Below are 72,089 nucleotides of genomic sequence, written 5' to 3'. Positions count from 1 at the left end.
TCAGCAGATCTTATTCAAGTCACAGGCCATATTTAGGTCCCTGGGAGAGGGGTAGCTCTAGTCCTGTTTGATATAAGGATGTGCAGCTAATTCATTAGGTTTGGGTCAGAGATTGCTCTGTAAGCCAGGTGCAAGTCTCCCCTAAGAAGTCTATATGATATTGACTATACTGACAGGGTTAGAATAGTATAGAAGAGGGAACACATCAACAAAAATACTCAGACTTGATAAAAGCAATGCACAGTATCAGAACAGATCAGTATCTGTAGTGCATTATCCCAAATAATAAACTGAAAATAGCACAGACAGGAAAACTAAAAGATATGCAGATAATTATAAAGGAAAAGTACAAAATAAGCAATTTACTGATGACCCCAAAAAGTTTTTAGAGAATTGGGAAACAAGGCAAAGGGAATTGAAAAAACACCAAAAAAGTAGAAATAGATGTGTACTGGAGAAATATCTATGAAGATCCAGTGGAACATAAAGATGCTAAATGGAGAGAAGTAAAATAAGGTTTTCAAATGTACAAGATATGAAATGGGATGAAGCAACTGCCAGAGAGCTTGATAAAATGTTAAGAAAACCTAATCAGAAAAACCCAGGCGCAGATGCAATACCTAACTTCTGGCTAAAAGTATTAACATCTTTACATGAAGATTTAACCACATGTAAGAAGTATTTGTATGCACACCCTGAACAGACACCAGCCTTGTTAACAGGAAAAACAATGCTCTTACTTGAGTGCCAGCCTGCAAGCTATCCTAAAAACTATAGACCAGTAACTTTTTCTGATGACCTATAAACTTTACACTGTAATTAATGCTGACAGAGTTTGTAGTCATTTAGAAGAAAACTCAATTATGACAACAGAACAAAAGGGTAATAAAAGAAAGTCGTATGGAACAAATGATCATTTGTTGTTGATCATAGTAGAGAACTGTAAAAAGGGGAAGAATCTAAGTATGGCATGGATAGACTACAAAAACATTTGACAGTTTCCCACATTCATGGGTAAGAGTGCATTAAAATGTATAAGATGCACTCTACTCTTATCAATTACAGTACACAGACCATGAAACAGTGGCAAACCACTTTGCAGTTAAACCGTGATAAAGGGCAAATTGTTATTCCAGGGATAAAATTCCAGAGAGGGATATTCCAGGGTGACTTTGTCACCGCTGCTGCTTTGTCTTGCCCTTAACCCATTAAGCTGTCTACTTATCAGATTAGGTCATGGCTACAATTTGGCTCCTAGAAGACATTATAAAGACTTCTCATCATCTTTTTGTGGATGTTTTTTAAAACTGTAGCTGATCAGATGAGGATCTGAAAGCACAGCTGCAGGTGGTCAAGACTTTTTCAGATCTAAGAATGTCATTTGGTTTTGATAAATGTGCAGAAGCAACCTTTAAAGCAGAAAAGCTGCAGCACCAAGAAAACATCAGTTTGGGACAGGAATGTGATATAAAAGAACTTGAGCAGGTAGAAGTATATAAATATTTGGGCATAGATGAAGGATCAACAGTAAAACATGAACAAATGCAAATAAAACTTAGGAATATTTTAGAAGACACTAATACTGAAAACAGTGCTCACATATAGGAACAAAGTCCTAGCTATAAATTGATTTGCTCTTCCTATCCCAACGTATAGTTTTGGAGTGATTGACAGGCCCCCAAAAGGTGTTGGATAGATTGGACAGGAAAACAAGAAGGATGCAATATGTGTATATTATGTGCACGAGCACTGGCATAAAATACACATAAATACACAAAATCATACTCTGGGGCTCTAAATAAAAACCTGCAGAAGAATCCGAGACTTCCAAAGCAGATACCCAAAAAACCTGCACCTCCCATCACAAACCAGACAACACATGAAACACAAAATCAGTGTGCCGCACAATCACAGCCCTTAAGGTGAAATAACATACCTAACACACTAGTAATAGGCGACTCTATAGTCAGGCACACTGACGTCCCACTCACTAGGCTGGACAAGGAGAAAGTTACTGTTAGCTGCCTGTCAGGAGCCAGAATCCACCACATAACACAAGCACTCAGGTCACTCCAGAACAACTACAAATATGACTGTCATTTTTCATGTTGGTGTGAATGACCTGAGATGTACCTCCCTGGACTAAATGAAAAGAGACCTGGAAGAGCTGTCTGATCATGTAGCCTAGATGGCTATGACCCTGACCCTGAGTAGCATCCTGTCCTCACCAAGAATGATACCGTAGTATAAAGAAAAAATGATCAATTTCAACAATTGGCTAAGCTTCTGGTGTCATTCAAAGGGGATCCAGTGTCTGTCAGCTTGGGACGACATGCTCGACAGGCCTCATTGCTTCGCAAGACACGGCTTGCACCAGTCACCCCTAGGCTTTCGAATACTGGCCAAGGCTCTTGTTGCCTCCATAGTGCCTTTTTTAGGCAAGGCTCAAAAGTCAAACCCACCTCCGTAAACAGCACAAATAAAAAAAATGAGGGTTATACTACTCAACGCCAGGAGTTTAAAACTCAAAATGCATGTGCTCAAAGCACTCCTCAGCATGGAGAATGTCGACATCTGTGCAGTAACTGAAACCTGGTTCAAGTCTCCACAGAGCACCCCAGCACTAACGGGCTACAACTCATACCACACATTTCGGCCACAGAACATGGACCGAAACACAAAAGGAGGGGGTGAATCCATATTCATTAAGGATACCTACACCTCCAGGGTAGTGGCGCAGCATGATACCTCTGAGATCATCCATGTGCAACGAACATTGGGCAAATCTGCAATGCATATTGTGGCCTGCTACAGATCACCCTCCATGACCCAGATCCACCAATCCGCCTTTCTGGAGATGCTGGAGAACATGAAGGTCCTACCGAACACCCTGATATTGGACAATTTCAATTACCCTACCATTAACTGGGAAAACTACTGAAGTACAGACTCCCAGGTCCAGCGCTTCCTGGAATTTATCAACTCAAATGCCCTGGATCAGCTGGTAAACTCCCCTACCGGAGGTGAAAACCTATTGGACCTGGTCATCACCAACATGGGCGACAGGTGTTCCGCACTGGACGTCAACCCATCACTGGTTAGATCAGACCATAAACTAATCACTCTATGTCCACACCACACCACCACCCCCAACCAATGAAACCACAGTGAAAAACTTTTCTATAGCAAACTTCACCTTACTTAAGACAGAGGTGGTAAGTTTCACAGGCCCCACGCTAAAGGATAACAGTGTCCAAAATGCAGGAACCTTTACAAATGTACTCTATGAGCATCTGCAAGGATGCATGGATTGTGCCATCCCTAGCAAAACCAAGACTCACTCCCCTTAGAGAGGGAAAACAGTCTGGTGGACCCCTGCCATAAACAGGCTATAGAATAGAAGGAGGAAACTAGTTCAGAAAAAAAGCAAATCCCAAGAAGGAATGACATCCCTGATCAGTATCAGTAAGAAACTAAGGTCCCTCATAAAATCATTCAAGGCTAACTTAGAAAGAAAAATAGCCAAGGATTCGAAAGATAACCACAAAGCCTTCTTTAGCTATGTCAAGAATCTAAGTGGCAACTCACAGATATGCTCTGAGCTAGTGCAAAATAGCACAAAATATACTGAACCTACTGATATTGCCAACATCCTGGTAGATAGATTCAGTACAAACTTCACCCCCCTCTCACCCCCAAAAGGGCTCACAACAATACCAGAAAAGTGTAGTGTCTCGGAAATCACAAATGCACAGGTGAAAACAGCCCTTTCAAAAGCCAAAATCACAGTGTCAATGGGGCCAGATGGTGTCCTAGGCTGCGTCTTGCACGAACTACAGAATGAACTAACCCCCCCACCTAAACACACTATTCAACCTTAGCCTCTCCACAGGCTATGTGCCTATTAGAATGGCACACAGCAATGGTTATTCTGCTCCACAAAGGAGGGGCCACAACTGACCCTGGTAACTATCGCCCCATAAGCCTGACTAGCCTGGTCTGCAAGGCAATGAAGCACATCATCATGGAACTCATTAACAAAGACATTGGGAACCTCCAAACTCTTGACCCAACCCAGTTCAGCTTTAAGGGCAGATCATGCCTACTAAACCTGGTTGACTTCTTCGAGACAGTCACCAAGGCCATAGATGAGGGGAAGGTGGTTCACGTAGCCTACCTTGACCTCGCCAAGGCTTTTGACACCATTCCCCACTTGGGAATTATAGAAAAACTCACAAGCCTGAACATAAACCCCTACGTCACGAGATGGGTTGTCAACTGGCTTACAGACAGAACTCACACGGTAAGAATAGAGGGCTCCATGTCCGACTCTAAACCAGTCACAAGTGGTGCCCCACAAGGCTTGGTCCTGGGACCCCTACTGTTCGGCATATACTTCTCAGAAGTACAGGCAAACAGAGGAGGACTATGGCTAACCAAGTTCGCCTATGACTGCAAACTGGGAGCCATAATTGACTCTCTGGCTGACACAGACATTCTCCAAAAGGGCCTTACTGAGATGGACACCTGGTGTCAAAGTCATGATCTCAAGCTAAATGCCAAAAAATGTGTAGTCATCCCATTTGGGAAAAACAAAACACCCGTGAATTACCACATAGGTGGCAGCCCCCTTAATACAGAAGAGGTAATAAGAGATTTGGGGACCCAGGTAGATAGTAATCTCTCCTTTGACAATCATATTGCCAAAGTAGTTGGGAAATCCTTCTATGTAGCCCATCTAATTACTAAAGGGTTTGCATCTAGAAATAGAGGCTATAGTGCCTCTCTACTCGTCACTCATCAGACCCATCATAGAGTACAATACCCCATTTGGGATGTACCTCACAAGATGCTTCCAACAGCTGGAAAGACCACAAAAGTACCTCACCAAGAGGATTACTGGCCTCAAACATGTCTTATGCAACTCTGGCTGCACTCAGTGACATATCTTTTACTCAGAGGTGATCTCTGCCTGACTTACAAAGCCATCTCTAACTCAGAATTGATGGACATGCTCCACCTAAAGAAATCTAAGTCACTGCAAGCCACTTGCTCTAGTGAACTAAACTTCACCACAACAATAAATAAAACATGCTGGAGGGATAGATTCCTGTCATAAAGACTCCCCATGCTTTGGAACAAAATTCCCAACTACATTAGGCAGAGCCCTTCACTAACACTTGAGAGAAACCTTGACGAGTGGATGGGTAACAGAAAATGCACCCCTGGGATCACTTCATTGGCTCTTCTTGACAGAGGCTCAGTTAATTAATCAATGGCGAAAGCTGACACACTCTGGCTAGGCTTATAAATGCCCTCGGGCAGATAGGTTTATTGGTAGGTACTAGGCTATGTTTTATGCCCTCGGGCAGATAGGTTCATTGGTAGGTACTAGGCTATGTTTTATGCTCATCGAATGATTTATAAAATCTGGTGCATACCAAGACTAAATATTCCCCTTTCCGAAGGAGGTATGGGCCTCCTCGAAACTGAGTACATGTATAGATCTGCAATTGTAGGACTGCAGACATATCTGCTGACCACACAAGATGCAAACGTAAAAGTTTTAAAGCATGTTGAGAATCGGTGTAAGATGAATTAAAACAAAAAATGACTTCCCTGCTTAGTTTAGTAGAAGCACACCGATGGGAATCAAATCAGAAGTAGATAAAACCCGGGCAGCAAAGGAATGTGCCAGAAAAGCAAAAGAAAGAATACAAGGTGAAGGATCAGATGAGAAGGCAAGAAATGTGGGAAATGCATAAATGTAGTTGCAAGTAAGGAAAACTCTTGGAACAACCTCTTGTTGATCAGTCTCAAATGCAGGAATGGTTAAGGAGAGGTGAATTTAAACAAAAGGATGAAAAGTTAATATTGGCAGCCCAAGTTGGAGGACTACATACATGTTGGTTTATAAAGTCTATTAAACGTGGCAAAAACAGACTAATGTAGGTTTTGTAAAGCAAAATTGGAAACAGTTGCACATATTGTTGCTGGTTGTGATATACTATTGCAAAAGGACTGTATACTAAAAGGCATAATGTGGCAAGACTGTTGCATTAGGGATTGCATAAACTTTATAATATTGAAGTAGCTGAAAGACATTGGAAACACGAGCCACACAGCATTATAAAAAACAATGGTTTATATCACATGGGGTCACCCATTACAAACAGTTCAAAAATAGATGCAAGAAAGCCAGATATAGTAGTCCATGAAAAGACAAAAGTAGCACTGATCATTGAAATTGCCACACCCAGTGACTATAGTGTCTTGTGTACAGTGGGAAACAAAGTTGTAAAATACCAGGATTTACAGGCAGAAACACGGGCAATGTAGAAGGATACCCAAACCGTTCCAATAGCAGTAGGAGCAATCGGTCTAATAAATAAGAATTTCCAGTTGTCCTTAAATGTTACCAATGCATGCAATTCCATACGAATTGCAGGAGGAGTCATTACTTGGCACATTGTGAGTGCTGAGAAGAGCACTTTTGGCTAACATCATAGACTGAAGCAATACTAATTTCATGAACTTTAATCATATTTTGACTTTGGTATATGGAGCCATCCCTGTCATGGTATTAGAAACCTAAATGACTTGGAGAAATTAAAAAAGGGAGAAAGTTAATCTGACGCCATAAAGGATGCCAAAGGAAAGGAGTTTGGATAATAATTGTCTTCATTTCAGCTAGGAGTTCTTGAATAATCAATCACATAGAATAGAACAATACTGTAACTTTTGTTACAAACCAGATGGGACTATTAGGTTTTACAATGACTTTAGGAGATTAAACAGTATTTCTGAGTTTGAAAGTTAACTCATGCCTGGGGTATATATAAAAAAAAATAGAATGGCATGGGTTATATGCACCAACTGTAAGGCTAAGGAAGACTGAGTTTAACTGTCCAGATATAATGATTCACTGCTGGGGGGGTTCTCCTGATTGAGGACAGTAAGTAGTACTGCCTTTTTTACCCTTGACAGGTTATTTCAGTACAAGGTTTTGTCCTTTAGCCTTCATAGCGGACAGGAATCTTCTAATGGTTAATTTTATGCGGTCTTAAAACCTCACACTTCCTAGTTGGCTGCATGTTTACATGATATGATCATACAATCTGAAGACTGGGATTCACACTAACCCAAAGTACAGGCTGTGTTAAACTCTTAAAATCAGACAGGGCTTACTATGAGTATTATAAATATCCTCTAAAAGTAAAACTGGCAAGACAGAGGTGAAGAACCTTTTCTAATGAAACAGGTAGTGGTATTGTCAAACCCCAGAAAGAGAATGTTAGAAGAAGTAAATTGTCTGGTACAACAGACTAAAAAGTAGGTTAGGGACCTTTTTTTCTTTTCAGCTGGATATTCTAGAAAATTTGTGCTACATTTAGATACAATTGAATGCCCTTTTCCCAACTTGATTAATGGTAAAAAGCCCATGAAGGTTAAATGAACTACAGAAGTAAAGACCAACTTTACCAGCTGTGTGTGTGTGTGTGTGTGTGTGTGTGGGGGCTCTTATTTTTGAACCTGTGCTGATATTCCCTGATTTTATATTAAATTACTCCGTGTATACACATTGACCTGATGTAGGTCTTTGTGAAATACTTTTCTAGTTGTTGGATGGAGAGGAGCATCCAATCTGTTAAGTAGGAAACTGACCAGGATAGAAGCAAAGTACTTTTCCTCCGAATGCGAGTGCTTTGATGGAAAGTACACTACAGAGTGTTGAGGTATTATCTATGAGGCAGGGAGTCGATCCTTCTTACTGATAAACCTCCCTTACAGTGGCTCCAGCAGTAAAAGGAAGGTAAACTATATATGTGTGTGTAGTCTGTTTTAATGCACAACACGGGTGGCTCCAGCCACCACAGTGTGTTTAGTGTCTATCAAGCATACAGACCATCCCAAGGACTAGAAACTGAGCTTCAAGGTGACAGGAGTCGGTTGTAACCTAGAGTGATGCTTTTCATTGGTTAAGTATATGAAGTTTTGTTTCCATATGGATTGTATTAATGTTTCTTGTGCTGACTGTGGCCATAACATACACCTCTAAGGTATGGCTGATTATGGATTGTAGTATGTTTCTTGTGCTGACTGTGGCCATAACATATACCTCTAAGATATGGCTGGTTATGGATTGTACTAATGTTTCTTGTGCTGACTGTGGCCATAACATACACCTCTAAGGTATGGCTGATTATGGATTGTACTAATGTTTCTTGTGCTGACTGTGGCCATAACATACACCTCTAAGGTATGGCTGATTATGGATTGTAGTATGTTTCTTGTGCTGACTGTGGCCATAACATACACCTCTAAGGTATGGCTGATTATGGATTGCAGTAATGTTTCTTGTGCTGACTGTGGCCATAACATACACCTCTAAGGTATGGCTGATTATTAAATACAGCTTGATGGTAATGGCTCTGGAGAAAAGGCATTTTCCAAAGACTGTTTGTCAGCGAAGTATATTGGGAACCTTTTCACATAGAAGAATAGAACTGGAGACTTGAGTTGGGTTCAGCACCTGAGTTTTTTCCAAGGTAATGTAGTTTATTTTTTGTTATAGATTAGATATTGATAATTTCTGTAGCAATACCAGCCATTTATTTTCACTTCTGTACCAGATTTTGTAAAATTCAGTTTGTACAATTTCACTCTACTGTCTTTCTAAATACTCTCTATATTTGTATAGAATCCTGTCATTCCCCTGGGAAAAATGTCATACCCATTCAAAGAGGTGGAAATCTAAGTACAGACTTACTATCGGCCTTATTAAAAATGCTACAGAAATATATTTATGCACAGCTCTTGGGGTCTCACTGCCAACAACCTACTATTGCAGACCCAGGATAGCTTTTGTCCAATTCATAGCAGCACAACTGCTCTTCACATTTCACCAACATGGTCAAGCACCATTCTCTCTCTAATCCTAAATTACTAACTGAACTTCCAAGACTCTCCCAACTAGCACTGTCTTGATTCAATTGATACCTTAGCACCAAACAGCCTGTGAAATGGCAAGACACCTTCTCAACTTCCTTCCAGTTTCTGTAGGTGTGCCTGAAGTCTTGATTCTTGGACTCTTATTTAATATATTTATAAATACACTCCACTCAGCTAACAAATCAGCTGACACCATATAGTACGCCAATAACTCTGTTTAGAGTTTTGAAAAAAAAAAAGCAAGACAATCAGTCAAGCATCCCTTCCTTCCATCTAATTCTGGCAAATTTATGCGAGTCTGTTTTTAAATCCTAAGAAAACCCTCTGGTTTCCTCAGTTGCTCTGCCTTTGTTGCCCAAATTTCTGCACCCTACAGTAGTACTATTTGCACCACTTTTTTATACTTTACGTTTCAGTTAATTTGGCATTCGTCTGTCGTGCTACCTAACACACAATGCCAGTTAGCTGAAGTCCCTCTGATTGTAGATCTGCCCACCCCATTCAACCACCCTTCCCAGATACTTGAAGCTTTTAAGCTGTTCCATAATTTTCCCTTCTATCTCAGTTTTTAAGCTTATTCCGAATTCCTCAGTTTGATACAATAACTGCCTTAAATGTACTTTTTCACCATATGTGCCTTCAGTTTTGCATTCCATTCCTTTGTCATTTGTTAGTCCTTGTTCAGAGTTGATCAGTAATGCCACATCATCTGCATACAGCAGCTTTGTTGATCTGTTCCCTCCAACCGGTTTAATGTAGTCTACCACCAATACATACAGTGGTGGGCTCAAAGCTGAACTCTGATGCACACCTTCTCCATTGGGACCTTGCTGCAGTCCAAACACTGTTTGTACTTTTCTCATTGGGTCCTTGTACATTACCTGCACCAAGTCTCCCAGTGATTTGGGAACTATGAACCATTGCAGGACTACCCAAATCATCTTTTCTGGGAAATGGCAGATGTTTTCTCAGTTGCTCTTCATTTGGGAGAACAATCAAAACAATGAAAATTCTTTGGCGGCTTAAGAGTCTGAATTCTCCTCTTCTTCTTTTGGCTTTTTCTCGGTTAGTGGTCGCCAAAGTGGATCACCTGTCCATTCATGATTGGCAGTGGAGTTTTTACGTTGTCGAGTTGCCAGCCCAGTGCCCAACCTTCCATGGGAGAGACACGCACGCACTCATGCCTAGGGCCAATTTAGTGTGTCCATTTCACCTTTGGGATGTGGGTGGAAACTGGAGCACCCTGGAGGAAACCCACATGACCACAGGGAGATCATGCAGACTCCACACAGAAGGCATCCCAGCTGAGAATCAAACCAGAGAGCTTCTTGTGAGGTGGCAAAGCTTAATTGCTGCACCACTGTGGCCGCCATAAGAGACTGAATTCTCTTAATGCCTGCAAAAATAGATTTTTATATATTTTGTTTCAATCTTTTTACATCTTTTTTGTTCAGACATTTTTACTTTTTGACATTTTGTTAAGGAATCAATTTCTCTAAGTCTGGGAATGCCCAGATGGATTCTTTGCTCATTTATAGCTGCATCTTGATGATCTCTATCTCAAGGCAAACATCGCGTAGATAGTGCAACATTGTAATATGAACACAAACTGTCTTCGGTCTTACTTTCTACTACCAAACAACACTTTCATGCAGTGTGACTGGCGTTTGATATCACTGCATTGCCCACAGTTGTGAATGTCCCCTTTCTTCTTGAATACTGGTGCTAAAATGCTTACTCTCCAGTTATTGAGGATATGCCTTTCTCTCAATAGTATGGCTGTAGTCTGTTCACAGACTAGCTCCTGGCTATCTTGGTTGTTTCCACTTGCCTGAAATGGCAAGTAACTTACCTCACTCTAGCCCAGTTCTCATAAATCACATAACACTCGCTAATTCTAATAAACTGCATAGCCCTCTCAAAACACTAACTGTATCATTTAAACTCCCATCATGAGCTTAAACTGAAACCCCATTTCCTAACTTTAAAATTCACTTTTGCTTTTTAAAGCCAAATTCCCCAAATTGTTCCTTAATCTTAAATCTCTAACCCTAAAGCACGCAGTCCCGCATCAACTGACCCTTGTGCACTCCTTGCTCACTAAAATGTGCCCCCCGCTTTTACTCACCAGACTTTCTCCATCAGCATTGGGTCCAGCGAAGAGATTGAGATGTGCTGTTACATTGTCATACTTGTGCTGTGGGTTTTATACTTAATCCCCTCCCATATACTTGCCCATCATTGTTTTTAGGATGGGACATACACTTGGTATTGGTGCTAAATCACCTCTCACTTCTGCAAAGAGGTCTCATTATTTTATTTTATTTTTTATTTTATTTATCATTTGTTGACCGGGAAAGTCCGACTAGGTTCCACAGAGCCTGTTTTCAGCGGAGGCCCGGTCGCCCCATCCATCCTCAACAGTACTCAATGGTAGATTATACTGTCTCCAGGGAAATTGTACTACTCTGTGTACCTCAGACACCTGAAATGCTCATCCTGTCCTGCCTGTACCTCAGATGTCTGAGCTGCTAATTGAACTGGGGTGACCTAGGCAACGGATGGGGTTTAATCTCTCTGTCACAGTGCTGACAGGCTTAACAGCTAAACTCATGCTTTTCCCCCACGGCTGCTGCACTTTCCTAAATTGAACTCAACTAATTTGGATGACTTCAGTAATGCATGCCAACCCTAACCTTGACCCACCTCCAACCATAAGCTTACACCTTACCTTTACAAAAAATAAACACTCCATAGCACTATCACTATACAAGAACTTCTCAGAGATGTACACACATGCACAAAACACTAAATCTATCCACTTACCTAACCCTTATCAAGCAAACACTTGTAGAAACACTGAATATATCCCCGTACCTGAAACCTGCAACCCTAAATGCAAACACAAACACACAAACCCTTGCCTGTTTTGACAAAAATGGTCATCCAGTAAAAATAGACATTCACATAAAAGAATCTGGAGTTCATTCTGTTGAACAAATGAACATTTGACAAAATTACCTTTTCCCTAAGGAATTACAATTGTGATGACTTGGAGGTTATAAAACATGATCCAGGGATTGCATGCACATCCCCAAAATATAGGTTAAATTAACTTAAAATGTAGCTTTAGGAAAAAGTGTTTGAGTGCTAAATGAATATATCACAAGAATATAATTCATGGGAGATGGAGTTTGCAGAAATGTACAATTTCCGGTGAAAATTATGCTTCTGAAATGGTGGGTGTAGTATAAAGTAATATAAAGGTGGATAGGGAGTTAAGGGAACATGGGTAACTTTTTTTTCACAAAATAAGCAAGATGTTAAATTGCTCAAATATTCAAAAGATATGGTGGATGCAAAAGCAATGGCTTAAGAAATGTGTGCGATATACTTAGAAATGACAGAGGGAGGTGGCAGTTCTGATGGTAAGGATTAAATAGAAGGATTTCAATGAAATGACATTCACTTGAGATCAGAGAGGAAGACTACAATGGAGCCTTTTCTTCACTTTAACATGGCTTTTGTGTCTGTATCCTTCAGTACTCTTAAAGAATAAAACATCATAATAGCCCAAATCACTATGAAATCCATCTTTCTTGTAGCTCTCTGATGTATTTTATTTCCTCCTTGTCTTTCTAAAAATTTCCTTTTGTAGTTTGTTTTCCTCCTGTATTCATATAAATCCTGAAAGTTGAAGGTACACTAAATCTGAAATGATTAGCAATGAATCTAACCATATTACGTCTTTAATATTACTGCTGTTATGCATTTCTGCATAGCCTAGAATTTCATACCTTTGTTAGCTTTCATGCTACAGGTTTTTTTTGATGAAACTGAAGTCAATTGATGTAATTAGTTCTGACCCTGGGTAGCGTAACTTAATTAGATCATATACTTCAACCTTCTATGAAAGCTTGCAAAAACTCCTTTCTTTACTCAATCAGTGTGTGTTTACTGTACTAGCCACTGATGAATGTAACCAATGACTGAACAAAATGTCCTTTCAGCTGTATTGTACAACACCAGACTGCGGTAGTGGTGCTGCGTTGTCACCTCACAGTAAGACGTTGTCCTATTCGATTTCCAGTTAGAGCGTCGTCTTTGTGGAGACGTGCGTGAATAGGCGTACCTTCGTTGAAGGTTGTACATCAGGGCTAGCAACTCTGTACATAAAAATCCACTGCCAGTCAGTGGACTGGAGTTCCGCTGTGGCAACCCCTAACCGGGAAAAGCCAAAAGACACAACAACTGTGCTCCTTACAGTATATTTACTTTTTGCTCCTTTCTTGGCCTTGAATCTGTACTTTATTAACTTTTGACTCTGTACTGTACTTTATTAAGGGTCTGTATTATGTGATCGAAGAATCTCTTCTTTGAACACATAATCGACACATATACAGCGAACGCTGTAAACCACGAATGGCCACGTCCTCAAATTCTTTCCTCTGGGGAACAAATTCAGCTGGCTGTTATTGGGAATTGCCCTTTTCAATGTAGAGTGATCTCAGAGATGGTATATTTATTTGAGGGTGTGGGGGGGTACAGCCCCCACTTAGTGTTTTAAATTTGTTTTTTATTTTATGGCCACGTGAATTTTTTCCCTGAGGAAATAATTCGAGGACGTGGCCATTCGCGATTTGCAGCATTCGCTGTATACGTTTATTATGTGTTCTAAGAAGAGATTCTTCGATCACATAATATAGACCCCTTTATTAAAATGTGTATTGAATTTAGTGCATTTGCTGTACTAATGTTTGTGGGGCTTTTCTCCCTGGGCCTCTGCTGAAAATGTGATACATAGCCAGTCGGACTTTCCAGGTAAACACATGTAAAATAAATACAATTAGTTAAAACAACAGGCATTTTTGTCTTAGTGACTTACTGTCTATCCCTGTTAAAGATGTAAATGTCTTTGTTTATTTTTGCCCCAGTACATTAGAGAGAACTTGCAGATATTCATCTCTAATATATGAACATAACCAAAATCTGTTTTGTTGACAGTTTTTGCTTTCAAGTTTCCTATTTCTGTACCACTGCCAGTTATCCATTTTCACAGGGCTGTCACAATACTTTTCCATTTCCAGTGCCTTAATGCTGGTAAGGAAATACACACTAGTGTTAAAAACTGTACTACCAAAAAGAAATATTAGCTTTTCAGTGGTAGGCAAACACTGCTCATCGTATTTGAGAGACTTTTTTTTTAAATCTTTGTTTAATCCAAGTCTGGATATCTGTTTGTTTAATGTCAGTGTGATGTGCCTGAATAGTGACTAATGTCAGTTATGTGGCTTTATTAGCTATGGTCACAGCTGGTAACTAATAACGCTGTTTACATACGATGAAAGTCCCAGTGGGCTCCCAAAGCTTATCTTGTGAGACTGAGCTAGAGGCAAGTTTGTCTGCTGTAAGGTATGATCTTTTCAGACAACAAATTACTTAATACAACTTTCCAGGTTGTAAATGAAAAATTGAATTCAGTGTTTTTATTTTTGTCCATATTTCATGTAGCTGACTAAATAACTACCATGCTAATAAGTATTTTTTTGGAATTCCATTTTAAACCGTTCTTTGAGCTATTAACACTTGAGCAAGATATGACATTCTTCATCACTGAGTAATTTGTTCACTTATCTGAATCTCCTAATTTTGCATTAGTCAGTGTTGTCACCAGAACCTGTTAAGACTGATGTCTTGCTGTTGCCATAGACTTCGAACTGCCCACCCCAAGAGTTTGATCTTTTCAAAAAAAAAAAAAAAAGTCAAAATATCTGATGATTAGACTGCCAACCAAATGAAGCAAAACACATCAGGCTATTGTTGTAAAAGAGGCTTTTCCATTTACCCCCCCCTCATTTTCTTATAAATTAAGTTGATTCTGGTTGTTTATATTTTAATAGTGGAATGTCCAGGTAGGCTATGACCATTTTCACTGGAGACCCACCTAGAAATTTCCAACTGTGAATAAATGCATGTCATATAGATATGACTGTACAACTTATGGAGAAGTAAACAAGTGGTACAAAATTTGATGTTAGGTTTGTAATTAATTTACAAATAAAATATATGGCTATTTATAGAGAAACTAGGAGTTTGGATACAGATGTTACAACTACCTTTGATTCTACATTTCATATTGCATTTGACTATTTACAAATATGTATTGAGTACAAATGTTGAACTGTTGCGGCTGTGAATTTGTATACTGGTATTAAGTATCTGTATTTGAAGCACACCCCTTATGCAAACCCTGTTTTGACAAAAATGATCTTCCAGTAAAAAAAGATATTTGGTAAAACAGACATTCACATAAAAGAATTTGCAGTTTATTCTGTTGAACAAATGAACGTGTACAGCTTGTGTGTTTGGCTTTACTGGCATTAGTGCATCAGTAAAGACTTGTAAAAAAAATTAGTGGGTATTCTGAAGACATGGAAATGGAACACTTGTATGTCTTTTAATGGGTCATTTGCATATGTCCCACGGTGCTCTTTCCAATGAGTTTCAAGCAGTGCTCATCCATCCAGCAATAAAAGTCTGATCATAAGAACTACTAAATGCTTCTGGATCATTTTCTGTGTTTTATTTTGTTTCTACGTTGCTAGGAATAAACTGCTAGTTTAAGTGGAAGCTTTCAGTACTTTTCATATTATACAGTGGAGATTCTGGTTTACCTTGTTATTTTTACTTATGTGGCTTTTCTGTGTGCCCATTTTACCTGTTTTTCTTATGAAGTAATGTTGTGGTTTACAAGAAATGTGTAGAATTGTCCTCTATGATTAAGTAGTACACAGAAATGGAAGCCTGGTGAGGCAATACAAGAAACTTGGGGAAAGAAAGGTGCTGTTGAAGTGGACATAGGTGATGCTTTTACAGTAACTGCATTTCATTGACTCAGTAAAGTAAGACTGGAGCAGGAATAAGCTGATTACATTTTGTGGCATCTGAGTGGCATAGATGGATGAAGATTTGACTATCAGTCCAAAATCCAAGAATAGATTAGAAGCCCATTTGCAGAGGAGCTGGCTGGATAAGACAGAGGAGTGATGAGGCAGATCCTGCTGACCTTCCTGTGGAGATCCCCTTTTAGAACCCTAGTGAGTGGTTATCACAGGGACTGTATTACATTTGGAAACAAATGATGTTCCCTTAGAAAAGCTCACTGTATGCCTATTAGAAGATTGTCTCCAGTCACAGGCAAGGGAACCATAAGGTCTTAAAAGGAAATCCCTGATCTCCCTGTTTGATGGCACCACTCATTGGGTTGTACCCTCACATACAAGGGAATGCATGGGTCATAAGGAAAATCTCCTTGGGGAAATAAATACACTTCTCTGCTAAAAGCCGTGTAAATGGACAGAGGAGGGAACTAGAAGGATAAAATTGCCTTTCATATTGTACTGTTTAATTTATTCCACCTTACATTTAAGGGCGTTATTGTTGCTTTTTTAGCAGATGTACTAATGCTACGAGATTATTTTTTTTCCAGAGGACAAGGCCTGGAATGTACATGAGAAACCTGTTTCTAGCTTGCTTGGGATTTCTCAGGGAGAATTTATACATTTCATTCATTGAAATGTAATATTTGTTGTCCTTGTGTTCATAAATGCCGCAAGTGATGCTTGCTGTCTGAGGTTTTTAAAGGAGGGATAGTTCTTCACTCTTGATACTGTTCACTGTGGTGGGGAGAGGGCTGAATCAGATACCCCCCCTGATGGAATCTAGAGCAAACATTCCATGCAAGAATTATTGTTAGTGTGTTCTACTTGCACGGTTTACATTCATATGGTTGAACGCACATTGTTCGACCATACGTTTTACCGACTTTTTGCCATGAATCCTGTAATGCGGAATGGTCGAAATGTAAAAACACCAAATTTGACATTTCCACTCTACACCCTAAAACGAGTGCTAACATGGGTCAAAAAAGGGGCGGGATTTTGCAATTCTCAACACTTGCAATCACATTTTTGAGATGTTGCCACACTCCTTTTGGCCATACCTGCTTGACCATTCACTGGCCGACCATATGCATGTACACCTACTTGCACTGATTCAACAAACTAAATTATACTGCAGTGTTCAGAAATGTTGGTGTAAAAAGACAACCTCTGAGAAATCGGTTGGCTTCATCAGTAGCAAAAACACCTAAGGGATCAGAAATGCATGGCCAGCAGTGGCTTCCAGAAAATTAGCTGCATTAAGCAGCTCAAAACTGAAGCAGGTGAAAGAATCTCAAGCATATTGGTCACTCTGAAAAGGACTGGGACAACCTGGTACTGCTCATCAGAATGCAGTCATACTAGACCCCAAGCATCAGCAGCCCAGTCATTGTTGAATAATCTGATACATTTTGACTTGGAATTCTTTGACTTCAGTGAAATTAAATGGTGCAGATAATGGGCAGAAAACTGAGAAATAACTTTGAAATTGAAAGGATTGCTGCTAGAATTGGTCTTGATTGCAGCAATGATGTGTTCCCTAAAACAGGATCAGATTCTAAGTAGTAGGTACTGTTAGTGTTCAGTTTAATACTACCTGTTGCAGCTTTACCCCTTGCAATCAGAGGCATATTGTAAAGGGGGTATATAGTTAATCATTTTGTCATTACCACATATGAACGTTTATGTAAGCTATAACTCTCAACCACTCAGTGCAAGAAATCTGGACAAAGCCAGAAATAATGGGGGTGGGGGGGGAATCAAAGGCCCAAAATATGGACAGATTTTAAATAGTGTTCCTATAAGCTTAGAAAGTTGTTAGAATAACAGGTTTTGCATTATTATGCATGTTCTGAAGGATATGAAGTCTGAAACTCAAGCATCTGTCATTATTTAGTGACTTTAATCTTCGATGATTTGCCAGAAAACTTCAAATTTTATGATGACAGGCCAAAAGTATGAGGCAAAAATCTGGACATTCTGCTAAAATCAGGACAGTTGAGAAGTATAATGTAAATGCAGTTGTATTTCACTGCTGGTTTAGTTCACAATGCTGTTAAGTTTTGAAGTTTATGTATAATCTGTTAAATGGTTGAGATGTTCAAAATGTCCCTAATTCATTGAATGCAAACTTTTCATTTCCCTATTTATGGTGATGACAATGTAGACACATCTTTCAGTGCTGTGGTTGACCAATTGTTACAGCAGAGAACTTGCTTTTATCATTGTGTTACTGACATTCGAGTTAGGTTTACGATATATAACCTTATCCTAACTTTCAGCAGGATTTTACGTGACTTTTCCTCCCTGATAACCAAACATCTTTTTGACATGTTACATGTCAAAACACCATGGAACTCCTTCTCCTAGTGACATTGTGTGGCTGCAGTTTCACGCACATCTTATTTTTCAAAGATTGCAGTCATTTTCAGTTGCTTTTCATCAGGCATTTAGAGCAAGGATAAATTTATTTACCATTTATTGCAATTTCCGCAATATACTTTTTAGATGTATAATTATAAGTATACAAGCTAATCATTTGTAACATCCAAGCCATCACCACATAATTCCCACTTATTTAAAGACAACCATTTTGTGCAAGGTATTATAGGCCAGTTGGTCATTAGTATTAACTCAGGACAGGGCAAATCTGATGCCATTATATCTTGGAGTGAGAGGGTTTTCGCAGTTTTCTGCTTGTTAACGTGATTGTGTGTTGAACGAGGTAGAGCACCGACACCCAAGGATATTTCTAGGACTCTGCCAGGCAGCATGTCTACTAATCATTCAATGGTGAGGAAGTAGATGACATCCTGGATAGTTAGAACTTGCCCCAGGTCCGAATACAGGAATTACAGCTATTGAAATTATAAATATTAAAATTCTTGAACAAATAATTTTCAAGCTGGTAAAGCACCAGGCCTGATAGTATTCCAGTTGGGTTTTATAAGAAACTTTAACCTACAGTGTCTTTTTTAGGAGATCCTACAAAAAGGATACCTTCCATGATTGCTAACCTGACTATGTTCCCAAAAAGGGATGTGATTTATATGATCCTTCAAGTTAAGGCCCAGCTCCCTCTCATTTAGTCCAAACTTACTACAAATACTTAAGTGAAGAAACTTGAGCCTTGGCTACTTAAACTAGCAAGATCAATACAACAAAGTTTTGACAAAGGTTGACGAGGAATTTCAGACCATCTTTGGCTAAATGTGGCCCAGCTCTGCAAGTACAAAAGTAACTTCTTGGGTACCTTCTGCCTAGATCCACAAAACGTATTTAATACTTCATAATGGTTATTACTTTGATACTTTAAGCACTGGAGGGTCTCCAAAGGACCATTTTACCACCTATTTTCCAAATGGCCTTAGTCCTCTCCTATTGCATAGAGGCCCTTGACAATTGTATCTAATGTCATTGTTGCTCTTTGCTTTGATTATAGAGATTTTTGCAAGTTAGCCATTACAGAGACACATGGGGCATTAAAATCTCATTGATGCTCTCTGTTCTGTTTGTGGGTTATAGATGATAGGGTACTTTTGTTGAATGACTTAGCTGCCCACCTTCACATCACCCAAACCTGTCCAGAGATGTAGAATGTTCGTGGGTCTTGTAGCAAGTAAAGTTGCTAGAGTTTGTTTGTACTTTAACTACATATCATAGCCATTGCCCCTCTAAGAAAAATATGAAGCATCATCATTTAGGAATGAGTTTATCCCATTATACATCAAGTCTGGTTCTTGTCCACTGTATTTGTGATGAGTGAACTATTAGCATTGTTTTTACTAAGCTGACATTTTGCATATTATAAAACGTTTTGTTTTTGGTAAAACGCTTGTATAACTTGACGATACTGAGCAATTGGAGGTAGAGATCAATACAAGTCCACAGTTCAGCTATAAGAAAATGGTCACTTTTCCTCCGAATGGTCTGGTGTTTGGCAATTTCCTCACCTATTGCATCTGGGCAATGAGTGAAGTAAAGTATATGGGAACTGGAAATTAGTCCTTGAATTCAGCCAACTCTCAGTATAATATCAAACTATTTTTTGACAATTTGCTTTGAAACATAAAATGTAGCAGGACCTCATCACCTATTTCAGCCAAATCTCCTCTTCCAGTTAAAGTTCAGAAAGAGATATCTGGCTTTTGCTTCCAGTGAAGATGCATCTGTGAGTGAGTCAAGTAATATGTGGAATAATTTGCAGTTTGCTATTCATTTACATTTTTGTAAGTGATACTACTTTAATTGAAATGCACCACCATCCTCTATTTTGTAAGCTATAGGAAATGCTTATATTGCTTACTTAAACAGTTATCTTCAGTGTCATCCTGGCACCTTTGCATGGCTAGATATTCTGGTAACCCAGTGCCATTCTCCAAGCTGACACCCCCCCCCAACTTAAAGTTTAGGAACAAAAAAAATCCCCAATCTAGTGCTCTTAATTCTTAAGGAGCCAGCCAGGTGTCTGTTCTTTCAATTAGTGAAGGGAAAAAAATGTTACGCAGACTTGATCTGGTACTCATAATGTAAGGAGAAAGGCAGGTCCACCCATTGTAATCTACCCTAAAAAAAAAAAAAAAAAAAAAAAAAAAAAAAAAGCTACTTTAATTTTAAATTGTAGCAAATTGCTTGCTACAGGTTTTGCCACACACACCGTGCTAAAACTCTTCACTTAAGACCACAAATGCAATACTGATATTCCATTATAGTAATGCACTGAAGTCCTGATCGTGCCCTTAACACTTTTTACCAATGGAGGCTTCCCCCTTCACCCTACCCTAGCCATCATGTGTTAGCAGCTAGAAAGGATTCATACTGTGATGTTCTGAAGTCGACATTCTGACCACCTGAGCTGTGCTTTCCAAATGAATTCGGTTATATGGAAGGATTGAGGTAGAAGGAGTGTGCAGAGAACTAAAGCAGCAGGGACTTGCGTGATCTAAGTGATGAGAGAACAAAGTCTAAATAAAGCTGTATCAGTAACATAATGCGTGAAGGCTGATGCAACAGGGATTAAATGGAACAGAAAAGGAATATATTCTGCAATTGTATGAGTTCAGTGATATCGAAAGCCACTCTTTGAAGCATTAGAATTGGGTAGCCAAAGTGCCATTTGAAGTCAAGAGCACTTGAATTGCTGATTATGGAAGACATCATGGATTTGACAGCAGTTTGTTTTCATATTGTAGAACACTTCTGTAATCTTTGTTTATTTAATCTGGACTAAGATGGAGAAAGGGAATCATGCTCTCCTGCTTACTGCCCATGGACCAGGTCAGTTTCTTTTATCTTTATTCATCTGTACTATTTACTGACTGCGTCTTGAATCTTTTGAGAGTGACCAGAGAGATAAAGTGCTGAGAGGGGGGAAAGGAGAGAGAATTGAACAAATGTGTGGAAGTGCCTCATCCCTCACCACATCTGTTCTGTAACTATTTTTCAGACTAGGGTCAGATTATTTCTTTATTCATTTACGTTTTTTAATGGTCTATTGACTCTCTTCAGGCATGTTAATGTTGCTATATAGTACAATAGAAAAGATAATGCAGATCTGTAGAAGTTGCTTTTGATGTAAAAGAAAAATATGGTATCACAATTGCTAAGATAATGCTTAGTACAATGATGAAATTATCAAATGTAATATACATTTAATCCAAGATACAAAAATAGTACAAAAAATACAGTATAGGTAAATGTATATTGTGTCCTTATTTACTCAATAACATGTACACGAAGACATCTTGACAAATATAATTTGAAATGGTCAATAATTTGTGCAGTTTTGTTACCTGATATCCTAGAAGCAAGTACTTTTTGAATCTTGTACCAGATGATCTTTAAATTTTTTATACGGGTGACTAAGGAATCATATTTTTAACATCTGATGACGTATGGTTCCATAGGGCAGGACTTGGAGAATCTTTTTTTATCAATAGCTTGTTCAAGTCTAGGGCTTGCTATGAGACGTACATTTCTTGACTGCTTCTGATCTTTTATTGAAAGTCTTCTTTTAAGGAGAGGGTGGTAAGCCAGCGCAAACATTTTAAATATGAAAGGTTCTAATAGAAAAGCTCAGATAGAGACCGCAAATGAATCTTTCACAGAAGGTCAAAATGATGTCCTTTTGTCTGCCAGTAAGAAAAAAAAAATATATATATATATATATATATATATATATCTCTGGCTATCCAAGAGGATCCTTTCTGTAGACTTAAGCATTCAATGTTTTTGTTGCTGTATTTCATTTTACAGACTGAACACCTTTTTGATAAGTCATGTGACAATTGGAAATGTGATTTAATGCCTGTAATAATATGAGGTGGACTAACCTGAATATCGGTCCATTATCAGCTTTTAGTCTTCACTAAAGCTGAATCTAGGTTCACAGTGAACCTATATCTACCATTTTATACAAGTTTTTTAACTGAGCTTCAACAGTACATTTATTTATGGATGGAAAACATTTTATTCATTTGTGTCAAATGTTACCTTATTTATTTTAATTTAACCAAAATTGTCCAGCTGAGATGAGAGCCCTTTCTCAGTGTAGGCCTGGGAAGAAAAGCACCATAAACAAATATAGCAGAGATGGATTTTACTGCAGTTGTTTATAAAAGCCATTATGTTAATACTGATCCCTTGAGAGAACCTTGGGAATACTCCCTGTAATTAGTTGATAATGTACGCTTAGGCTTTGCAACATGCACATTGATCTTGAAATAACTATGAATCTAGTTTAATGCTCAAACGACATTGACATTAATAATCTTGTTTGTATTGACTGGTGTAAGGCTGTTGGATACTTGCTTTTCTTTAAGATTTTGATGTTATGGGAAATGGACGTTGAACCCACAAAGTGTTGGGTTGTATAGTGTGTGTGCATGTGTTTTATATGTATTGAGTATTATTCAGATATGCAACGAGCTTGAAAATGCCCAGACTGAACTTTTTGTGTAGTAAATGTCATGTGTGACTACATTGATTTGAATGTGCAATAATTGTAACTATTGCACCTACTATATAAATATTAATTGGTCAGCCTATTTAATACTCCACTATATAAGTAATGTGAAGTACTAATATAAGTGTGAGATCACAAAAAATGTGTGTATGTCTTTGGTGGTTCTTGAGATTGGCATATTGGTAAAGTTGGTTACCTTACAAACACAGGATGCAGGGTTCGATTCTCACATGGGTTAATTGGCAAGGCTTAAAATGGTTCACGAGGGCAGTTAACCTAGTACTAATCTGTAAAAACAAAATGGTATAGTTATAGGCAGTAGCAAAAAAAGGTGCATTTAGAGAGGACACTTCCGCAAGAGAGAAAAGGATTTGGATCATACCTTTAGAAGAGAAATCAGAAACATAAGAGTTTAAAGAGGACAGTGGTAAGGAACCTACTTTGTTAGAGGAAGACAAGAGGATAAATTAAAAGTGTTACAACAAAATAATTTATTAAATGTGTGTATGATGATCAAAACACATTTTTGGGCTAAGATTGTATACAATTAGAATACCACGACTTAGATTTATTGAAGGATGCTCTCTAGAATGGATGAGACAGACTATTCAAAATACGCATTTTCTTCCACATTCACACTTAGATAATTTATGTATATTGTTTGATTAAATTAGGTGGGCAAAGAAAATGAATGCCTGAGTGATGGCAGTAAGTCAATGTAAGCAAAGTGGTTGGTTATCAGAAACGGACATTAGAAAAAAAGATTTAAGCTGTAATGTCCATCAGTAGGGAATTCACTTAGATGACCGAATGAAAGTTCTAAAGCAGTGTAGATATTCTTTTGATGTGCCAAGCCATTTTAAGCCAAACTACTTCAGAAAATTGAAATATCTAACCTTTTCAAAAAGATGTAGAACCCCAAGAATAGGACCACAAATACAAAATCTTCCACACCAGAGCTATGTATTTATTTAATTCTAAGCATTTTTATTGTTTGGCATTTAAACAGTTAACAAATGGGTGATTCTTACTGGATATGTGATCAAGGGTGGGGTATTTAAGTATGTTTGACAGTATACTTGTCGATTCTGATGAAGTACCTGTATAAAAGTGCTTAATCCTTGATTTTGTGGACATTAAGCCTATTTTTTCTACATTCTCCAGTGTGCCTTGATTTTGCTCCTGGATCTTATTGCAGCTCTCCTCTGGAAGCATTTCAGAAAGATAAAAGAAGTTGAAAGTAAATTACTTGTTGTTGTGTCTTTTGGCTTTTCCCAGTTAGGGGTTGTCACAGCACAACTCCGGTCCACTAATGATTGGCAGTAGATTTTTACGTGCAGAGTTGCTGGCCCTGATGCACAACCTTCAACGAAGGTATGCCCATTCACGCATGTCTCCACACAGAAGACGCTCTAGCCGAGAATCGAACAGGACAATGTCTTACTGTGAGGTGACAACGCTACCACAGCACCACCACTGCAGTCCTAATGTATCATGAAATCGGGATAAAGGCAATGTAAAAAGAGAGCAGTAATGAACTGGATCAAAGAATTTGGGAAAGAGCAAGAGTTTAACATCTGTTGGAGAAAGGGTAACTGGGAAAATGAAGAGTGGGAAGTGATGGATGTATCGTCAGTGGGAAGCGAAGGTTAATTGAAAAAGAAAAGCAATAGTAAAAATGGAAATGATAGCAAAGACAGAAGTTTCAATAAGGTCAAATGTAAATTAAACACGCTAAGAAAACAAGAAAGGCAGAAAAGAAGAAAAGCAAATGAGGAAAATAAAGGGAATAAGGGTAGAGGTTTCTTAAATGGTGGCAAATACTAAATTCAGACGTTCCACATTGTTCTATTAATTTGTCCACATACATCCTCTCTAGGCTATGTTCCGGCCATTTCCTTTTCTGTTTGAGGGAAGCTACTTGTACTTTATGGAAACAGAATGGATTTGGAGTTGTAACAGAAAATTATTAATAGATGCTTTGATGGGAATTTGGTTTATTTAGTCTTAAATGCCTTAATAGTAGGCTTAATTTAATAGGCATAATAGTTCAAGGGAACTGAGAACATTAATAGCAAATCTTCTTGGTCAGTTAAATTTTCAGACAATTATATTGCAATATACGTTAAAACAAAACAATGACTCTTGTCACCAGTGTGGTTAGAAGATGGAACATTATGAATCTAGAAATGAGAATGATGTCTCTCAAAACTTTCTTATTTGGCAGTTAAATATCCAGTAATGTTAAAAAGGTTTCACCTGACTTTCTGGACTTTTTCTGTTAAAATATAAATGGCACAAATTTAAAGTGTCTAGATAGAGAATATTGATTGCACACAACTCTCTAGTGCTCAGCAGCACTGCATGACAGTCTAGAAAGTGCTAGAAATCTGAGGACCTTTATATTTATGGGATTGAATTGAATGAAGAACGGGAATGTATGTTAGTGGTGATTCAATGCTATTAGCAACTAATACACACGAGTTTGAGTTTTGTACTGGAATATTGCTGTCTTGGCCAGGAAATCAGATGTAGATTTAAGGAATGTAATTTAAGGCTTTGCTGTAGTACACATGCAAGTTGCTTTGGTAGAAAAAGTCGATCATATACAAGGACAGACTTTTTTGAAAAAAACTTATGCCCACAAAAAGGAAGAAACCATTTGAGTGGGCCAGTGGATTAAGGGTAAAATGGATTCAAATGTTATCATGTTTGTGCTAGAAATAAGATCTGGAGTGGGAACACTTCCATAATGCTTAATGTGCATGGTTTCCCAAATAGTAGCACATTAAGAAAAAAAAAAACAGGTTTATGGAAAACTTTATAGGCTCATAGATAATTACTAGACAGTCAGTCTGCAGATGCTTAGTCAAAAAAAGAGGTATTTAGAAATTGCTTCTGGTCTCAAGGAGGATGAGACAGACTGGCAGGGAATTTGAAGTTGCCCATCCAATTATCTGTGTTTAACTTGAAGGTGACATAGGTGCTACTGTGCTTGCCATATAGCTAGTTTGTTCAAGATGTGAGCAATACAATGGGATATGAATCTATCACACCAATCTGTCTTATCTGGTGAGGAAGATTTAGTCCTTTTAAGTGCCTTTAACTGAGTATTTGAGGTACCTTAAGTTTTGCAAAGGCATAGGAGGTGAAATAGGGTTCATGGCTCAAAGGGCTAGACACATATCCATGGAGGAGTCTGTCTTGGTAACTAAGAATTTAAGGCTAGTAATGTTTAAATCTCCCAGGTCTCTCAAATTGTATATATATATATATATATATATATATATATATATATATATATATATATATATATATATATAATATATGCCAAAGGTGCCTTGTATTCAATATCGGATATGGTAAAATATAAATAAACTGGAATTAAAATATCTTTGGAAATGAAGCAGGTAAAATGTTTTATGATGTACTGTGGAGATACGGTGGTCAAATAATAAGGAATTAGCAAGGGTGCCCAGATCCCTTACAGCAGTGACCGATTTGAGGGTTGCATCTCCTATATGCTAAATGAAACTGTATTATGTTTACCAAATGATCTATGCCTCATGTTTTTTTACATTTGAGACCAATTATTAACATGGTCTAAGCCATGCTTGAGTAATTCTGAGTCAGTTGAAGATTGAATAACAACGCCCAATTTACAGTCATCTGCAAACTTAGGTAACCATAGGCCATGTGAGCTAGCCTGAAGGTGCAAGAAATATGACCAATAGGAAAGGGCCACAAAATGAGCCCTGTGGCACACCACTGTTAACTTTTTTGCTTTCAGAAGTGGCATCTGTGATTCTAACCAAACGGATTGCATCAACCAACCAGTTAATTATCCAATGTACAACATAAACATTTATATTCAGGTTTACGAGCCTATTAATACATGCATGGGCAGTAGTGTCAAAGGACTAATGCTGCATCCCCTGAATAACCATCATTCCTTGCTTCACTTAATTTTTCAAAGAAATTAATGATATCAAAGAGGCAAGATTTTCCCTTGACAAGTCCAGGGTTAAGATGTTTTCAATGTCCAGATTAATGTAGTCTGAGATAATGCACTCCACAGCTTTACACAAGACTAGTGGGCCTGTAGTTTTAGGGTCTGTGGTTTGGCTGCCTTTGTGTAATGGCATTACAATGGGTGTTTTCCAGGAAGGGGTTCAGAAAGGCCATATTTGACATTGATAATTAAGCCACCTGGTATGTTGTCCAGTTATGAAGTATTCTTAGTTTTTGAGAGGACTGACAGAACTTATTTTGTAGTAATTAAAGGGTGTGCCTGGGATTATGGAACAGCTATAACTGTGAGCACAGTAAAATTTACACTGAATTTGTTAGCATATTAACTATTTTCTTAGGGTCAGAGAGGGTAGTATTATTGTGGACTAACTATGAACACTGTTTGGTTTTAGTGTTTAACTTCCTGACATAGTTAAAGATTTGCAGTTATTTTTGGTTTTAGTGGCTATTTTGCATTCATACTCTGTTTTGATCTTCCTAATGATTCCCTTAAGCTCTCTGCCTGCTCAAGTGTGCTCTTAATGTAGGTAGAAGGGAGCATCTTACAAGCATTAAACAGTTTTTCTCTTGTATAGTTTATTTATATAGGTATTCCATCACAGGTGTTTGTTTTTAAAGTTCTTATTCTATTTATTGCAGATAGGGACTTCCTTATCAATACAACTATTTAAGTGGGAATAGAAGTTCGAAACATAGGCAGAAGCTTTGACAGTGGGATCCTTCAGATGAGTATTAATGCAGAATTTCAGTAATCCAGTAATTGAAGGATCTTTTTTGAGAAGTCCCAAAAGAGAGCGCTATTTATAGGAGGGAGTACCACCAATTTTAAAGGAACATATCACTGAATTGTGGTCTGATTTAACAAGGCATGATGATACATAAGGTTATATGCAAGAAGCGGACATATTTAGGCCCCAAGCAAGATAATTATTAGTGAAAGAAGTTGGGCTTTATAATGGGAATAAAGCACTGGGCGTACTGACCATTGGCAATGCACGTCATCCAATTTATTGTTGGATAGTCCCCTCCCCATAGAAAGGTCTTATGTTTAATGGAAATTTCAACTAATGGACTAAGATGTAGCTATCGTGCTCAGGATGGAAGTAGAGGGTGCTCAATAGCTAGCTACAATGTGGTAATTAGTCCTGTTCATGGTGAGTTTGACTTCAAGAAGTTCAAATGTGGAGTCTCAAGGAATCTGTTGTAAGGTGATATCCTTGACAAATACTGATTCTTCCCCAGAATTGCCAGTTGGTCTGAATATGTGATAGATATTATACCCAGGTATAGAGGAAGCTCTGAAACTATGTTCCTGTAACTGCACATGTATGAATTTGTTCAAATTGCAGCAGCACCTCAAGGTTGGACATTTTTTTAGACTTGTGGCATTGAGTAGACTCATTTTAATGTGTTCCAAATTAGAATATGCTAGGTTTAAATGTCCATTGGATGGGCTCTGCCTAAAAAGGTACTATGTGGGCATTAAAAGGTGCAGACTATCTTTGGCAGAACAGAAAGGCTTGTCAGCCATCTTATCAACCTGACACGTATTGGATCACCAACTACATAGCCAATTATCCTCTCTCTGAATCTATGCATTATTCTCTATGATGGCAAAGTACCACTTGGACTCTGGTATAAGTGAAGTGAAAGAAGACTGACATGGTGACTTCACCTCCAGAAATGGTAAATATAGAAATTACTGGGAACTTCAGAAAACACAATACCCCATAAAGAAAGTGTGTAACAAGACAATAGATATATTGGACAAGAGTAACAAGAGCTTTGACAACAGTGCGTGACCTGGTTATAAATATTCCACTGAAGTTGTTGTGTCTTTTGGCTTTCCCTGGTTAGGGGTCGCCACAGCGGAACTTTGGTCCGCTAATGATTGGTAGTTGATTTTTACATGCTGAGTTACCAGCTCTGACACACAACCTTTAACGAAGGTATGCCCATTCATGCATGTCTCCACGCAGAAGACACTCTAGCTGAGAATCGAACCAGACAGCGTCTTACTGTGAGGCGATAACGCTACTGCAGCACCACCACCGCAGGTTCAAATATTCCACTGAAGTAAATGTTAAAAATTACAGCTAGACTTTTATTGACTTTATAACTTCCAAAGCATAAAGTTAGTAAATTAGAAATAATGATATGGTCAGAAAGTGGTAATCTATCAATGGTCCTAAATTTAAGGTATGATGAAGGCAAATTTCTAAGGGAAGGAATATATGGCATATATAGCAACTGTAATAACTGAAGGACTTCAGGCAGTGACACACATGAGAATTGTACAATACTGTACAGTACAATCATTTTTACTGAACTTTCAGAAAGGAGAACATATCAAGGATATAACAGGAACACTGATTATCAGCATAAATAAAAAAAAAAAAAAAAAAAAAAAAAAAAAAAATCACTTCCCTCCTTTGTGTTAAGATGTGTGGATTTTTTCACATGCCATGTCAAACGCTAACAAATGAAAATAAAATGAAAGAGTGAATCAAGGTTACTTTTCTTGTCATACCGAACTGAATTTATTATGAGGAAAATATATAAATAAAATAAGATAGCCCACACAAAATACAAATGGAATAGAATGCTTGGAATGATGTACATATTCTTTAATATAAGTTGTATGTAAGCTACCTACCAGGGACTGGTAAGATATAGAAAAAATGTAGAATAATATGTAGAGAAAATTTAAAAAAAGCAAAGCTAATGAGTGAAGGAACAGGGAAGGTGTGATCAATTGGAAATAATGGTGTGTGGCAATAACTATGGAGATATGTCATTGTATACATGTGGGTATTAGGTCGGTAAGGAGATCACGTTTAGTATATTAGAGCATCTACTGGGTAGTTGAACAATTTGCTCCAGTGCATTGGTATTAAAGTCTAGGAAACATTTAGCGGAAGTGTGACTGTGCTTGGTTAAATGAAATACGGTAGCAGGAAGGCATTTGGTTTGCTCTTTAACTCCTCAATGTCATTAAGGTAATTTATATGCTCTTTGGGGAGTATTTATGGGGATCTGTAGCTTAATGTGAAATAATGGTGGGATTTGTGCAAGGTGATTTGCATCTCCAGGCAGTAACATAGCTCCAGGCGCAAAGTGTTAGGCGGGTGGAATCAACCAATCCCAATCGATGCAACACTGCCTTTTAAAAGGGTTCCTATTACCAGATTGCGAATGCATCTTGATCGAACTGAAAAGAGCAAAAAGTCTAAATAGCGAAGTGGCTTTTCAGTGAATTCTTTTCCTGGGAAAGAATTTGCTTGGCCGCTTTCATTACATTGCTGTTTTCGGCACTGTAGTGTGATGTCAGAGTTGGTATATTTTAAGTAGGGGGGTAACATTATGTAATGGTTTTTTTTTTTTTGACGTTGTAAGCTTTTGCTTACATGGGGTCGATTATCTATCGTTTGCTTTTGTAAGCATGCGATAATATAATATAGACACTTTCAAAAGCCAGCATTGCATTTTCAGTCAGTTTGCTACAGTTTAAAAGTAAAACAAAAAATCATTTTTTTTTCCTTGACTAAAACATGAGCACTGCAATGCTCCATGCAGGCAGGGTATAAACTGTAGCAACTGTTAGCTGCAGTGCATAACAAGACTTGGTAGTAAAATAGAGGAAGGTGGGGGACGAGGTACAGAAATGGACCTGAATAGCTAGGCAGGAGGAAGGGTGTCTGCGTCGTGCATTGGAATAGAACAGACCTATTTTTTTTTTTGCTCTTCACTTGAAGAGCTTGAGGGGATGGGGTGCTGATTTATGGTGCCAGCATTGGTTGAGCCAGCTACGCCTCTGTCTCCAGGAGCTCTAACTGGTAGTTCTGAGTCATTTGATGTGAGGTGATAGTATTTCTGACATTATAGATAAACTCCCATGGAAGTTACCCAGGGGCCTGATGGCATAATATATTCTAAACCCTGGCATAGACGGAGTATTGTCATTGTAGTGAAACCATGTCTCAGTAACTACACAAATATGAATGTGGAGTTACAGGAGGGCCTGAAGTTCTGGCATCTTTCTGTTTAGAGTCTTAGCCTTGTCTCAATGTCAGCACTTTGTTGTTGTCTGAGTTGATATGCAAGAGTGTCCCATAGGGAGAGACTGCCTAGGAAAGGCACTACAGGTGCAGCAAAAAGTTTAGCCAGTATGCGGAAGCCCTGGTTGAGTGGTGTAAGCAGTCTCTGGTGAATAGGAAGTCTTAGTTTGCAAATCCTCTCATTTCATTTCAACACATACTGGATTCCCTTAGAATAGCATTAACTACTTATCCGATTCCTAAAGCCAGTCATCCTGTCATGGTATCTAGGCATCATTCTTGATGAAGGCATGGTACTACGCAAGACCAGTGACTTACTGCATCTAACATATGTATAGTAATTCACATCCTATATCTCTGTATGCCTTTCTGGGTGGAGTGCCTTTATTCATTCACTCTAACCTGGGCCATTATTAGGCTGTAATCATACTTGTGTAGTTTGAGGGACCTAAGGATCCTTCTGACATCATGGAAGATGGTACCAGACAGGCAGCTTACAGTCACCCTGTTGTCCAGTGCGAATATGGCACCTGTATGCCTAATTATACCATCAGTTATGACAAAGATATAACTGACTCTTTAGTTAGTTATGACTAAGATATTTCCGTGTATGATACCAGAGGTAGTGTGCCTAACAGTCTCGGGTGTGCTTTCCTGAGGACTCTTGAATAAGCTGTGTGGAGTTGGTTTGTGGGAATGGAGTAGGTGTGTACATCACCTGGTATGCTGAAGACTGATACTGGTGTGTTCCAGGAGGTGTTGGCAAGTTTTTTCTTTATAGTCTGTGCAAATTTTATTTATTTTTATTTATTTGCAGTTTGTTTTCCGAGATAGTCCATTGGGCCGAGAAGAGCCCAATTTCAGTGGAGTCCCGGGGAGAAAAGCTCCAAAACCAGTGCGTGTGTGGTGCAAGAGGTTTGCCTCCATGTTTCTTAAATACTTAATCTCTCACTGGTTTAATGTCTAGTGGTAGAAGCAGTGAACAGTTGGTAAGCATAAGACGGATGCTATGCTGCCTTAGAACACTTAATGGAATCACACTGGCCACAGATGGTGTAAGTACGGACTGTCGAGCCATGTTGCCAGAAGAGTAGAGCACATGGGCTTTGTACGGAAAAGACCCTGAGTATAGATGAAATATTAGAGTGATGATGGTGGCAAATCTATTGGTACTTAATGAAAAATTCAGAATTAGATCTTTAGGAAAGATAGTGATGACTCTCCTATTTGCTACTAGTAGTCTTGGTCTCTCAGCGGTTACACTTAGCTAGGAATCTGTATCCCTTTCCTCCTCCTCTCAGCGCAGGCAAAACAGTAGCACTAATCTCAAGCTAGTTCATAACAAGTAGATGACAGGCTCTTTGGTGATAAGTTTCATCCTAAATATGAGTCCATAGGATTGTAGTAGCCTTATAGATGCATATGTTAGGTATGTACAGCAGCTTGGTGCAAAAGAGCTAAGCTGCACAGTGGTCCCAAACCATACTATTCAGGGAGGTCCTAAACATACTCTTCATAGACTATTAGAAATCAATGTCCCCGCGTTCCTTCTCTTACCAGGTTCCAAACATAAGCACTAATCCCAAACCGATTCCTGAGAAGTGGTGTGTAGGCTACCAGTGACTGGTAGTCTTGTATAAATGCTTGCGATTGTTTAAAAAAAAAAATGGAAGAAAATGGATTAATACTCTGTCTTGCAGTGCACACTAAACAATGGAAAGACAAGAAAGAAAAGTTAACACTTTAATGAACCCTGTTTAGAACTCAAGCAGCAAAGCAGTTTTTATAGGGACCATAGAAGGGGAAATAATTCCTGCCTTCCCAGACACTTAATCTGAATTTCTATCCTGCCCGAGTGCCACCTCCAGCCACTGGATATTTCATTGACATTCTCAGCCTTCCAGGTTTAAACTTCTAGTGCTCCCTAGTATAAGGGGACAAAACAGAGAGACTGAGGAGATTTTAAAGTTCAACATACAGAACAGGTGGGACACCTGAGCCACTGAGTTTACAGAATAATTCAGTACCTATTGAGTGCCTCCTTCTAACTTTAGGACTTCACAACCATCCCATAACCAGCATATTGAACCTACTATATTGGCAATAATTGTGCTGATGTGTTTTTCATTGCTTAGATTCTGAAATAAACAAATGTGTGAAAAACAATACAGCCATAGATACAAATGACCTTTTCACACAGCAGGTGACTATTTTATTAGATACAGACAAGTCCGGAGCTGCATTGTTAATTAAATGTATGGAGTTTATAAGTGCTCTTTATAGCAGAATGGAACTGTTTTAGTAATTCTATACTCATTGCCTCATTTTGAAAAGAAACCCCTTATGTTTCTAGTGTTGGAACATTTCAACAGGATTTTGCATTCCTAATACTGCGGTGGTGGTGCTGCAGTAGCGTTGTTGCCTCACAGACGTTGCCCATCCGATTCTCAGAGCGTCTTCTGTGTGGCGACATGCGTGAATTGGCGTTCCTTTGTTGAAGGTTGTGTATTAGGCCCGGCAAGCCAGCACGTAAAACTCTACTGCCAATCATTAGCGGACCGGAGTTCCGCTGTGGCGACCCCTAACCTGGAAAAGCCGAAAGACACAAACAAACAAACTAACCACACAGGAGCAACCACACAATCTCTGAGCATTAAAACTCACAGCACTGCCTTTTAAAAGTCATAGCAAATGACCAGAAAGGGGAGCAATGTTCATTTTTCATAATTTTTTTGCACTATTTCCTATGTAGTAACTTGAATTTCTTTATATAGGCGTAGTTTATTTATATAATAAGGTATGCAACCACAAACAGGTCTGACATTATAAGGAATATCAGTAAACTTAAGAGGAGCAATTCTAAGTTTAAGGGGCAAAACTCTAGTGCTTTCCATAAATCGTAGCAGTTGAAAGGTATTACCATGAGCACTGAAGCAGGTCTGCTGCTGCTCTTTTGTGTTTAGGACTATTGTTTACATTTGGGAATCTACTAATTTGCAAAGAAAGTTGAATCAAGAGGTGTGTTTCATTCTTTCTGTACTATGGACTTTACTGAGCTTTGTTTAGAACTGAAGCAGCAAAGCAGTTATTTTATGGGGGGCCCATAGAAAGGAAAATACTGCACTGTTTTTGTATATTTGCTTGACTCATTTATTTACTTTCCGGTGTCTGCATTTGTATATTTGCTGACCTCTGGTTGAAGTTTTGTTTCCTGCTCTTTGCTGATGTATAATTTTTTTTCTTTTCTAAGGCATTTGGTGCATCACTTTAGCTTGGACTAACTGGTTCCACGTAGGGGGTTCTTTACACTTTCTGGGGCAGCAGAGATTTTGTGGTGAACTCATTCCAGGGTGGGAAAACTGGTCAAACAGCTTCTGTGTTATCTAATTGCCTCAAGGTGTAGCTTTGGAAGGGTCTTTTATCTTGCTGGTATAAAAATATTACCTTTGTGTGAATTTCTGCATATTTTGCTAGAAGCTGCATTGCTCCTGACTGTTTTTATTTGCTTAACAGTACTGCACTGTTTTTGTATATTTGCTTGACTGAATGATTTACTTTTCTGTCTCTGCATTTATATATTTGCTGACCTCTGGTTGAATTTTTGTTTTAAAGTTGGTGGCTTTTGCTGTTGCCTGCCTCTACTGTAAATTTGATCTGGGGCACTCCTCCCAGTCCCATCTCATTAGCTCATTTTACTTAATACAGAGATCATTTGGAAGGACAAACCCCTTAGTTTCTTGACCTCCATTTATCTTCTGTTCCTCCTCTCTCCCTTTCCAATTTACTAAAAATAACAAAAAAAAAAAAACTTTATTCAGCTGCTTTTACACTATGTGCATTTCTCCTCCTACTCTTATCACCTCATCTTGGTTTTTCTGCTACTTGTTCTCTAAAGTGTTCAATAGCATCTTCTCTGCTGCATTTATTACTGCTTGTTTTTAGCCTGTTTAAATTTTCAGTGTTATTTTTAAGCCTCTTAGTTTTGGTTTAAGTACTTGGGTTTTAGGCCTACCCCTTGGCTCTCCCTGGCCTCTTTCCCTCAGATTCTGACAAATATGGATGGACAATTTCCTACAGTTTCTCCTGGCAGTCTGGTTGATATGGGAATCCTGAGACAGTGTAGCAACTGCATCATGTACATGGACAACCATCTACTACTACCACCTAGGAACACAATTTGTGAGAGATGCAATTACATAAAGAAGCTACAGTCTATGCTTTCTTTCTCACAAGCCAGTATATCTGGCACCGAGAAGGTTGTCAACACAATCACTACACCTCAAACACCACCCAGACCTATGCAACATCCAACCACATATGTGGAGGCCCTCAATAAAAAACCTACCCAAACAAAGGAGACCCCAAGGCAAAAATGCACGCAATCTCCACAGCCCTCCACACCACATACCATTCATAGTTCACACACCTATGTCTCACAGCTACTAAGGCTTAACCATAAACCCAACATATATTAGTCATAAGAGACTGCATTGTGAGACACACAGGTGTGCATCTCACCAGGCTGGATAAGGGGAAATTCATGGTTAGCTGTCAGGGGTCATAATCTGCCATATTACATACTCATGCCTCAACAACAGATACTGTTATGACTCTGTCATAGTCCATGTTTGTGTGAATGAATTGAGACGTACCTCCCTGGACTATTTGGAGAGACATGATAGAATTACCTGAATGTATCCCAGGTGGGTATGTCCCTAGCCTTAAGCAACATTATATTGTCACCCAGAATGCCTCAATACAAACAGAAAATGATTGACTTTAACAATTGGCTTAGTTTCTGGTGTCATTCCAGGTGATCCAGTACTTGGCAGCCTGGGAAGATATGATCAACAGACAATGATACTTTGCCAGAGATGGCCTGCATCTGTCTCACTTTGGCTTCAGGCAAAGTTACTTGCCTCCCCCATAGTGCCATTTTTAGGAAAAGTGATTAGTTTTTAAAACTACCAACATAAAAATTTCAACAAAACGCAAATTAAAGGTCATGCTGCTAAACGCTAGCTGTCTAAACATGAAACTGCACTCACTGGAAGCATTCTTAATCCTGGAAAATGCTGACATCTGCCCAGTCACAGAAACCTGGTTTAAAGCTGTGAAGAGCATCCCAGCCTTACCCGGTTACTCATCCTATCATACATTCAGATCCCAAACTGTGAGAAGTAAAGCCAAAGGAGGTGGAGTTTCAATATATATTTTAGACACACGGACCTTCAGGTTGGTCAAACAGTATGACACACAGGAGACACTCCAGGTGCAGTTAAACATTGACAGAACCCCTATACAGATCATAGCTAGCTACCAGTCCCCAAATCTGACTCAAGATGCCCAATCCACCTATCTGGACCTCTTTGAATCTATCAAGATTCAACCCTTTACCCTGATCCTGGGTGACTTTAACTACCCAAACACAGACTGGAAGAACTACTCATGCCAGAACACAAATGCTCAGAGATGCCTCAATTTTGTCAATGCAAATGCTTTGGAACAGCTAGTCGATACCCCCACAAGAGCTGATAATAAATTGGACTTGGTATTAACCAACATGAGTAACCACTGCAGCATTCCTGTAGTATCATCCTCCCTGGTAAGATCTAACCATAAATTGGTCATTTTCGAAGTCACCATCTCCCCTGACTTCCCTCTAGCTAGGGTCAAACAAAAAAACTCCAGAGCTGATTACAGCCTCCTGAAGGATGGTATAAACAGCATCACAGCCCCCTCCCCCTCTCTAGGAACTGGCACCAGTATCCAAAACTTTACCAAAGCACTATATGAGCATTTATCTAGATGCGTGGATTCAGAAATACCAGACAGGACTAAATCATACTCCAAAAGGAAGAGTACACTTGTCTGGTGGACATCTGCAATAAATAAACTCTATAACAAAAGGAAAAAAATTACTGTCCAGGACCAAGAAGGTGCAAGTGCCCAATTGGAAGCAATCTCTCCTTAGCCTGAACAAGCAAATAAGAGCACTAGTGAAATCCTCCAAAGCAAACTTCGAGTTCAGATTGGCCACATCTGCTAGAGACTATCATAAGGCCTTCTTCATATATGTCCACAATCTCAAAGGAAGAACCCAGATCTGTTCAGAACTGATGGTCAAGGGCACCAGATATACAGATGCCATAGATATAGCAAACTTGCTGGCTGACATTCAATGAAAACTTCCCCCCTCAGTGCCCCCATCAGTAAATCAAGACATCCCCTTACCTGCCCCCTTCCCCCTATATCTAGGGAACAGGTCATCACTGCTTTCTCAAAGGCCAAAAATACCATCTCCATGGGACTCTATAACAACCCAGGCTGCATCCTACATGAACTTAGGCAGGAACTTGCAGTACCATTATGTGCCGTATTCAACCAAAGGCTGAGTACTAGCTTTGTACCAGCTGAGTGGAGGACAGCCACCATCATCCCTTTGCACAATGGAGGGAGTGTCCACCAATCCAGGAAATTATAGACCCGTCAGCCTAACTAGCCTGATCTGGAAGGCCATGGACCTCATTAACAAGGACATTGGCAACCTCCAAACACTTGATCCCACACAGTCTGTCTTCGTTAAGGGGAGGTCATGTCTGTGAAATTTGGTCGACTTTTTTGAGACCGTCATCAAAGCCATGGATGAGGGGAAGATGGTGCACACCACCTACCTTGAACTGGCCAAAGCCTTTGACACTATTCCCCACTCAGGCATAATAGATAAACTCTCTCAACTAAGCATGAATCCGTATGTTACCAGATGGGTAGCTAACTGGCTCCCTGATGGAACCCACCTAGTCAAAATAGGGGAAGCCACCTCAAGTAGTAGACCTGTAATGAGCAGCATACCCCAGGGTTTGGTCTTGGGGCCTCTGTTATTTGGGATATACTTTTCTGAGGTGCAGGCCAAAACCAGTGGGCTATGGCTGACCAAGTCTGCAGATGATTGCAAGCTGCGTGTCACTATCATCAATTCCCCTAGTGATGTGGACATTCTCTTAGACGGTCTCACCCAAACAAATGACTGGTGCCAGAAGCATGGCCTCAAGCTGAATTCCAAAAAAAAATCATCATTCCCTTTGGGGAGAGTGACATTTCTACAAATTATCACATTAATAACAATGTCCTAAGCGTGCTATCAATCGCGAGGGAATTGGGCACCCAGGTTGATAGCAACCTGATTTTTGACCACCATGTTGCTTCCACTGAATGGAAAGCTTTCTACATGACCCACCTCATAAGTAAGGGTATCTCATCCAGGGACAAGGAGGTCATAACATCCCTGTATTCTTCCCTTATAAGGCCCCATTATTGAGTACAATACCCCATACAGCATGTACCTCGCAAAGCACATGCAGCAACTGGAGAGAACACAATTATTCCTCACCAGGAGAATCCAGGCCCTCAAATATCTGCCATACACAGCTAGGCTAAAAGCCCCATCTCTCTACTCAGTTGCAAACAAGGCGATCTCGGACCCCACCTTGATGGGACTGCTGCATATACACAAGTCCAGCACTGCTCAGGTAACCCGCAAACGTGGCCTCAACATGGTCTTTGACATCAATAAGACTTGTCGGTGGGAGAGATTTGTGTCCCAGACACTTCCCCATCTGTGGAATAGACTTCCTCTCCATGTCAAGCAGAGTACCTCTTTACCCTTTTTAAGCGCAGCCTAGATAACTGGATTGGAAACAGAAAATACATCCCTGGGATTCCACGTGTCCCTGCTATACAGGGGCATCGGGTGCTGACTTGGCTAAACTCTGGGCTAGGCTTATAAGGACCTCACGGCAAATAGCCTAGTAACTTCCTATGAAGTGAAGCCTGCCTTCCCAGAGACTCTTAATCTGAATCTCCAACTTGCTTGAGTGACTTCTGTAGTCATTTAATGTTTCATTGACTGTGGTAGTTGAACAACATTCCTCTGTAGAAAATCTTTGGAATACTCTGTTTAGTTGTAAATAGAATTATTCTGTCATTACCTGTCTGTAAATAAAGTACACATGCATTATACATATACACACTTACAATATTTCTGCTTTGTAAAATTGACTGACTTTTTCTGTTGAGTAAAAAATATAATTAATTGGTTTACTGGTGTTTTTACTTTCTGAAATGAATCCTCCCAGCATTAGTCTGACTGCTGTCAAATGCCTATTTTGAAGAGATGTTCTATCTCATTCCCTCCAGTACAAGTCTTTTGAGTGTGTACCTTTAACCCCTAGTGGGTGTGGCCTAAGCCTTTAAAAATGAAGTTATCACCTTACAATTCTAATAAATACTCATTGACAGAAGTCAAATATCAGTACAATTAAGTTTGCCATCATGTATGCTTCAAGATAAAATATTCTGATACCTTGTATGTAGCGTGGTTTTGGAATTATTAATGCAAGTATGAACAAGTAATATATGACGCCTAGAGGAGCAGTAGGGGGTAACTGCAGATGCACCTGGAGGCGTCACTCGGATGTAATGAGTTGCTACTATAATGTATTGGTTGAATCATTGCAAGACTGTTAAGTAACTACAGGCATTCTGAAAGAAAAGATCATTCAACTCCAGTATATAAGGATTTGGACAGACCCGACCCTTGGTTTCACAATTCGTGTAACCAAAGCAATATGCAGATCTGAAGGAAAACTGAAATCTATTCACCTGCCCTAGTATCAGTTACGTAATGAACCTTCTTGTAATTTCATCCCTGATGCTAGTCCTGAACTATAAAGTGCCAATAATCATAATTTCTAACAAAAGCATCCCAAAGCTGCAGACTTGTGTAAAAAGAGCCCATCATGTTCACATATTCATCTTTCCAAATAGAACAAAACTTCATTTTCCTTGCCAAGACTAACACACTAGCCAGTTTTTTAGTTTTAGCATTCAAATCTGTTTGAGCACAGCACATGTTCAGAACTTCTTGTAAGCACTAAATAAGCTACAAATTACTACAGCACTCAACTTTCCTCACTTGTCTAGAGAAAACCTGTTTTTATTACTTAATAAATAAGCACCTATCCAGGCATGTCTAAGGGTCCGCTCCCGGTGTTTTCTCCTGTCTACCTGATGAATCTGGGCATCTTGGGGCAATGCAGCAATTGCCTCATGTACACAGACAACCCTCTCCTCCTACCACCCAACACTAAAACCTGTGAGAGATGCATTTATATAGCCAAACCGGAAGCAAAGCTCTCTTCACCCAAGACTGGACTAGACAGTCAAGATGAGAAGCTAAACACTTGCACCACATCACACTCATCACATAGTCCCTCAAAACACACACAGCAGCAGAAAACACACACCTACATTCATGGAGACTCTCAATAAAAATCTGCTAAAGCAACAGAGACCTCCAGAAATCCATCCCCCCAACACAACCCAAATGACATATAGCCCACAAACTGTGTGCCACTCAACCACAGCCCATAAGGCATAATGTACCCAACACTCTAGTCATAGGCGACTCTATAGTCGGGCACACTGATGTTCCACTCACCAGGCTAAACAAGGAGAAAGTTACTGTCATCTGCATGTTGGGTGCCAGGATCCGCCACATAATGCACGCACTCAGGTCACTCCACAACAAGTACAAATATGACTCCGTCATTGTCCATGTTGGTGTGAATGACCTGAGATGTACCTCCCTGGACTACATGAAAAGAGATATGGAGGAGCTCTCCGATCTTGTAGCCCAGGCAGGTATGACTCTAGCCCTGAGTAGCATTCTGCCATCGCCCAGAATGATACCACAGTACAAGGACAAAATGATTGACTTCAATTGGCTAAGCTTCTGGTGTCATTCTCAGGGGATCCAGTATCTGTCTGCCTGGGATGACATTATCGACAGACCACAATGCTTTGCCAGAGATGGCCTGCACCTGTCGCCCTTGGGATTACAGATACTAGCTACGGCTCTTGCCACCCCATAGTGCCTTTTTTAGGCAAGGTTCAAATGACAAATTCACCACCGTAACGGGTACAAGCAAGCAAAATCTGAGGGTATTGCTACTCAATGCTAGAAGTCTAAACCTCCAAATGCATTCACTCAAGGCACTCCTTAAAATGGAGAACATAGACATCTGTGCAGTGACAGACACTTGGTTCAAGGCTCCAGAGGCACCCCTACATTACCAGGTTATAATTCATACCACACCTTTCGGCCACCTAACCTGGACCGAAACATTAAAGGTGGAGGCATGTCCATATTCATTAAGGATATCCACACCTCCAGGCTAGTTCAGCAAAATGCATCTGAGATTATCCAAGTGCAACTAACTCTGGGCAAGACCGCAATCCAAATTGTAACTTGCTACAGATCCCCCACCATGCACCAGGATTACCACTCCTCATTTCTTGATACACTGGAAAATATTAGGGTACAACCCAACAGCCTAATAATGGGTGATTTCAACTTACCCCACCATTAACTGGGAAAAATACTCCTGTACCAACTCTTTTTGCTCAACGTTTTCTGGAATTCATAAATTCCAATGCCTTGGATCAGCTTATCTACACCCCCACAAGGGGCATCAATATCCTAGACCTGGTCATTACCAACATGGGCGATTGGTGTTTCACACCAGAGGTCAATTCCTCATTGGTCAGATCCGACCACAAGCTAATCAGCCTAGACATCCACATCCCACCCCCCCATTAGGGAAACCACCGTAAAATATTTCTCCAAAGCCAAATTCACGCTTCTTAAGACAGAAATTGCAAACTTCACGACACCCATGCCAGACGGACAATAGAGGTACGACTGCTGAATCCTACACAAATGCACATTATAAGCACTTACATGAGTGCATGGATCATGCTGTCCCTAACGGAACCAAGATGCTATCCTCCAAAAAAGGAAGCCAGTCTAGTTGGTCCCCTAACATTAACAAACTCTACAACAGAAGAAAGAAACGGTTGCAAAAAAAAGAGTAAAATCCCATGACTGGAAGAACTCCCTGGTCAGCCTCAGTAAGAAGCTGAGATCTCTCATAAAATTCTCCAAAGCTAGTTATAAAAACAAAATCACCACTGATTCTAAAGACAACCACAAAGCATTCTATAACTATGTCAAGAATCTCAATGGCAACACTCTGATCTGCTCCAAGTTACAGCACAATGGCACTAAATATACAGAACCAACTGATATTGCCAACATCCTGGCAGATATGTTCAGTGCTAACTCTACCCCCCCTCACCCCCTAAAGGGCCCATCTCTATACTGGAAGAATGCAAATTTCCTGTAAATCATGGCTGCACAGGTAAAAAACACTCTCCAAAGCCAAGAACACAGCATCCATGGTACCTGACAACATCCCAGGCTGGGTTCTACATGAACTACAGAATGAACTGGCACCTCATCTAAGCACCATGTTAAATCATAGCCTCACCTCAGGCTTAGTGCCCACTGAATGGTGCACAGCGACGGTTATTCCGTTCCACAATGGGGGAGCCACTATGGACCTTGGGAGCTACCGCCCCATTAGTCTAACGAGCCTGGTCTGCAAGGCCATGGAATGTACCATCATGGAACTTATAAACAAAGACATTGGTAATCTCCAAACTCTGGACCCCACCCAGTTTGGGTTTGTAAAAGGCAGATCATGTCTCCTAAACCTGACAGACTTCTTTGAAGCAGTTACCAAAGCTGTAGACGAGGGTAAGGTGGTTCACACAGCCTCTCTAGATCTCGCCAAGGCTTTTGACACCATCCCCCAGTCTGGAATTATAGATAAACTCACTAAACTAGGTATAAATCACTATGTCACAAGATGAGTTGCCAACTGGCTCACTGACAGAACCCACATTGTGAAAGTAGCAGACTCCAAATTCAACTTCAGACAAGTGAAGTACCACAGGGTTCAGTCCTGGATCCTCTCCTGTTTGGTATCTACTTTTCTGAAGTACAGGCTAACACAGAAGGTCTTTGGCTAATGAAGTTTGCAGATGACTGCAAACTAGGAGCCATAATTGAAACTCTAACTATGTGGACAGCCTACAAAAGGGCCTCACTGAGACAGATGCCTGGTGTCAAAGCCATGGCCTCAAGCTTAATGCCAAAAAGGGCATTGTCATCCCCTTTGGTAAAAACTCTGTACGCCTGAGCTACCACATAGGTGGTAGTCTACTTAACACCGAAAGTGTGATGAGACCTTGGGACACAGGTGGGCAGTAGTCTCTCCTTTGATCATCACATCGCCACACTAGTCAGGAAATCCTTCTACGTGGCACATCTCATCACAAAAGGTTTCTCATCCAAGAAAAGAGGTCATTGTTCCCCTCTACTCATCACTCATTAGACCCATTATAGAGTACAATGCCCCTTTTGGTATGTACCTCACAAGACATCTACAACAACTGGAAAGGCTGCAGAAATACCTCACAAAGAGGATTACCGGCCTCAAACAGATGCCCTACGCAGACTGTCTCAAAAAACTCCAGCTTTACTTCGTCGCATATCACCTACTCAGAGGCAATCTCTGCCTAACATACAAAGCTATGTCACACACAGCTGTTGGAGATGCTCCACTTAAAGAAATCCCAATCCCTCCAAGCTACACGCTCTAGGGACCTAAACCTTGTCACCACAATAAACAGAACATGCTGGAGGGATAGATTCCTGTCCCAGAGACTTCCCATACTCTGGAACAAACTATCTCTGTCAAACAAAGCTCCACATTAGCACTCTTAAAGAAAAATATTGATTGGATGGGAAATAGGAAATTCACCCTGGGGATCACCTCTGTGGCTCTGCTTGACGGGCACAGAAAATTTTTTTTCTTGGATGGTGAAAGCCAGGGTGCCTTTTTGGCTAGGCTTGTATAGGCCCTGGGGCTGATAGCCTAGTACCTACCTATGAATCTATGTGCTGTTAATGACCTGTATCCTGCAGTCCAGGGTTTGATTCCCTCAGCACAGATTGGTTCTCGTACAACTCTAAGCAAGTCACTTAATCAGGAAGTGGTTCAGGTCACCCCCTCAAAAAGGACACACACATTCAGTGGGATTACAAATAAGTAAATAAAATAAACCTTTATGTTCAGTATATTGTAGCCTGAATAATTTTGAAACGTCTGTGACTTAATCACTTCCCATTATTAGAAGATCTATGTTTGAAAATACATTTTAGATCACTTTCTTAACTATCTCAGTCATTCATATTAACATTTCCATTTATCTTGCACACCCAGAGCTTTTTTGGGTAAAAGGCTCTGAATTCTGAAATTTCCATATTACAACTAAAGCTAGTTCTAATGTTAAAAAAGCTGTACAGTTATGCCTTTTTTTCTAGCCATCTTGTTCTTACCTTAAACCTGTAGTCCACAAGAACATCCTAATTTGAAGTAAACTATAAAGGGGGTTGCCTTAATGTAACCACTTACAAAACATAGTTAATACTCATCTTCATCACAATGTCTAGTTCATAAATTCCAAGACAATGAGGCTTATTTTATTTCCATTTTTGGCTCTTCTAACTCTATAATAATTTATACGTATTCAAGCTATAATGTTTGCATAAACATGCTACTTCAAAAATTGCTGAAATGTGAACAATTTTTGCAAACTTTCAATTGCTACCTTACTTATTGCTATCAAATGAGGAATGTGTGTATGTGTAATATATATGTATATATATATATATATATATATATAATGTGTGTATGTATGTTTCCTAACTGCATGGCTTGTCAATACACTAGTCAAATGCTTTATAGTAATGTTTTTTTTTTTAAATCATATATTTGGAAATACAAAAGATGATACAAATACCCCCTAAGAATGGGGAGAAGACAAGTGTTGAAAGGGTATACACAGATAGTATGATGAAAGGTTAGTAAGAATGTAAGGTATTTCTTGATGTAGATTATACAGGTGCATGGGCATAGCCATGAGTTAGAGAAATTCTTAGAGAGGACTTAAGTACATGAATTCTTGATATAGTTCTGATTTAAATTTGAGATAGAGTTCCATAGTTTGGCTATGCAGTACAGACTTTGTCCCATAGATTTTTTTTTTGGTTTACAGATTTCAAGCAGGTTTTTCTCTTGAGTGCAGAGTGTGATTTAGGGAATAGTGACGAAATACTGTGGAGAGAGAGAGAGGCAGGTAGAGAGGTTATGTAGCATTTTATGGTTGACCTTGTGGCTGGGCTAGTTGATGTGGGAGTTCTAACGAGTGACAGCACATAATACAGAGCAAAGGTGAGCTCTGTATGGCGGGTTATCTCCAGATCTAGCTATCCTATTATAGCATTGCCCCAGGTGTGATTTAAGAGAGATCTGGATGTTGTTCAAAATAAGTTTGCCATAGCAAAGAGAGGGAAAAAGATAAGAGTTTAAAACATCAACAGTTGCTTTTTGTCTGATGATTCTGTTTTCTGGTGTGAAAGAGCTTGCCAATTATTATAAGCCTTTGCCGTGTATGACTCAGTTTTTTTTTCTTGTTTTGGTGTTTGTTGCTACCATTGAGTCATTTATCCATTTTGCAGTTCTGTCTTTTCTTAAAAGATAAGAGTTAGCTTGGTTGATTCTACTGGAGTAAAGATTTTTTTTGCTTATATGAAAGTATGGAGAACAGGAAATTTACACTGGGCCTGGCACCCATGTTACTTATGGACTGAGGTAGCTTATAGGGGTCTGGCTCTCAAATGCTATTTGGATACAGGATGCAGTCATTTTTTCGGGCAAACTTTGCTAGGTTTAGAAAGCCCCCCACCCCCACCCCAGGCATACCTCTCAACTGTCCAGATTTTCGCAGAATGTCCAAATTTTTGGCACATATCTTCGGCCTGTTCCCCATAAAATTTGTGGTTTTCTGGCAAATCACTGGTAAAAATCTGAGGATTTATGTCACTAAACAATGGCATACATTTGAGTTTTCAAACTTCAAATCCTTCTGAAAATGCATGTTAAAATAGTCCGATACTTTAGAAAATTTCTAAGTTTGTAAGAGCAATATTTAAAATATGTCCCTATTTTTGGGCCTCTGTCCTCCCATTTTGTTGGGCTTTGTCCCAGTTTCCTGCACTGAGGTTGAGAGGTATGGATTAGCCTAGTAAAAAGTTATGCATATAACAGACCTAACATTTGATATTTTACAGTTTTGTATGTGAAGATCAAAAAGTTGTCATCTAAGTGTTCTCCTAGCAGTTTGATACAGGTAACTACTAAAACAGGTATATTGTTTATAGAGGTAATGTGGGAGTTACTTTTAGCACTGGCTTGGGACTTTGGAAAAAATAGCAGCAGTCTATTATTTTTGGGATCAAGTAAAAATTGGTTTTGATGTAGCCTAAATTTAAATGAGTTGCAGGCATTTTTTTTGCCATGAACTGTAGTTGTAGTGGGCTATTAGTTGAGCAGATTAGAGTTGGTTATCTGCATAATTAAAAAGGCAAATTTGCTGAGAAAGAGGTATATAGGTTATTGATGAAAGCATTAAATACCAGTGGACCAAACATAGACCCTTGAGGAACATCTTTTTTAGTTAGGGGAAAAAAGGGAGAGTTAGAGGAGAACCATTTGACAGTGATATCTTTCAGATAGGTAGTTGGAGAACCATAGAAGAGTTGATTTGGAAAGGCCAAGAGAAGGCATTGAAGCCGGACGTTTCTCCTGTACCACAGCATCAGAGGCTTTTGACAGATCTAGAAAAACAGAAGATGAACTTTCCTTTGTCTTTATCCTTATTAAAGGTCTCAGAAAAGTTGAGGAGCGCTGTAGTATTGCTATGGCCTGGTTGGAAACCATATTGGATTGGGGAAAGGAGATCATTTTATAAGAGGTACTGCTTATGAATACACTTTTTTTCCAGGATCTTAGAAAGGGGGTACAAGATGGCAATTGGCATAAATTTAATGATTTCAGAAGACTTACCTCTATTGAGCGGGATAATATATTTTTTTTCCACAGGCTAGGGGAATGGGAGTCTTTAATAGATCTGTTGATGAGAATTGAGAATTGGGTATGCAATAGTGTAAAGCAAGTTTAAGATATTCAGCGGGGAGACCAGCAGCAGAAAAGGTTTTTTTCTTTAGTAACTATCTACCAGATGCTGTGCAGATGGGATGGATATTAAAGGCAGAGATGTGTTTTTAAGGCTGGTTAAATGGTTGGAGAGGGGGGAGACTCTCTGATGTCTATGAAAAAAGTATTACATGTGGTAGCTGTTTCTGAAAAGGGTAAGTCTGCACAAGGGGGGGTTGGTGATGAAAGAGCCAGTTTGAAGAATTTTCTTAATTGAACTCTGGAATTTCTTTGAACACTATTGTCTGTTTTGTGGGTCTGTATAATATTTTTATCTAGGTGAATGAACAAAATTTGGATAGATTTCCTCTAGGATCTTATGGCGCTGACCTAAATTTTGATGTAGGTGCTGTAATGAAGTCTATTAAGCCCTTTCTGGGAACTGCTTTAAATGTTTAAAGGCTTTTATCTGCTTTTGTTCTATACCAATTCATATGGTAAGCAGTTTTAATTTATCTTTGTGGCTTATAGTGCTAACTATGCATCATTTCAATGCCCTGCTGAACCGTCACTGTTCTTTCTATAGCATAAAATGAGCTGCCCAGAATGCCTCAGTGTAATCAGGACAGCGCTTACAAACTGCCCTTAGTGAGGTATAATTTATGTTTATATTGATTTTTTTCTCTTCCTGTACATAGCACTACCCTGCTCTCACCTTTCCTGTTGCTTAATTGTACTGTTTGCTGCTTACCTTCAGGTCATTTCCAGTGGCTTCTTATGTTCTTTTTCTCATGGGATATTGCAGTGTTTTACTGAGCTTGTATAGTTCTTTCCCATGTTTCTACTTCCTAGAGATGTTTCTTTAGACATTGAGGATTATTTCCTTGTTTGTTACTTTAAGCAGCTAAATGTTAAACCCTTTTTCTGTCTTCCCAAGTCTGAAAGTGTTTTTTGCATACCTTGGGTATCAGTCTTACTGCTTACCTTCAAGTCATCACATCCCCCTTGTCTTTCTGCATTGTCACCTACCATGCAGATCAGTACTAGATTTATTATTGAGCTTGGGGTACTATGCCAGTTAAGGTCCTTTCAATTGCATAGAGTTTTACTGTAACGTGTTCTGCCTAAATGTCTGCCCAACATCCTACATGTACTACTCTTGTAGGACAGAGTACAAGCTCCATTTTGTATGACCTATTTTTACAGTTACCATTTTATGCACGTACTATCATTCAAATAATAATGGGTGTTATGGAAAGAATGTTTACTTTCTTTATGCTCGTCTTCCTTTAACATTATCTCAGCTTTTACTTTAGTGTCGTACCTTCTATGGAGTTTCTGTTTAAGCCAACACCTGCTTTGAGAGTTTGCGTCTCCTAAAACCCGTTTCCTTAGGGAAATTTACAGAAGGTTTAATGACACATCAGTTTAGTTCTAGCTATTATTATAAAGTGTATTTGACTGCTGGTTGCACTGGTATGTTTAACGTTTGATAAAATACATCATGAATAAAACAAGCCATACACATTTATCTGTTAGCACAACTGTTAGTCTTTCTATAAACTTGCAGTTTCATTTCCTGCAAAAATATTATCTGTATTTGATTTTCTTATGAAATCCAAAAAGTTCTGCCAGTATAAAATCTTTCATTTTAAATGCTTTTCTAAAGTATAATTTCCACAATTCCTTTAGACATTTGACATCATGCTAACAAATAAAGTAAAGGTTTATAAGATTTCAGTAACCATCATATTTACCAGCTGGGATTTCACTGAATGCATAATTTAGCATTATTATCCCATCATATGTTGTCCAATTTTCTCTGGTGGCTTTAAAAGCATTTGTATATATGACATGCAGTCATTGGATAATGTCCATTTTCAGTTGTGTAGCTCATTACATGTTCCCGATACACACACACTAATTTTTGTCCATATGTCAATGTAGGTAGGAGAACTAGTTTTTGCAGCAACATATTTTCTTCTAACACTTAACAAAACATTCTCATCTCTTTGAGCTTCCAAACATCACTTGAAATATTTCCACACACATTTTTATTCAGGTACTTTTCAAAATTACTTCACGTTTCTTATAGCTCATAGTTTTTGATTAAGAATATGGACTGACACTTTCTACTTATTGCTTAAACGGCTGTAACAGTTGAAATATTGCCATGTTAATTCACACTTAGTAACATGCAGAAATGGCTTAATTTTAATTTTTGACCATTCACTTGTTTAAAAACGTAAGCATATTTGTTTCAGAATTTGTTCATTAAATAATCCTTTCTTACTGTGCAAGTATAATTGTTTACTTAAGAAAACAGATAATTAAAAAAATAAACAGTGGGTGGGTAAAATAGACTGTAACGAATTAGACAAAAAATAACCAACTGGCTCAACCTCTCCATTACTGCTATTTAATCATTAAAATGTATTCATATTTTAAACACACTGTGTTATGATTTTAAACATGTATTTATATAAAATTCTAGTTGCAAGGGGTAGTTATGATGTTTGAAAAGAAAAAAAACATCTTCAGAGAGAGATGCTAACGAAGCACATTCCCTTTGTTGATTAACTTAAGGTTATTGGATAGCTGCTACAAGCACATTTCAGGCATAAAATCTGTTTTGCTATCATTCTGGGTATAAGATAGACCAGTCTTTGCTCTCTGAGGCTAACCAACAGTGAGGCTGGGCTGCACCTTGACCTTGCTTGTCATAATTTACTTGAAGATATGTCTCGTCATAAACTTTATCATGTATTTATATATGCTATGTCTCTCTCTTTTCAAAACAATGTTATGCTATCTCTTGCCAAAATTGAATGCTAATGCTTGCTCCATGATTAGTTCACTGTCATAAATAAAAGGGGCAGCCATGATTAACTCCATTTCCTACACACACACACACACACACACACACACACACACACTTAATCACCTTTTGTAGTCCAGTGTTTTGGTGTAGTGTTTTTATTTATTTTATATTTGTTTACCAGGAAAGTCCAACTGCACACGGGTCCTTTTTCATCAAGAGCCCGGGGAGAAAAGCTCCAGTTACAGACATGACATAGTTTAAGAAGCATACAAAGAAGTAGAGAAAGCTCCAGCTACAGACATTACAGACATTAACAAATATTTAGAGAATTACAGAATTGTTAGCAAATAACCGTTACATAATGGTGGAGAATAAAACTCTATAGAATGAAGCATAAGCATTCTGTATTATAAATAAGTAAATATAAGTTAGATGATGCATTGTAATTGAGTAAATACACTTTAATACAGAACGCTATTTTCATACAGTTGATGTTAACTATTGGAGTGAGGTGCTATTCAAGGACAATGATTTTTTAAGGAAGGGCCTCTCCAGGAGAGTTGCAAGAACATAGCCGAGAGTCCATTAAGTGTGACTTAAGGAGCGTTTTAAATTGTGAGATAGAGCAGTTGTAGGTTGTTGGGGTTGGTAACTTAGTCCATATTTTAGGACTAGCATTAGAGAAGAGAAATGTTTAGCTACATTGCTTGCTTTGGTGATATTTAGAAGGTGCTGGTTACTGGAGCAGAGAGATCAAGAAGTGGTATATGGTTGAATAAGATTTTGGAGGGCAGAGGTTTTATCAGGGTGGTGGAGTATTTTATGGGCCAAGGTTAGTTGGTTAAAGTGGAGCAGCTGAGGAAGTTCGAGACAGTTTAGCTGTTTAAGAGGTGTACAGTATTGTGTCCTATGAGGCACCTGTGGCAAACCTGGCAATTTTATTGTAGCAGGATTCCAGTTTATTTAAACCAGTTTTGTGGAGGTTGGTTAGTACCAGGCAGGTGTAGAGGAGGGTTGATTATTGGGGTGCATCAGCTGTAGAAGCTTTTGTGCATCTTTTAAGAAATTTTGTTTCTATACAGGAGACCTAGTTTCTTGTGAGCCTTCTTGATGGTGTGGGATGTGTGGATATCACATTTCAAGTTATCAATTTTTGACACCAGGTAGTTTAGTGTAAGTTATTGGGGTGATCATAGTTTTATTTTTGGACATTATTAAAAGACTGGGAAGATGAGGGGGATCTTAGACTGAAGAGAATATTTGTTTTGTTGGAATTTAGAATGAGCGTGGGAGTTGGTGAGCCATGTTTCAACAGATAGAAAGGAATCTTGGTTTATGATATGGAGGTCTTTGTGTGGGAGGGGCACATATTAGAGTAGAGTCATCTGCATATTGTACTACAGAGGCATGTGGTGTGGAGGTGCTGAGCTGGTTGGTGAATAGAGAGAATAGTAGAGGTCCAAGGGTGGGGCCTTGTGGAACCCCAAAGGCAACTGGAAGGAGAGGGGAAATGTGATGTTGCCATTGGATGGCTTGCATTTGATCTGGTAGGTACCTTTAGAACCATGTGATAGGGGAGCTACTAAGGTTTAGGGTGGAGATAATATTGATGAGTTTATTGTGATTTACCATATCAAAGGCTTTGGATAAGTCTAAAAATATGGTAAATACAAATTGTCCATTGTTTCTATAATGGTTCATTGTGTTGGTAAAGGAAATTAGTGCTATGGTGTTGCTGTGAAAGGGGCTAAAACTGTTGTTTCATAGTAGTTTGTGTGTGAGAAGGTAGGCCAATAGTTGGGTATGATTGGGTAGGATTTTGGATAAGGGTGATAGGATGGCAATTGGACAATAATTAGTGAGTTCTGCCACTTGTGCAGTGGTAGAATGTGGGGAGGTTTTCCAAATAAACAGGTACTTGGCTCTGATATTGATCTGCTTATGAGTATGGCTACTGGGTAGGGTATTGCTTCTGCTGCAATTTGTAGGAATTCTGCTGGAAGACAATCTGTTGCTAGGGTGGTTGGTTTAAGTTTTTGAAGTTTAATAAATAAATGAACTAATTTAGATATTTGTACATTTATTTTTAAACTGATACCACACATACATAATTCTGGAATGAATGTATTATATTATAGCAATAACCCACGCCTGGGTGTGGGTAATGCTAAATTTACCCACGGTTGGCGTGGTTTGGTCCCGAGGGCGAAGCCCGAGGGACCAAACAAAGCCAACCGTGGGTAAATTTAGCATTACCCACACCCAGAAGTGGGTTATTGCTATTATACCATGACATTATTTAAGAAAAGAAACTGTTACTTTTCTTAAATAATGGCATAGTATAATGCCTGTTTACTGCCCTTCCGCAGATGTCTGGCATCCGCGGCAGTTCTGATGTACTGCGCCTGCGCAGTACATCAGAGTTGGGCAAAAGCAACGGAGAAAGCAAGATCTCCATTGCTTTTTAGTGTCTCGCTATGTTAAATGAGTTTAACATAGCGAGACGTTAAAATAAGCAACGGACATCTCCGCTGTTTATTTTAACTGTCTCGCTATGTTAAACTCATTTAACATAGCGAGACACTAAAAAAGCAACGGAGATCTTGCTTTCTCCGTTGCTTTTTTTTAAAACACTGTCTCGCTATGTTAAATGGGTTTAACATAGTGAGACAGCTTTAAAATAAGCAACGGAGATCTCCGTTGCTTATTTTAAAGTTGTCTCGCTATGTTAAACCCATTTAACATAGCGAGACAGTGTTTTAAAAAAACGAGTTATACTAATGGAAAAAAGTCCGGGCGACCGGACCTTTTTCCATTAGTATAACTCGATTTACAACGGGCACGCTGGCCAATCAGCGTGCACGTTTTGGGGGGGTCATGGTATAATTAACAATCTTCCCTAGATACGAAGAAACTTATTTCCTTCTATTTTTCAAGCAAATGCCACTGCTTTAAATAGCAATTTCCATTTTTTTCATTCTGCTTAAATATTTTCATGTTCCCTTTAAAAATATTTAATGTACTCTCTTGTATTTGTATTTTTTCCATCCATCAGCTGTAACTCTCTGAAAATAGCTTTGTTTTTGTTTCTTTAGGACAATACACCTTTCTGTATAGGTTTCATAAAAACTGACTAGTTAAATGATCCTGCCATAATAACTATATGTTCTCTCTAACTTTTTTACTTATATTAACATACTTTATATTTATTCCACTTCCCAATGAATCTTCAATATATGAAAAACAAGGGAAAAAACAGATAAACTAAAAACAATAAATCAAAGGTCACATCCAGAGAGAACTATAAAAACCCTTTAATGTGTGAGTGCTTTTGTTGACTAGCAATGCCACATGAACTTCAGACATATTCAAAAGACAAACCTGTTCCTTAAATACAATAAAGGTCACATGACTAAATTAAAAAGCAATTCCATAAGGTAATTTTAAAACCACCTTCCTTAACCTTAAAATATTTACAATTTTGTTGAATAATTACAATAGTTGTTATAAAATCTCGCATCTCAAATAAAACCAAATTACATATTTTTATATTTTATTATGAAGCAAAAAACAAATCGTACAAGGCCACGGCAATAAGAAGACATGCAGTTCCGCAAAAAACGTTTAATGTAAGTGCTTTCACAGTTCAACAAACTGCTTCATCAGACAAATTCACAAAGTAACACACACCACATTTAAAAGCATAACCAACCAATAAAAAACATAAATCATAAGATCTAATCACATAATAAACTAATTAAAACTTAAAATACAATGTATAATGCACAACTGTGAAAGCATTTTCTAGGAGAATCATGAATAAAAACTATTGAATAAATAAAAACATTTCATTTGGCTAGAGGTCTATTCTTGAGTACTGGTTTAATACATACTTTGTCATCAAGTCCTTTGCCCCTATGGGCTCGCATCCTAATGATCCAGTTAAGCTCACTATTCTCAACTTTATTACTAACATCACCCCCACGAGGCCCATGTGGTACAGTATCTACCACCATAAATTTAAATGTATGTGTTTCATTTAGGGTTACATGCGTGGCAAGAGCATTCGTCTGAATGGTTTTGTTAATACTGTAGACGTGTTCTCTGATAACGATCTCTTAAACATCTATCTGTCTTCCCTAAATAAAAATAGCTACATTGTCGGCATACTGCCAAATACACTATAGAACTTGTACTGCATGTGGCTGTCAACCTAAAACAAACCTGTTTCCCTGTGTCAGGGTGTAAAAACATCCCTGAACTATCTATATATTGACACCAATTACAAGGGGTACAGTGAAAAGTCCCAAATGTCAACTCTGGTTCCACTCTACACTCAAGAATTTTGGGATTGCAAAGCATTCTCTTCAAATGTTTCTTGTTCCTGTAAATAAAGCTTGGTTTACTACCAACCACTTCACTGACCTCACTATCTGACAGCAAAATCCACCAGTTCTTCCTTATAATTCTTTCTGCTTCCTTTATATTGGTAGAATAGGTAAGTGAAATTCTAAAATTATTAGTAGTCCTAATAGGTGATGATTCCCAAGGTCCAGAAGAAAAGTAAGGTTTACCATATGTATCTCTCAAACCTGCTACCCTGGCCAGTGTACCATCTACTTCAGATGCTCTATAACCACTATCTTTGAACCCCTCTCTCAAAACCTCTGTCTCTGCTCCAAAAGCAGTGTGTGTGTGTGGCATTCAATCTAGAGGCTGTTAAGCCTTAACCCTTCACTATATTGCTAAATATGTGTGGAGGATGCATGCTCTTCCTGTGCAAATAAGCATTCTTACTACATTATTTCCGATATGTTTTGGTATTAAGGGCACCATTGCCCAAATTACTGATAGTGACATCTAAAAAGTCTGTGTGTTCTCTGGAGCTATTAATAGTAAATTTCAAGAAAGATGTGGTCAGGTTGAGATGATCAAAAAAGGGCTCCAAAAATTCTTCTCCATAGGTTTATATGTAGGTACTAGGCTATTGGCCCTAGGACCTATATAAGCCTAGCCAAAAGGTACCCTTGCTTTCGCCACCCAAGAAAATTATTTTCCTGGGCCACTGTCGAGCAGAGCCACAGAAGTGATCCCCGGGGTGAATTTCCTATCATCAAGATTTTTCTTGAAGAGTGCTAATGAGCTTTGTTTGATATAGGTAGTTTATTTCAGAGTATGGGAAGTCTCTGGGACAGGAATCTATCCCTCCGGCATGTTCTGTTTATTGTGGTGACAAGGTTTAGTTACCTAGAGTGTGTAGCTCATAGAGATTGGGATTTCTTTAAGTGGAGCATATCTAAAAGCTCTAGGTTTGACATAGCTTTGTGTGTTAGGCGGAGATTGCCTCTGAGTAGGCGATATGCGACAGAGTAAAGCTTCAGTTTTTTGAGACGGTCTGCATAGGGCTTCTGTTTGAGGCCAGTAATCCTCTTTGTGAGGTATTTCTGTGGCCTTTCCAGTTGTAGATGCCTTGAGGTACATACCAAAAGGGGCATTGTAATCTATAATGGGTCTAATGAGTGACGAGTAAAGAGGAACAATGACCTGTTTTTTGCTGGATGAGAAACCTTTTGTGATGAGGTGTTTATGTTGAGATGTAGGATTTCCTGACTAATGTGGCAATGTGATTATTAAAGGAGAAACTACTGTCCACCTGTGTCCCAAGGTCTCTTATCGCGCTTTCGGTGTTAAGTAGACTACCACCTATGTGGTAGTTCATGGGTACAGAGTTTTTACCCAAAGGGATGACAATGCGCTTTTTGGCATTGAGCTTGAGGCCATGGCTTTGACACCAGGCATCTGTTTCAGCAAAGCCCTTTTGTAGGATTTCCACATCTTTTGGAGTTTTGATTATGGCTCCTAGTTTGCAGTCATCTGCGAACTTCATTAGCCAAAGAACTTCTGTGTTAGCCTGTACTTCAGAGAAGTAGATACCAAACAGGAGAGGACCCAGGACTGAACCCTGTGGTACTCCACTTGTCACTGGTCTGAAGCTGGATTTGGAGTCTGCTACTTTCCCAGTGTGGGCTCTGTCATTGAGCCAGTTGGCAACCCATCTTGTGACATAGGGATTTATAACTTGTTTAGTGAGTTTATCTATAATTCCAGAGTGGGGGATGGTGTTGAAAGCCTTGGCGAGATCTAGATATGCTGTGTGAACCACCTTACCCTCATCTATGGCTTTGGTGACTGCTTCAAAGAAGTCTATCATGTTTAGGAGACATGATCTACCTTTTACAAACCCGAACTGAGTGGGGTCCTGAGTTTGGAGATTACCAGTGTCATTGTTTGTAAGTTCCATGATGATACATTCCATAGCTTTGCAGACCAGGCTCATTAGGCTAATGGGGTGGTAGTTTCTAGGGTCTGTGGTTGCTCCCCCTTTGTAGAGTGGGATAACCGTTGCTGTGCGCTATTCAGTGGACACATAGCCGGGGTGAGGCTATGATTGAACATGGTAATTAGGTGGGGTGCCAGTTTGTTCTATACTTCATGTAGAACACAGTCTGGGATGTTGTCAGGTCCCATGAATGCTGTGTTCTTGGCTTTGGATAGTGTGTTTACCTGTGCAGCCGTGATTACAGGAACTTCACATTCTTCTGGTATAGAGATGGGCCCTTTAGGGGATGACAGGGGGGTAAAGTTAGCACTGATCCTATCTGCCAGGATGTTGGCAATATCAGTTGGTTCTGTATATTTAGTGCCATTGTGCTGTAACTCAGAGCAGATCTGAGTGTTGTCATTGAGATTCTTGACATAGCTATAGAATGCTTTGTGGTTGTCTTGAGAGTCAGTGGCGATTTTGTTTTCGTAACTAGCTTTGGAGGATTTTATGAGGGATCTCAGCTTCTTACTGAGGCTGACCAGGGAGTTTTTCCAATCAAGGGATTTTACTCTTTTTTGCAACAGTTTCTTTCTTCTGTTGTAGAGTTTGTTTATGGCAGGGGACCACCAGATTGGCTTCCTTTTTTTGGCGGATAGCATCTTGGTTCTGTTAGGGATTGCACGATTCATGCACTTGTGTAAGTGCTTATAAAGTGAATTTGTGTAGGATTCAGCAATCCTACCTCTATTGTCCATCAACATGCATGTTGTGAAGTTTGCCACTTCTGTCTTAAGAAGCGTGAAGTTGGCTTTGGAGAAATTTGTTACTGTGGTTTCTCTAATAGGGGTGGGTTAGGGATGTGGATGTCTAGGGTGATTAGCTTGTGGTCGGATCTGTCCAATGAGGAATTGACCTCTGGTGTGGAGCATCGGTTGCCCATGCTGGTAATAACCAGGTCTAGGATATTGCTGCCCCTGGTGGGGGTGTGGATAAGTTGATCCCAAGGCATTGGAATTTATGAATTCCAGGAAATGTTGAGCACAACAGTTGGTACATGAGTAATTTTCCCAGTTAATGGTGGGGTAGTTGAAATTGCCCATTATTAGGGTGTCGGGTTGTACCCTAATATTTTCCAGTGCATCAAGAAATGGAGTGGGAATCCTGGGGCATGGTGGGGGATCTGTAGCAAGCTACAATTTGGTTTGCAGCCTTGCCCAGAGTTAGTTGCACTTGGATAATCTCAGATGCATTATGCTGAGCAACTAGTCTGGAGGTGTGGATGTCCTTAATGAATATGGACACGCCTCTGCCTTTAGTATTTCGGTCCAGGTTAGGTGGCCGAAAGGTGTGGTATGAATTATAGCCTGGTAATGCAGGGGTACTCTCTGCACAGATGTCGATGTTCTCCATTTTAAGGAGTGCCTCGAGTGAGTGCATTTTGAGGTTTAGACTTCTAGCATTGAGTAGCAATACCCTCAGATTCTTCTTGCTTGTACCTGTTACGGTGGTGAATTTGTTATTTGAACCTTGCCTAAAAAAGGCACTATAGGGGTGGCTAGAGCCTTAGCCAGTATTCGGAATCCCAGGGGGCGATGGGTGCAGGCCATCTCTGGCAAGGCATCGTGGCCTGTCGACCATGTCATCCCAGGCAGACAGATACTGGAGCCCCCTAGAATGACACCAGAAGCTTAGCCAATTTTTGAAGTCAATCATTTTGTCCTTGTACTGCGGTATAATTCTGGGTGATGGCAGGATGCTACTCAGGGCTAGGGTCATACCTGCTTGGGCTACAAGATTGAACAGCTCCTCCATGTCCCTTTTCATGTAGTCCAGGGAGGTACCTCTCAGGTCATTCACACCAACATGGACAATGACAGAGTCATATTTGTACTTGTGGAGTGACCTGAGTGCATGTGTTATGTGGCGGATCCTGGCACCTGACAGGCAGCTGACAGTAACTTTCTCCTTGTTTAGCTTGGTGAGTGGAACATCAGTGTGCCTGACTATAGAGTCACCTATGACTAGTGTGTTGGGTATGTTATGCCTTATGGGCTGTGGTTGAGTGGCACACTGAGTTTGTGGGCTGTGTCATTTGGATTGTGTTGGGGGCTGGAGGTTGCTTGTGTTTCTGCTTTGGAGGTCCCTGTTGCTTGGGCAGGTTTTTACTGAGAGCCTCTGCGAATGTAGGTGTGTGTTTTGGTGGTGTAGGTTTTGAGGGACTATGTGTTGTGGTGTGGTGCACGTGTTTACCTTCTCCTCTTGACTGTCTAGTCCAGTCTTAGGTGAAGAGAGCTTTGCTTCCAGTTTGGCTATATAAGTGCATCTCTCACAGGTTGTAGTGTTGGGTGGTAGGAGGAGAGGGTTGTCTGTGTACATGAGGCAATTGCTGCATTGCCCCAAGATGCCCAGATTCATCACGTAAACAGGAGAAAACACCGGGAGCTGACCCTTAGACATGCCTGGATAGGTGCTTATTTGTTAAGTACTAGAAACTGTTTTCCTCTAGACAGTGAGGACAGTTGAGTGCTGTAGTAATTTGTAGCTTATTTAGTGCTTACAATAAGTTCTGAAGAAGTGCTGAGATCAAAGAAACAGACGAGTGCTGAAACAAAAAAAAACTGGCTAGTTCTAAGAAACAAAATTAAGCTAGAAGGCTTCCCTCCAACACAGAAAGGCTTGGGGGCTTAGAAGCCCAGAAATAGTCCTGGGCACAGCAAATCTGTATCCAGACTAGACTACCCACAGGAAAGGCAGGAAACAAGCTTAGAATTTTTTTTTTTTTTTTTAGTGGGAAGGGAGAAAGGAGGAGCAGAACTAAGCTGATTGGCCTTCTCAAATGTTCTCCTTGTATTGGGTAGAATGAGGTAATGACACTAGATTGGGAGGAGGGTCCCAGATCAAATTTACAGTAGGGGTGGGCAACTGCAAAGCCACCAACTATACAAGAACAGCATACCAATAAGGAGGGAGGGTGGTAAACAAACTGCAGAAATGTTTCTCACAGCAGAAAAGCAGCAGTGTGCCTTTAAATTAAAGTTTTAAACAGCTAAAGGAGCATCTAGAAAAAGCTTTTAACTACAAACAAGTTATCAGAATCAAACAACCCAACAGATGCTTAATAAAAGTGGACAATTTCCAGTTAATACCACACACACAGTGAAACTAGGTAAAAAATATACAGTAGGCAAAGTGCTATAAATAACTCGAAAAATAAAGAAAAAAACAGGATACTTAATGTTATATATTATAGATCTGATTTTGCCCAGTGTCCTTCCTTCAATTAGCTCAGTGTGAAATGGCAGAAACACTCACAACTTAACTTCTTAGGTAACAGAATGTTGAAACCTGAGACAACTTTTAAGAAAAAAAAAGCTCAAAAGAACCAATGAGGTGCTTAGTCTAAGCTGTAGTCCAGGTGACCTCAGTTAGCCAATGATCTTAAACAATTCTCTCACTGAAATGCCTGATGGCTTTGGCTAAACCAAGATGTCCCTGAATATGTGCTTAGATACACAGCCTCCACAAACACTAGGCCACCTTCCCAAACTAGGAAAAGATCACCCACAAACCTCCGGTAAAAGCTTATCTCAGGCTTAACCAACAAGTGTTCCTCTTCCCAACTCTTTAAAACCATGTTGGCATAGCTATTGGCACAAGATGTGCCCATAGCTATGCCATCCTTCTATATAAAATAGGAATCACCATATGTAAAAACATTATTCTCTAGCACTAATTCCATGAACAAACAGACAAGCTCAATAGATTTATTTGTATACCCACTATGTCGACAGAGATAATCTTTAAGCATATTAATGCCTATTTGGTTAGGTATACATGTAAAGAGAAATTTAACATCCAATGTTACTAAAATTAGATCACTGCTGGAGGTGCCTGGCGAGACAAATAAATGCAATCATTCAGAAGATGTTTCGTTTCTCTCAACACACATGGAATGCTATCCAATACTGGTCTTAACTGTTTTTCAGTATAGATGGAAAGACCTTCAGTGCACCAACCTCTGCCTGAAACTGTAGGTCTAAGGGGAGGCTTATGGACTTTAGGTAAACCTTGAATACATGGAATCAATGGTTTATCACAGACTAAATACTTATACAGCTCTAAAGAAATATCTCGTCCTAATAAACAATCCATCAATGTGTTATTCAGTCTCCTCACCATTGAGTCTATCTGCTCTCTTGTAACTCTACTGTAAGTCTCGGTGTCACTAAGCATGTTATATACATGGCTTCATTGTAAAAATCTAAGTCCATTATAACAACTGAGCCCCCCTTATTGGCTGGTCTAATAGATATAGTAACATCATGCATCAAACTTTCAAGTGGTTAAGCTGTTATCACAGTTCATCACAATCACATAGCAGCTACTACATCTTCAGTGTGGTTACTTTTTATATCAGACCAAAAAGGTTGGATACTTTGGAGCCATCATTTTGCTATGGTATAACTGCATTCACAGTGTGAATATCTTGTAAGTGCATCTAATTTAAGTACTGGAAATGTATGCAAGTTTTTTGCTATATATGTTGCACTTTTAAGTTTTATATCATTTAACCACACTACCTATTCTCCAAGATAACTTTACTTCATTGGCCATTGTTGTACAGCGTTTCATTTTGAATACTGTTTTTACTTGTTACTGATAGCTGTACTTTAGCATTAGGAGGTACCCTTTCTTTATTATACATTTAAATTTATGGTGGTAGATATTATACCACATGGGCCTCGTGGGGGTGATGTTAGTAATAAAGTTGAGAAAAGTGAGCTTAATTGGATCATTAGGATGTGAGCCCATAGAGGCAAAGGACTTAATGACAAAGTTTGTATTAAACCAGTACTCAAGAATAGACCTCTAGCCAAATGAAATGTTTTTATTTATTTATTCAATAGTTTTTATTCATGATTTTCCTATGAAATGCTTTCACAGTTGTGCATTATAAATTGTATTTTAAGTTTTAATTAGTTTATTATGTGATTATATCTGATGATTGATGTTTTTTATTGGTTGGTTATGCTTTTAAATGTGGGGTGTGTTACTTTGTGAATTTGTCTGATGAAGCAGTCAGTGTGAACTGTGAAAGCGCTTACATTAAACGTTTTTTGTGGAACTGTATGCCTTCTTATTACCGTGGCCTGGTTCGATTTGTTTTTTTGCTTCATTTTATTAGTGCTGTGCTTTGCAGCCCTAAGTGGAGAACTGCTTCTTTTCCCGGTTGCTGTTTCTTTCTGGTTTCGTTGGACTTGTATTTTATTATAATTAAATGATTATGCACGTGCTAAGTTCTTTAGTCTTAATAAACACGTAATGGAACATTTGTCGTTTAACCCAGGAAAACTATGTGCATTCAACATCAATTGCCACCACAGCTCTTGCCTTTAGAGCTGCAAAGATGTCTCCTCCCCTATTTCCGTGTACTACTTGCTCTGTTACTCTAAATGTAAAGTGATAGCCTGGATTTTCCCTTATATGTCATGCTAATGCATTATTTTCCTTATCTCTGTTTATACTGTAGGTATGCTCATAAATTCTCTCTGATTTTACGGTCAGTTTTACCGACATAAAATCTTGAGCATACTTGACATTTTGCTAGGTAGACTACACTCCTAGTGTTACAATCAAATTTACTGGTTGTAGAGAAATGTATTCCTCGTACTGTATAACTCCTACCTGTATCTATTTGTTTGCAGTAGGGGCATGCCTCACATTTTAGCAGGCCAACATAAACCCTGCTCACCTTATACTCTCTTTCCAGAATATTTTGAAAGTAGGGTCCCTTTTTATATACAATCCTGGGCACTATTCCTACTTTCCTTCTAAAGTCTACATCGTCCATCAGGATGCACCAATTTTTACATAGGATACTCCTTATACTGTCTGCATGCAGTGAGAAGGTGGTAATTAAACTAACTTTGTAGCTGCTCCCATTATTATTGCTATCGTTAAATCTTCCCTCTCCGGTCCTTCAGGCGTATTGGTTACGGGCATTATTACCCCCAAGTTAGGTTGGTGTAAAGTGCCCTTCCCTTCTTTTTAATTGTACTTGGTCTAGAAGCTCTTGCAGAAGGTGTTCAGGATAACCTCTTTTTGTAAACATTCATTTCAAATTATCATATTCTAGCAAACATTCAGACCTCACAGTTGCCATTCTCGCTGCCCTAACCAACTGGCCCTTAATGATGGATGTTTTTTGGTATTCTGGATGGCAGCTTATATAGTGCAGGAAAGGGTTCGAGTTTGCGTTTTGGGGTGGGGGGGGGGTTTGGAAATAAAACCTAATAATTTCGATCCTCCTTAAATTCCACATCCAAGTGTGCAATATTGTTTTCAAAATTATAGGTGAATTCCAAGAAGGATTATACTAGCATTCAGTTCTTCTACTATTTTGACTGTTGTCTCAATCCCCCCATTAATGATCATATAAATGTCATCCAGGAACCTTGTATTTTATAACTGTTGTAGTTTAAATTGCAAATATTTTAAGGTTAAAGAAGGTGGTTTTAAAATTACCTTATGGAATTGCTTTTTAATTAGTCATGTGACCTTTATTGTATTTAAGGAATAGGTTTGTCTTTTGAATGTCTGAAGAAGTTCATGTGGAATTGTTAGTGAACGAAAGTGCTCACACATTAAAGGCTTTTTGTTCTCTGTGGCTGTGACGTTCAATTTATTCTTTAATATATGTCCTGTCCAGAATAGAGATTCTTTCAAAACATTTAGCCCAACATATGTTGCAGGCCATAGCATCAGTAAATGCACAAAGTTCAGGACCATGCAGCAATGTATCTTTCACTTGCTGGCCGTCATCACAGAACTGGAATGTTTAGCCAATATTCATCTGCACATCTACATATGTTTTTATCTTAGCATATATACAACAAAATCCAGTGGTTCACTTTTGTAAATACTCCTTGTATCAGTTTGTGAAAAACTGAATAAAATATTCCTCTGGCAGGTCTACATTTTTGTCATCGTTTTCTTCCGCAGTCATTTATCTAAGAAGATAAATTTCCCTTTGCGTTTCTTTGCTCAGTTTTGAGTCTGTAAATGTTTACCTCCTTTGACTGAATTAGCTGGCCTTTCATGAATTGGGGCCTTTGCATTTCAGAATGGGATTCCTGCATCTGCTCTGATTGGTGCAGTTAACAGAGTTCCTTTATCTGCATCACCTTGTTTCCTGTGTAAGCTAGGATTTTTAAAACCCCTCTCACTACTGATTTCCTTACTTGTCACTCCCTCCTACAACCCCCTTACTACAAAATGTTTTCTCCTTTGCGCTATTCATACCTTCTATATTTCAACACCGTGCTTTTTATTCTTCCCTTGGCCTACTCGCTGCTTTTTAGGAGCTGGCAAGAAAGGGTCTTTGGCAATGCCACAAGGGAGTACTGGTGACCCCCGCCCTCCCTTGCTGCCAGTCATTTGCACTAACATTAATTTGGATGACGACTTCTTGTCTAGTATTCTTTCCCTACCACAACTTCCTTACCTGTTGCTCCCTTGCACCTCACTTTTCAGCCCTTCCTTCCAGCCTCATGTCTCCAAATATCATATCAGTATAATCTTTCTCATCCAGGGACTTTTACTTATTGACCACATGTATAGCTAACTTTATATATGCAACATAATACGGCATATTTGGATGGGGTCAGCTCTAATTTAATAATTACACATACCATGCAATTGTCTACAAACATTGTAATTGCAAAACTACATGTTATTTTTAGAGAATGTTGTTCTAGGTAAACCAGCAACAACTTTGCCCAACTTAATCTTCTTTTTCTTTCGGCTGTTCCCATTAGGGGGTCGCCACAGTGGATCATGCATTTCCAATTCTTCCTGTACTCTGCATCTTGCTCTGTCACACAAACCACCTGCATGTCCTCACTCACCACCTCCATAAACCTTATCTTAAACCTTCCTCTTACCTGGCAGCTTCATCCTTAGCATCCTTTTCCCAAGATACCCAGCATCCCTCCTCAGCACATGTCCAAACCAACTCTATTTTGCCTCTCTGGCTTTGTCTGTAAACCGCCCAACCTGTGCTGACTCTCTAATATAGTTATTCCTAATCCTGTCCACCCTCATCACACCCAGTGAAAATCTTAACATCTTTAACTCTGCCACGTCCAGCTCGGACTCCTGCCTTTTTGTCAGTGACACTGTCTCCAACCCATATAGCATAGCTGGTCTCACATTCCCTTTCACTCTTACTTGTACCTAGTCTGTCACAAATCACTCCTGACACTCTTCTCCACCCTGGCTGTACTCCCTTCTTCACCTCTCTTCCACACTAGCCATTACTCAACTGTTGATCCCAAGTATTTAAACTCATCCACCTTCAACACCTCTACTCCCTGTATCCTCACCATTCCTCTATCCTCCCTCTCATTCACACACATATATTCTGTCTTAGTCCTGCTGACCTTCATTCCTCTTCTCTCTAGAGCATATATCCACCTCTCCAGGGTCTCCTCCACCTGTTCCCTACTCTTACTAGAGATCACAATCCATGGGGACTCCTATCTGATCTCGTCTGTCAACCTGTCCAGCACCATTGCAAATATGAAAGGGCTCAGAGCTGATCCTTGATGTAATCCCATCTCTGCCATAAATGCATCCATCATGCCCAAGCAGACCTCAACATTGTCACACTACCCTCATACATATCCTGTACCAATCTTACATACTTCTCTGCCTCTCCCGACTTCCTCATACAGTACCACAACTCCTCTCTAGGCACCCTGTCATATGCTTTCTCCAAGCCCACAAAGACACAATGCGCCATCTTAATGCAATTTAGTTAAATATTCCTACATGCCTGTGCTGCCTATGTAGATATTACAGCTAATGAATGAAGGTACTGATGAAATACATTATAATTCTCTTCCAAGAATATATAGTTGAAACCAATGGATAAATTTAAACATTATCCCTTCTCCAGTTTGCTAGTACTAAACATATTCAATTTCTAATTCTGTGTTTAGAAATTATAACCATTTTTCTAAAACTTTACTGATGCTATTTTTTTATACTATAGTACTACCTTTAATGTCCTCATCTTCTTTTGGCTTTTCCTGTTAGGGGTCGCCACAGCGGATCATCTATTTCCATTTCTTCCTGTCATCTGCATCTTGCTCTGTCACACCAACCACCTGCATGTCCTCTCACCACATCCATAAACCTTATCTTAGGCCTTCCTCTTTTCCTGTTACCTGGTAGCTTCATCCTTAGCATCTTTTTCCCAATATACACAGCATCCCTCCTCAGCACATGTCCAAACCAACGTAATCTTGCCTCTCTGGCTTTGTCTCCAAACCTTCCAACCTGGGCTGAACCTCTAATATACTTATTCCTAATCCTGTCCACCCTCCTCACACCCAGTGCAAATCTTAACATCTTCAGCTCTGCCACGTCAAGCTCTGATTCCTGCCTTTTTGTCAATGCCACTGTCTCCAACCCATATAACATAGCTGGTCTCACTACCCTCTTGTAGACCTTCCCTTTCCCTCTTACTGGTACTAGTCTGTCACAAATAACTCCTGACACTCTTCTCCACTCACTCCATCCTGCCTGTACTTTCTTCTTCACCTCTCTTCCACACTCACCATTACTCTAAACTGTTGATCCCAAAGTATTTAAACTCATCCACCTTCGCCACCTCTACTCCCTGCATCCTCGCCATTCCTCTATCCTCCATCTCATTCACACACATATATTCTGTCTTAGTCCTGCTGACCTTCATTCCTCTTCTCTCTCTAGAGCATATCTCCACCTCTCCAGGGTCATCTCCACCTGTTCCCTACTCTCACTAGAGATCACAATGTCATCTGCAAACATCATAGTCCACGGGGACTCCCATCTGATCTTGTCTGTCAACCTGTCCAGCACCATTGCAAATATGAAAGGGCTCAGAGCTGATCCTTGATGTAATCCCACCTCCACCTTAAACACATCCATCACTCCCAGTGCAGACCTCACCTCTGTCACACTACCCTTGTACATATCCTGTACCACTCTTACATACTTCTCTGCCACTCCCGACTTCCTTCTACAATACCACAACTCCTCTCTAGGCACCATGCCATATGCTTTCTCTAAGTCTACAAAAACACAATGCAACTCCTTTTGACCTTCTCTATACTTCTCCATCAACACTCTCAGAGCAAACATCGCATCTGTAGTGCTCTTTCCCGGCATGAAACCATACTGCTGATCACTAATCATCACGTCCCTTCTTAACTTAGCTTCCACTACTCTTTCCCATAACTTCATGCTGTGACTGATCAATTTAATCCCTCTGTAGTTACTACAGCTCTGCACATCACCCTTATTAAAAATTGGTACCAAAAGTTTTCTCCATTCCTCAGGCATCCTCTCACTTTCCAAGATTTCATTAAACAATCTGGTTAAAAACTCAACTGCCATTTCACCTAAACACCTCTATGCTTCCATAGGTATGTCATCTGGGCCAACAGCCTTTCCATTCTTCATCCTCTTCATAGCTATCCTTACTTCCTCCTTGCTAATCCATTGCACTTCATGATTCACTATCCTCACTTCATCCAACCTTCTCTCCCTCTCATTCTCATAGGACTACCCTTTAATGTAGCAGTGCAAAAATCTTCCACCACTGTCATCACTTTCACAGCTGGCCCCTTTTCAGACATCTCATCCAGGAGGTGTTATGTGATCACTACACCCTGCCAATGGCATGCTGTGCTTACCTATTAAATTTGGTTTACCTATCCCGTGAACCTGTCATTTTGTGAATGAATCTGCAACTTTCTTTAGTCAACTCAGTGACAGTCTACCTCAAATTTTGGTGCATCTCCCCATTTCACATTTTGTGAATGTTACCCACTTCAGAATTTATTTTCAAACACTTATGTTTTTAAACTCACTTTCTCTGGATGTGATCTTCAGTATTTCACATGTGTGTGTGTCTCTAGTTCTTTCTTTATTCCATCAAGTTTAATTTCTTGCACCAGTGTTTTTTTTCTCCTAGCTTTCATATTATCCACAGTGGCCCCCATTTTCCAATATCGGCCACAAGAGTGACTTGTTTAAAACTGGTATCTCTCTCCTCTTGGTTTGCAGTTTTTACCTCAACCACTCTACCTTATAGTATGAATATATACTATAAGTGCTTCTCTATTATTGGCTTTTGCTGCCTGGCCTGCCTGGCACTTTCCAATGCATCTTTTTTGGGACTTGCCTTCCTTTTTTGGTTTTCCCATGGGTAGTACAGTCCCTCTTTTCTAGTCTCCCTTCTTGCCTTTCTTAAGTGATTAAATATTTGGGAGTCTTAAGTGTAACTTAGGGCTCTTCCCATTTATTCTTTCATCTTATATTAATGCACAATTCACAAGGTATTCACCCCTCTTCAGTTCCACACTTATTACCACACTCCATTCACATATGTTAAATTCAATAACCATATGAAATGTTGGGACCTGTATGAGTGGGAGCTATAATATGGAAACTGGCTGAAAAAATGGACTTGCATATATCAAGTCTGAGATGGCCATTTCTCAAAATATTTCATTTTCTCTTAGGTGTGGCAATTTCAGATGTGGTATATATGTTTAGGGGTTGTGGCGAGGGGGGAACTTACCACCACGCAAAAACTTTTTAGGAGAAGAGAGATGTTCAATGCTCTTCTCCTACATTTTCCATGTGTCAGCATTCTGAGTGCTAACATTTCAGTAGAGAATTGTTGCATTCCTTCACCTATTTCAGTGTACACATTGTTTTTCACTTAAAACCCTTCACTCAGATAGTTTCTATACTCCACTATTATGCGCACTTAGAGCTGTTATTTCATCATCCTGACACACTACTTTTCTGCAGAACTTTTACCTGCTTGCAAGCTGTTTTCCAAAATAGCTAGCTTCCCTGCATCTCCACAGTACCCCTTGAGGGCTCGTTTTTCTGTTGACCCATTGTGAGTGGACTGTCAAGTGTTATGATTGTTTTTTTAGGGAATGTGAATGTGGTGAAAGGGCATAACATGCTTATCGCATCTCATCAGCCTTGGGTATACACCTTATTGAGTTTTACAATGTTTAAAACAACTTACAGCTGTATATGCAATAATGCTTAATATTACCAGTTTGTCATTGAGCATTCTGTGCCCCTTTTGCCTTAAAATACCCGAGTGCTTCCACTTTGACCTGTGTTCAGTTTTCCTGGGCCATCTTGTTTCATTTAGTATGAATGATAGTAATTTTTTAGCAAGGTATAGATTGCTTGGCAGTCTTTTGTCTTCTGCAGTCTGTCCTCTCTCCACTCTGCAGTTAGCTTACTTTATTTATTTTGCTTTTACTGGGTTTAGTGGAGGCCTGGGGAGAAAAAGCTCCAACATATTACAAACCTTTCTAACCAGACATTGTGATATATAAACATTTACTTATTGGATCCTATACACGTGAAATTATTACAGTATGAAAGCTTCTTCACTTAATGGTCAAAGAGCAGGCATCTGCAAAGGTGTTTTCTGCTCCTGCCTGCTTCTTACAGTCTTTTTATACCATATTCATCTTGTTGGCTTGCGTGAATGGGCGTTCCTTCATTGAAGGTTGTGCGTTAGCACGTAAAACTCTACTGCCAATCATTAGCAGACCGGAGTTCCGCTGTGGCGACCCCTAACCGGGAAAAGCCCAAAGACACAAAAATTCATCTTGTTGGCTTTCCTTCTTACATTCAAATTCATTTTTTGCAAGAGTTGGTAGATTTCCTCCATGAAATTAATATGCCTGCCTTAATTTTTACTTAATCACAGTTAACATCAAAACTGTTTGATTCTCATAAACTTCATATAAATTTAAAGAATAATTTTGTGGTCAATCTTTCTTCTCCGTGCACCGTTGTACTAATGCATATTAGCCAGTGTATAACACAACCGTTTCCAATTATTTTCTTTCTTTCTACTGGACAGGTAGATGATGTAAATCAATCTATAGTCCCATTTTATAAGTCTAACGCAAATTACATGTATACTTCTGTTTTGTATCTTATGGCATTTTTTTTTTTTGCTAATTACATTTAGATCCGAAGCGGTTTTCTGGGCAAGTTTGCCCAACAACCTGAGTTGACAAGTGAATACATAAAATGTATCAGTATAATTTTTTTCTTGGCCTTTTCGTTTGTTAAGACAATGATCAACTAATTTATCTTTGTGAGATTTAATCTTTCTGACATGAATATGTAGCAGTGCATGTTTGACATTACATGATTTTTCCACATATTAACATAGGAGTCTAGTACACTGTCTTTGTTAGATACCACTTAGGTTTTAAATTCATATTTTTACAAGCTTAATCCGGCTTTTCTGTTTCCTGTGACAAATTTCAGCAGAGAACAGGAGAGTTTATAAGACCTTTTATGAGTGCATTGTAAAAATAATTTTAGTTAAATGCACATCTGTTATTGTATCATCTTGTACTTGAACAGATGTGGTTTACAATATTGTCCACTTGATGGCAGCATTTGATTATTTGTTGGGCGAATGTGTGCCCCCCCCCTCTCTCTCTCACTAATGTATTGCAGTTTAGCAACCTTGCTGTGTACTGTTGTGATGGAGAACTGCTCATTTCAGGTTGTAATTCTCCTGCAGGATAATCAGTCCCTCAGCGACATAGATTTTGTTGCTTTTCTTTTGGGTTTGATGGGCAACACTGGCTTGAGCTAGGCCAATAAGGAATGCCACCTTAGGAATAAAGGTGTTTAGAGAAGCCTTAGATGAAGTCATGGCTATTTTTTCACTGCTTTATAACAGGTGTTTCAGAAAACAAAGCACTGGAAAATTAAATATTTCTGTAAAGCATCAGGAATTTTGAAGCAAAATAAGGGCAGTCAGCTATATTGCAAAATTACACCATGAAAATGCATATAGACTATTGTAGATTTGTTTTGCTAGCTTAACATGCCAAGACCCCAGAGAAACTAGAAATAATTTCAAGGTCCTTACAAGCCAAAGAGTAGTGTGTGCTTTACTTTGCTCAGTTATGGTCTCATTTAATTATTTCAAATGTTTGTCCTGTAAATCCTACCGAGTCAGAAGTCTTATTTATGGACTGGTAAGTAAAATGGACCAAGGAACCCTTTTCAGCCACAGCCTAATCCCAGAAGCAAATAGTATACAATGCAACTGCATTTCCATGGAAGCAAGAATATGTACAAGGTCTTTGAAGAGGAAAAGACATGGAGTGAAGGAAAATTGGACTGAAAATGCAAGTAATAAAAGGAGAAATGTGTGCCTGGTGTCCTATTTCTAGTTGGAATATAAAACTAATGTTTATAGCAGTATCAGCTGTTTCTGAACCATAACACATTTGTACAGTATATATTAATGTTGCACTCCATATTTACTGAAAGACAACTACGAAAGAAATAGTGCAATAATCTTACAGAGCAAAACTATAGACCTTGAATGGTTACAAATTAATAAATTTAAAATAGATGGTGATGCTGCGGTAGCGTTGTCGCCTCACAGTTAGACAATGCCCGTCCGATTCTCAGAGCGTCTTCTGTGTGGTGACATGCGTGAATGGGTGTTCCTCCGTTGAAGGTTGTGCGTTAGGCCCGGCAAGCCAGCACATAAAAATCTACTGCCAATCATTAGTGGACCGGAGTTACGCTGTGGCGACCCCTAACCGGGAAAAGCTGAAAGACACAAACAAACTGATAATTGTGGCAAAAGATAAATTAAAAAAAGTATTTAGAAGAGAATACTCCACATGAGGTTACGTAAAATGAAGTAGAGGGTATGAAAACAAAGGGTTAGACTTGAGCAGTGGTGTAGAATGGAACAATCCAGGCTAACCCACTGCACAGCACAGTCAGAGATAGTAAATGCTCAAGACAATAGATAGATACAAAGGGGCAATATTGCAAGGCAGACAGCTTTAATGTGTGTAATGTGTCCAGAAAAAGAAAAATAAAGTGGGTGAAATGTTAATACTTGAAGTAGTAGCACATACAAGATGCACATATGTTAAGCTAAGTATAATTTATTGCTGAAGTTAAGATGAGGTCAGAGGAGATCTGCTTGCCATGGAAGATGGTGGATATGAAGCTGTTATGATCTGAGTTGGTAAGATGGTGGATGTGAAGAAGTTATAATCTGAGCTGATAAGATGGTGGATGTGAAGATGTTATGGTCTGCACTAGTGAGGTGGAGGTGCCAGCCTGGTAAGTGAAGTAGGGAGAATAGTTGAAGAAAGAACTCAAACCAGCATTAACAAAGAAGGGAAGAAGAAGGCTGCACTGGTTTTAAGCACAAGGGTGAGAAAAATGCTGGCTTTTCTTTAACTTGTAATAACTGTCTTAATACTGGCTTTTAACATCAAAAGAGAAATTAAAAAGAAAGGGTAATTTAAGGGGTGATGTGGAATTGCTGGTGGTAGAATGGGTGGGCTTTAATTGGTATGTGCCTGGCTAAACCCTTTCTGACTGGGACAGTTGTATCAGGTGATTTACATGAAGCATGAACAATTGGATAAGGTATTGAATAGCACCCCAAACTAATATATATGGCTAATGTAATTTCTGGTTGATAGTGTAGTTATTCTGAATAAAATTCGACAAGAAATACGTTTTAAGCATATCTTATAAATCAACTATCAAGCTTATGCTGACCTATCCAGTCAACTGGATAATTACATTTTTCTTAATTCTAGCAAGGTTGAAATGGTCAGAGTTAAGGCATTTAGTGGATGATGGGAGATGCTGTGGGTAAGGAGGTTATCAGAAAAGTGATACATGTGTTAATCTAGATAAAGCCATTTTTCAATGAAAGCACCTGACAGTCTGTGAAAAATATGGGTGTTAACAGGCTTAATGATGACAAATTGGTATGCCTGAGGATATCTCAATTAGGGAGACACTGACCAAAAAGGATATTGGGATGAAGCAGGGAAACCATATGCAATGGTGGAGGAGACTAATGCTGATCTCAATCTCGCATATAGTAGGTGAGAGTTGTCAGGAGATGAAAGAATTTAATTGAATAT

This window comes from Protopterus annectens, chromosome 9.part0 (genome assembly GCF_019279795.1).
Source record: "Protopterus annectens isolate FY-2018-M chromosome 9.part0, PAN1.0, whole genome shotgun sequence".
Lineage (NCBI taxonomy): Eukaryota > Metazoa > Chordata > Ceratodontiformes > Protopteridae > Protopterus > Protopterus annectens.
This window is presented reverse-complemented; position numbering follows the sequence as displayed.